At 32.3% G+C, this 71,242-nt stretch overlaps 2 protein-coding genes and 3 long non-coding RNA genes across 5 annotated transcripts; all 5 read right to left on the bottom strand.

The window, feature by feature from the left end:
* Positions 1-13,211: 13,211 nt before the first annotated feature.
* Positions 13,212-41,545, bottom strand: LOC105317743 (neurogenic locus notch homolog protein 1). The gene is made up of 43 exons (XM_066088010.1): positions 41,427-41,545; positions 41,048-41,179; positions 40,913-40,965; positions 40,671-40,778; positions 36,132-36,169; positions 35,935-36,032; positions 35,690-35,851; positions 35,518-35,567; positions 35,409-35,431; positions 34,935-35,050; positions 34,690-34,842; positions 33,379-33,431; positions 33,130-33,243; positions 31,605-31,636; positions 31,369-31,478; positions 31,130-31,282; positions 27,672-27,718; positions 27,487-27,569; positions 27,286-27,386; positions 26,855-27,013; positions 26,457-26,503; positions 26,239-26,352; positions 25,973-26,101; positions 25,747-25,866; positions 25,402-25,439; positions 25,026-25,123; positions 24,696-24,857; positions 24,453-24,502; positions 24,349-24,371; positions 24,116-24,231; positions 23,191-23,334; positions 22,865-22,923; positions 22,225-22,338; positions 22,075-22,118; positions 20,623-20,714; positions 20,284-20,439; positions 19,888-19,934; positions 19,682-19,807; positions 19,550-19,578; positions 19,171-19,274; positions 15,943-16,101; positions 14,804-14,847; positions 13,212-13,804 (listed from the first exon to the last, which is right to left on the bottom strand). The coding sequence occupies exons 2-43, from the start codon at positions 41,053-41,055 to the stop codon at positions 13,794-13,796; spliced, it is 3,687 nt and encodes a 1,228-aa protein (XP_065944082.1). The 5' UTR covers positions 41,056-41,179; positions 41,427-41,545; the 3' UTR covers positions 13,212-13,793.
* Positions 41,546-41,916: 371 nt separating this feature from the next.
* LOC136276304 (uncharacterized) lies at positions 41,917-56,183 on the bottom strand. Its single transcript, XR_010714792.1, has 5 exons — positions 56,082-56,183; positions 55,365-55,399; positions 54,560-54,651; positions 54,185-54,376; positions 41,917-41,979 (listed from the first exon to the last, which is right to left on the bottom strand). It is a non-coding gene; the product is annotated as an uncharacterized lncRNA (long non-coding RNA).
* Positions 51,029-52,947, bottom strand: LOC109617119 (uncharacterized). The gene is made up of 2 exons (XM_066086947.1): positions 52,832-52,947; positions 51,029-52,458 (listed from the first exon to the last, which is right to left on the bottom strand). Exon 2 carries the CDS (start codon positions 52,352-52,354, stop codon positions 51,029-51,031), a length of 1,326 nt encoding a protein of 441 aa, XP_065943019.1. The 5' UTR covers positions 52,355-52,458; positions 52,832-52,947.
* A 694-nt stretch (positions 56,184-56,877) lies between the features above and the next one.
* LOC136276303 (uncharacterized) lies at positions 56,878-59,784 on the bottom strand. The gene is made up of 5 exons (XR_010714790.1): positions 59,628-59,784; positions 59,467-59,513; positions 57,672-57,785; positions 57,220-57,342; positions 56,878-56,966 (listed from the first exon to the last, which is right to left on the bottom strand). It is a non-coding gene; the product is annotated as an uncharacterized lncRNA (long non-coding RNA).
* Positions 59,785-61,820: 2,036 nt separating this feature from the next.
* Positions 61,821-64,648, bottom strand: LOC136276302 (uncharacterized). Its single transcript, XR_010714789.1, has 3 exons — positions 64,504-64,648; positions 63,610-63,641; positions 61,821-61,921 (listed from the first exon to the last, which is right to left on the bottom strand). It is a non-coding gene; the product is annotated as an uncharacterized lncRNA (long non-coding RNA).
* Between the last annotated feature and the right edge of the window lie 6,594 nt (positions 64,649-71,242).

Below are 71,242 nucleotides of genomic sequence, written 5' to 3'. Positions count from 1 at the left end.
TTTGTCATTTGTTTATATCACATATGAAAAAACCCACTGTTTAATATAATGTAATTAAATAAGTCATTGAAAGATATTTATATTGTAAAGTTTTTAATTGGCTTTCTGTTGATAGCAAACTTAACTCACCTGTAATAGGGTTTTACCAAGACCACAGGACTACTGTTTGGTTTTCCTGTGTCAGTCCGGTTATATGGATCAACTTTTACTTGTAGAAACGCTGGAACAGATCGGCCCATACTCGTTACATTCCCATCCATTACGTTTTCAAACCTTTGAAAAGCACAATAAATTCCTATCCTAATTATCTATATATCTGACAGTAAGCGTTTAACAAGTTTTTGGGTGTACCGTGTAGCTAGAAATATCTCTATTAATTGATTTTAAAATGTTCAGCTCTTAATTGTGGCTCCAAACTATCCCGGACAATTATAATTTGAACAAACTTTAATTTATTCCATTTCAGGATGCTTCCACGCAGGTTTCAATTTTTCAAACAAAATCCTTTTAAAGCCGATTTTTATACCCCGAGTGTGTCTCTGCATTAAAGTCAAGTTGGATTTTAAAAATCATTCATTCTAGGGCAAAATAGTTAATAATCATTTGAATAATTTTGCAGATGAAAATAACAAAACTGATGAAGAAAGAAAGAAATTTGATTTTGGACTTTAGCAAAAACTTATTCAATGTTTAATTTAGTTTGGGGGGGGGGGGGAGGCTGTGGTCTGGATGATAGAGAGATTACTTTTACTATTAAACAAGGGCTTTATGGTAGATTTGATTACGTACCAGCCCGTATTTATCTAATATTATTCCTTATTTCTTGTATTTACAGTCTGTATAATGCTTTCAAAGTCAATCTGTTGTATGTATAGAGTAAATGGCGTTTCGACAATTTCCTAACATTTATTTGAATGTGAAATCAAAATAATTAACACTATTAGAATAATCCAACAAGCAAAATAGTTTTTCCAAACTGAAGCACTGTGTGTATGACAATTAACAAGTTTTGATGTAATTTTTTGTTAGTTTGCTTACTTACATTATATCAAATCTGCGAGGTTCGCTGGTGTTTATAGACAAAAGTAAATTTATCTCAGAACTTTCTAATTCCCAGCCTTCGTGTTTATTGACCATTATAACAACATCCCTTATCCTTTTGTTGACTTTATATGTAAGATTTTGATATCCCAATCTTTCAAGACCTCGCAATTCGTATTCAAACGACCATTTCCCAAAAGCCTCAGGGTCATTTGTATCATTAATGTATTGCTTCCGTCGAGCTGTCACTTCTGATCCTTCGTCATTTTCTGTGCAGTTTTGACATGGGCCTCGCTGAAGTTTCCATCCATTGAGAAAAAAAAGTTTTACCTTTCCGAAAAAAAAAAAAACCAGGAAAATAAATAATCAAATTCATAAACTCAATAAAAACAAACTAATTTTTATCAAAATTAATCCAAAAGTTTACATAAAGGTAAACAAGGATCTTACTTCATTTTAAATTCACATAGCAGAAGACAATATATTTGTCCGGAATAAAAAAAAATCAGTGTTGTCTAAAAGCAATCGGCCTTTCTTTAATGAACAATCAACCTTAAGATCATAGAGCCCTTCGGACTTTATTGGATTTGATTACACCATCACGCGACGAACAGAATTGTCACCTAATTATACTAAAAAAAATAATTCCATAATCCTTAAATATATTATATGTGTTTTCATTGCAATTCTAAGTATATATTAACGTAAGTCGCTTTGATTGTGAAAAAGAAAACGTGGTGACCCAGATTACAACTGAACTAATTTACATTGTAACTAACTAAATAAGTAAACGTTATATTAAGATATGTTTACAAGAGCATATTTTCCCTAATGGCAAGCTACTTGATTTAATATTAATAAAATTATTATCAAATGTGTTTACGCATTTCTTTTAAGCAATAAATAACCAGTCTTACAGAGTCAAAGTCTTGTAGTTAATTTACCTTGATATGTCCTGGTACGTTGCTAGGACTGCTGCTGTAGCTCATACAACCGCCATAGATTCCATAAACTTCGTTTAATGTCAGACAAAGAAAGAGTGAGAACAAAAGAGGTTTCATTCTGTAAACCTCCTTCGACCGATCTGGTTTTATGTTGGGCGTTGATTTTTTTGATTTCTAGCAAAAGAGTTCAGATTTATTGAAATAACTTGACGGTGTTCCATTTAATAGTTAAATTTTATCAACCTTATGGGTTTTTTATACATCAATGGTAAGCATTTACAAAAGTATGTCTTCTTTTTATTTATCTATATATTATGTAAACAAGACTGTTTTTTCCGCTGTTATATTTTGTCAGAGTTTGAAGAAATTGATTACAGTGGATTCAATTTGCAATTTTTGACATACATTGAAATACTTTTATGAAAGCACGTATGTAAAATTTGCTATTTCAAACTCAATACAAGGTAATTCTAAGATCGTTTGCAATATATGAGCCAAAAAATCTTACTTTGGATTGTAAATACCAAATCTTTGAAACATAACGTTGGAAAAATATATCAATATGGTGCCAAAAGAGCCAAAAAATAATCCTGAATTTATCAATCAAAGTCTTATGAAAATTGATCAAGGGGTTTTCTTTAAACATTTCTTTGAAAAATTTGGATTTTTTTTTTATTATTATCAACATTATTCACAAGAGTAAACAAATATACAAAAACTTCAAATATTTCAATTATTAGCGTACAGACATCTTGTATAATTCATTAATTTTTCATATTAATGCTTCAAATGATGTTCAAGTTTTCATTGAGAAGACATTTAAAAGTATCAAGCTATTTGTCTTAAAACATGTATATTAATACATGTTTATATATATATATTTAAACATAGAAATAATGTTTTTAAATTTGGTATATAATTGTTTATGTAATATGTATTTAGAGATACATGTACGTCGATAATCTATAGATATGCATAACTATGACTCACAATATTAGCGTCTAATATACATGTGCACACACACACACACAAAAATTGTGTACAAAAATATGAAAATTTTTGATTTTTAATGAAATATGTAGTCAATGGAAAAAAAATGATAAACTTTTGTCACCTGAGTGAAAGTACAGTTTCAATCATATGTTGCCCTGTTTTAAGGAATTTATCAAAAACATAAAACAATTGACATTTCTACATTCATATACACAAGAATACCCATAAATTAAAACATCTATGAATAGTTACCTGATTAGAATTCCACAAGGGTAATTGTGATGTCATAAACAGTGCATTTTCACGTAATTTTCTTAAAACTGTGCGGATCACGTCAATTCTTCGATGTTTTTTAAGGTCAAGATCTAGTAAATAATTACAGACTGTCTTTTTGGTGCTTTTTTATGTATTTCACGGCCTTAAAGGAATTATGTAGAAATTGAAACAATATATTATATTCTATATTTAATCACGGAAAAAGTAATCCCGATACTTATATTCTATTTGACATCATTTTAAAGAGGAGGTCAAGACAAATTGTTAAATACCGTTTTTGGAGAGACTAGGCATTCTAGATATATTTTATTAGTAAAAAATACACAAAACTCCGAAATTTGTTACTTTTATTCTTCATATTTCATAGAAAATGGTTTTTTACAACAATTTTTTTTTGTGTCTACCAAAAATTTAAGCCCCGGTACACCCTATGAAACAAAGATATTGTTATGAAGCATCATCAAAAGAATTTATATCTTGAATTCTTTAAACCTGTAAGCACCTTTGATTTACTAGATCTTGATCTTAAAATAGAAAATATGTCCGCAATAGTCGCCCACGATGAAACTCACATTTTATTTTTTTCATGTGATAATCTTGTACCGTCTTATTTATAAATCATTATTTGAAATTTTATCTAATATGTTTTTCTTTTTGTAAACATTTTGACGTAAGTAAATTCCTCAACAAGTTGTTTCTGACATCAAAGAACTATGTTCACTGAACATTTCAAGTTTAAGACATTTTTATGATTTTTGTGACATTGAAGTTAAATTTCCCTTGCAAGAAATCTACATGTTCCTAAAAAAATACACTCATTTTTAAATGTTGTAAAGAATTTACCAAAATTTGGGACATATACATATAACCTTAAGCTTTGTATATAAAAATGTAAATCATTTATTTTAATCATGTTATATCCAACACTTAAACATGTTGTAATTATTAATACTATGCTTTTAAACGCATCGCTTGGATCTCAAAATATCAAAAACATCCTTTTTATACACATGCAAAAGATCTATCAAGACATTAAGAATTATTAATTTCAAACCAACTCATTTAAAAAATTTACTTTGTTGATCATGAAATGTAGATTTTACCTAACCAATATAAGGAATAATAAATAACAAAAGGTTGATGAAATATTCATTTACACAATAATTAAAAAAGATTCCTACGGGTTATATTCTACAGTTGACAACGTTTTAATAATTGTTTTATAAACTTGCACAGAAAAAATATCAACAAGATTTATAAATTAATATGGTGTATGCAAATCTTACCTTTTGGACAACAAAATTAAGAAACTGATTTGCTGCTCACTGTTCTTAAAGCTGATTTGATTTAATTCTAAGTCATGTGAATTTTATTAAAAAAGATTTATGACACAGATATTAGAAAAAATATTTTTGTAGTCAGAACTTAAGATCAAACGCTTGGAAGATCGAAGGAGATAAATGGCAGCTCGTGTTCACTCAACGTTTTTCAAAATGTCCAGTACAAACAATTAAAATTGAACGACACAAAAATGTTCACGTAATTTTTTTTTCCTTCTTCAACAAAATAAGAGAATAAATCTTGATTTGTAAATCCTTTTACCTGATGTTTGGCCTTCTCCAAAATGTTATCACGACGCTTAGAGTTTGCTAATCACAAGCAATTATGCATATCTAATATATATTGTTCTTAAATGTGTATGCATGATAATTTTATATTTTTCTTCTCTCTGAAGCAGACAAATTAATTAAGTGTAATTTTGTTACAAACGAGTATACATCTATCCAATAAAGTCGTAATGTTAGTGGCCCATAAACCTAAGATTAAAGTCTTATCATATGATTTTTGGCAAGTAGTGTAAATACACGACATGTTTTAAAATCCCATCTCTAAAGGTGAAAATTATTATAGTTTTTATAAGATTTTTTGTTTTTACTGAGATGTTACAGAGGATGTGTGATCAACAAATTAACAATAAGATCTTCCTTAAATTGCTAAATATGATTTTTTAGCTATTAACTATAAAAAAAAAGTCGAAATATTTCAAAGTTTGAATATTGTGCAATTTCTTTATACAGTGCTCTTCTTCTTAAGGGGATGTATTATACCTTTAAACAAAACGCCACGACCCCCCAGCTCTTCAATGTTCAGTTGTTTCTAGATAAAGTATCTGCTTTTGATTGAATTGTTTGATTAAAAGAAAATATTTTTATAAAACCATTTAAAACAAAGCTATAGTTTAATCGTAAAAATGATGAAGAATGAATTAGAGTTTGGTTTTTTAATCTCACTTAAGATAAATACCGGTGAAAGTAAAAGAGTTTTGTAATTAGGGAAATCAGAGGAACACAAAGAAAGAATAGATTTATACACTGATTACAACAGATGTAGAAACGCCAATATGGGTGCAATGTGGTTTTTTAAACCGTTTTTGTTTGTTTAGAATAAGAGTCTAGTTGTAGATTTCTGTCTCTACGACTTGTCGAACTGCAGCCTCACACGCTGTCGACAAAGGCCCTAGCTTCTAAAACAGATTTAACACTGACTGAGCTAGGACGCTTTTACATTCATCCTCGGCTGGGAACAATAAAGGTTTAAAACCCTTCCCCCTACAGTCTGCGATTACGTCCGTGAATTACGATCTCTTTTTCTGATGCGCTTCGTCGCTATTTTCTTCCTGGTATTGTCGGCCCCATGGCAATTTTTGCTGTTGCTTGTTTCTGTTTAGGTCTATTCTCTTTTCCCAGTCACCCTCTTGTGTTAATTCATAATTCTTATAATAAGTACTCCCTCCTCGATGTCGCCTGTCTTCTGTTCCTCGATTTTTTCTCCAACACATCTACAAGCTCTCTAAAGATTTTGTCGTGTATCAACATATGCAGTCTATATATTTCAGTGCAACAGAACATACGGATAAGATATGAGTTATGATGTCTGTTCCCAAACAGTTAAATTTAAGAATTTTGACTTATCTCCATTGTTGTAGATTCGCTGGTGATGGAAAGGCATCGTATACTGATCGTTAAAGAAATGCAATTCTGTATTGATCCTTTTTCCATAGCTCAGAAAATAAATTGTTGCGGTGGCTCCCATCGTCTCCAGGATTTCGGTTTGACAAGTTCTGCAGCTCGTTATTTTCTAATTGCCTTCTGATCTTAAACCTGTTGTTTTGGCGCTCTTATCGCTACACAATCCCTTTTCTACGTCATTGCAGCCTCTTCCTGCTGCTGAAAGTGTGACATTCTAAACCCTTCTCTGTCTGTATATTTTTTTTCGAGTACGGTTCTTTTTACAGGATTTCCTCTGCTTGGACTACTGCTGTTATGACGGATTTTGCAGTCTGACCTTATCTGAACTTCTTTGCATCCGAATTTCTTAAATAACCTCACCAGGCTGCATTCAATCACAACTGACAGGAGTAACTGAAGTTGGGCCGTTTTGCGATTAAAATAGGGCTTGGTGGAACTCCTAACCAGCTTTTAAGTAGTCATGTAATGCCCTTTTCAACTCTCTACGGCATTGATTACTATCGCATAATTAAGCACCATCTACATCAGCTTCAGTAGCTTGGATTCTATGCTCATAAATCCAAACTTGTACTAAACTTGTAGTCAGCGCGTGTTTACTTTCTTCGGTCATGATGTTAATACTTATTCAATCCTATGATTGGTTGCTGTCAGTCGGCGATTCTACGAACCATTTTCTTAGGCATTTTATTGGGTTTTCCACAAGTGATGAAACCTTTTCTCCTTGGATGTTTAATGCTCTCTTTTTTTCGGTACAAACATCTTGACATAATTGGTTTTCATCGTCATGTGTGCCCTTGTTACAGTTTCTAAATGACTAAATGATATTTCTACTTGTACGTTTGTAGTCGATGTCACTTAAATGTCATTCATTAAAAACCCTGAATTCGTCATCATTTTCTGCGTCATTGATAAACTGTATTTAAATATACATGTACTTTTTTTATTTGTGGTTTTATCTCAGTCAAAGACAATAGAATAAGTTAATATAAAGATATATATTGCTGAAACATCGTGATACATTGTGAATTAGCAACACATAGCTCTACTATTTTAAGTGTAGGGGTAAACACTGAAGTTTCTTTTTGAAATTTTTCAAATAAAATAATTATTTTGTAAATGTTGTGCCAGATAGTGGCTACGCCATTTCAATTGTTTGTAAAACAATTTATCTGGACAAAACAAACATAAGGCTCGAATTCTTTTTTAAATTTTAAATTCTATTTAACATGTAGTTTGAAGAAAATCAAGTTTAGGCCTGGCATCAGAGAAAAGCAGTGATTTTAGGATGATAATTTTTCGAAGGAAATGAAGTCACAGCCTTTGAGGACAAAATCTATTCGTATATTTAGCATTTGCTTCTTTACTTAACATATGCGGTTACTTTAAATACAGTCTTATGACTAAATTGAAATATAAAGCAATTTCACAAAGAATTAAATAAACGTGCCCTGAATCGTGTTTGCAAAATTTTTTTATCGTCGCAATCTAGATATTTGTTGCAGACCTCTGGTGTACGAGCACCGTGTTGGCCCAGTTCATTTTGTCGATATCATGGTAGAAGGGTCGTGTGCAGTGTTAACTTTGTGCTATGATAAACTTTTCAATATCTCAACCACCGACCTTAACATGAAATAGTTCAACGATTGAACTTGACCTAAACTTGTAGACATGAGTTATTGTCTTAATGGTCCACGAAACGACGATACACACTTACGGATAAAAACCAAAGGTATCTCAGGAAAATCCTAAACTAAGATGTTTTTGATCGTTATTCCTAAGGAATCAGGAATCATTTCGAGTATTATATAAGGTGATAAGTTTGGTCAGGGCGTGATCTATTTCAATAAAGCCGAAATTAAAGTACTTCATTATGGATTTGAACACGACCCGACCTAAATTATCACCTCACAATATTCAAAGAATGATTCCTAATTACGTATATTTATAGCATTTCTAGCCATTGTACGATTAAATACAAATACTCGGAGGAATAAAGTAGTTGTTAAATGCAGAAAACCATAAGACAAAATGATTATTCGTGTGTGTAGAAAAAAGCGAAATGGAATAAAAAAAAAAACGTATTTGATGCAATAATTTTACAACACATATACAATCATATTCTTTTTTTAACTGAATTATATAGATATATGATTAGATTACATTGACTATATTCAGATTCATTAAACTCACGAGATGCTTCATACTCTTAAATCGCGTCCTCTCTCTACCGCGTAAATTTTTATTCTTGACAATTATGAAATGCCAAACCATCGAAGGATATGTCACCGACACAGCATATATCCGATGTTGGTGAATTAAAGATTGCTTTTACCAATGCAGAAAAAAGTTAAATCTGCTTGACCAATTATATATAAAATATTGTGAACGTTTTTAAACGATGGTACATAACAGTAGTTTTTCCGATCAGTTAAGCCTTATTTCAATGGGAAAAAAATGATATACAAGGTTTGTTTTAAAATCAAACGGCATAAAAGGTACCATGTTATTTGTTATTTTGCCTCGATCTTAATGAAATTTGCCCCTGACGTTGAGGCGGCTATGATTGTACTACGACTTTGACATTGCTAAAAATAAAGTTCATAATGTTCTAGCAAATCAAAAATAAACTTGGGTACATTTTGTTCACTAATATTTCGGAAGTTTGCTTTGTTTGAAATAGACGCATAATAAGCGGGTTGAAAAAACCTAATCATTCGGGGACGACACCAAACGGTTCCCTTTTCTTACATTCCCATGATGCAGTTTGGTTTGGTTTGGGGGTTTTTTTTGGTTTGCCCATAAAGAAATTACTTTATTAACTTTGAATATTTCTTACTTTTATTATTATTTGATTATTTGATTCTGTTTCAGCCATTTAATTCAATTATTTATTAACACCTTGAATCGAATCATCTTGTTTGCCACAAATTATTTGATTTCTTAACTTGACATTATTCGTAAACATATCTCGCTTTAAAGTTGATTCTGTACATTGAAATTTTGGTCGATTATTCAAAATACACGAGTTGATTTAATTTATTCATAAAACCAAAAATAAGCTTTTTCATCTCAAATTGTGTCCAGGTCCGTCAAACTCCAACTTGTACATGTAAAAACCGATATCAAGTAACCAGTACATCTTTAAATTGTTCAGACGACTCCTGATTGTAGTTATGCATATCTATGATCAATAATAATAATAAGTATAATATAGACAAATGTACGGATATATAAATACTTAACAATACCACTGCTATGACATAACAGAAAAATATCAACTCTCTCTAAGAGAATTCGAACCTTTTCACAAGAACACGACTGTTTCAGCGTAAGGGTTCTCCAGTGCACAACATGAATTCTAACTGCAAAAATGTTATATACTGTCTTCGAATGTGGCAATATTGTTTAATTATTTTGTTATTTAGAAAGCTGCACAGGTAATATACAAAAAGTTATGTTTAAGAATATACTCTTGAATCATTCAAATTCGTGCGGGCCAATTTCGTAGATTATTGATTTTTTGCTTTATCGTCGAGCTATCGTAGATGAGTTGATTTTTAGTTTATAGATAGATAACTCTTTCTAAAATTATTTCGTCGATGATGTAAATTCGTTGAGGAGGGTTATCCACGAAGACCTCGAAAAGTGAGATACAAATGAAGACTCCATTAGAAGAGTCAATGCTGGCGTGTAACATTGCTCAGATTTTGGCCTTTTATATTATTGATTTATAGTTATAATGTATGCCAAACACATCCTTTCACTGTATAGACTGTTTCTTGATGAATCTTAAATGCTTTACCATGGTCTTCTTACAGTGTTGTCAATATTGAATATGTCTTAAAAGTTATTGATAACTGGTTATCTAAATTTTTTAAGATATACTTAATCTCAAACAATAGCATTATTTTTTTGTACTTAAATTGAATTTCTAATTTCCCAAACTCCAATTCCAAAATACTAGTAGTCGATTAGAATTCATTTCATCACACAAACACCTGGGATTACTCTTTTGTCACAATCTTTGCTGGTCTGAGTATATCGATCATATTGGTAAAATGCATTCAAAAGATTAGGTCTGTTAAAGAATCTTAAATCTAGCATAGGTCGGAGTACTTTATCACAAATGTACATGACTTGTGTTTGGCCTTCACCTGAACACTGATCTGTAGTATGGGTTCGGTTGTTCGTTCAATATGTTGAAAAAAAAATTAAAAGTTATGCAGCAATGATCTTCCCTAGCTAACCAAACTATCCTTTAGAGAATTCCATTATTCAGAAACACATGGAATGCCACTCTTAAAGAGTCGAAAACTGGTGTATTTGATGGCAATGTATAAATTTTATCATAAATTGGTATCGGATTATTTTTTAAAAAATAGCTTCTCTGTACCAGGGCTTTAGATTTAAGATTAGATTTTCTCGACATTGCACTAAAAGTTGATCGTCCAATAAAATATCGCGTTTTTCAATTAATTATGATATCAAACTTAAATCTTCGCTTGATAACCCTCAAGTTGATATATGTTTATCAATTCGTCGCTTATCATATAATAAAATAATCATTGCTGATTTCTTGATCAATACGATGGTTTAGCTACACTCAAAGTACAATATTGTACAAATCATCGTGTTGGCCTCATAGATAACAATAATTATATGATATTGAACCTCAATCTCTTTAACAAAATATCATTGAAAGCAACATATTACCACAACACATGAAAAGAACACATTAAAAACACCATATTATCACCATTCTAAACCCTCCAGACCTCACGGTTTTAATTGCATACCAGGGTTGTCCCAAATTAGCGAAGACAAGTGGCGTTATTCAGTTAATCTAAGACACAGAAAGATAAAACTTGTTTCACAAAGGGTTTAAGTAATTTGCATTTAAATTATGTTTTAAAATCAAATATTTTTTGAGATTAAATAAGTGAAATAAAAAAAATGTTAAATCATAAATTCGACATGCGGCGCAATGTCAAAAACGATAAGTTAAAATCAACATGAGGAAATTAAAAGTACGAGGAAAATTACTTTTTGAATGAAAAACTTCAAATAAAAATTAAATTTATATTTGTTAATAATTCAATTATATAACCAGAATTTTTTGGGGCTATTACAAAGTTTAAAAAATTTTATAGCGCATTCTGTGACAAATTGAATTGCTGACTTGTAATAAAATGACGACGTCAGCGTTTAAAGCAGCGCAGCGGTAAGGGAAAATTTTTGTAAAGACCTTGAAACAAATCCTTAGCGGCTTTTAAAGTAAATGAAATTTACAAAATCACTTAGAAATGCATTTTGTGAATTAGTAGTCCAACAACATTGAACATATTTGGACGAGTATGATGACAATTAGAGAAAAGAGAAACTCAGACCGATAGAAATGGATGTGATAATGCTGAACAACACATTTCGGTAGGACGAACGTTAGACAACAATTAAGTAATACAGGGCACGTTTGGAGTCCGAATATTGTTTGCAATTAGTAAATATTAAAAAAACAAAAAACAAAAAACAAAACAAGAAATGTACATGTATGCTGAATGTGCACTTAAGGTACATGTTCAAAGAAGATATTTTTGGAAATAAAACTTAAATGTTATATTAAATGATGTGGGGGGGGGGGGGGTGAAGTAACAACGTTAAGACTGGAAATTTTTGACGTCGCACATTGCGCCGCCGTACAAAACTTTTTGTAACTAATTATTCATTTTCTCAAGAAATTAATAAAGATTTAAATTTTTCAGTATTGTTTGCAAAAGGACCGTTGAAGAAAACAGAGAAATCTAATGAAATTGCAATGAACAGATTTTAAGTTATGTCTTCTGTCTACGCTATTTTGGGACAACCCTCGCACATACTTTAAGAACACAATACTGGAGTGCCATTACATTGTTGTCACTATTTCTTAGGATACTTCTTGACAGAATCTAATTACATGATCTCTTGATGATTGACAATCCATTACTTGGAATTAATGGTGACATCAAGGTAGGTAAATCAAGACCGATTAGTTACTTGTACCTCTCTAAATCAAAACCACCTGCTGCTTCGTTGATCTCTTTTAAAAACTTTCTAGACATAATAATATGTGTGTGTGTGTGTGTGTGTGTGTGTGTGTGTGTGTGTGTGTGTGTGTGTGTGTGTGTGTGTGTGTGTGTGTGTGTGTGTGTGTGTGTGTGTGTGTGTGTGTGTGTGTGTTCTGATGAAAAAGTAAATCTTTAACGTCGTCTTTCCTGAATTCATGAGCACTTTAAAGAGATCTAAACTTGATTTCAGCTTAAAATGTATTTCTTACTTTTATGATTAAATTAGTTTTGCCAATCTAAAAGATTAAAGGTTAAAAGTCATTAGACAAAATTAATACAAAGGTAAGAATTCATTGTTATATATTTACGTCCACAAAGCATGATTACCGTTATTTCTGAAGGAAATAAATAACAATTCATAGCTCTGCAGAAACTGACAGGACTAAAATCTAAACGTCCCGTTTATTAATTGGTCGAAACCTTAAGCGATCATTGCAGAAAAAATATATTATCCGCTAACACGGGTTTTGTATTTTTTCTGCAATGTTGCCACCTTCATATCCCCCCTAAATTTGATGTCTGTTGATTTGTTTCCATATTTGTTTATATTCATTGCTTTCAGTTGTGTAAGGTGTTATTGATTATTGTATAACTCAATTAAATCAATGTTTCTGACTCTATTGCGATTAGTAGTAACTTCATTTCGAGCACATTATTTTACATTGGGTTCCTTGTAAGAAATTCACTGGCATCCCACTAAAAGATAAATATCATTTTTAAACATTTAAAACTGTTATTTACCGGAAGTTTAAATGGTACATTTTTAACAAATTCCAACACAGATAGAAAATGCATTTCTTTTAATATAGATTAGGCACACATAAAATTTAATATATTTTAGGCTTTATTGACATATATAAGCAAACAAAAGGTTATCAAAAAGTAACAATTATAAAAACGTATTGATAGATTGAAGTCAATGTTAGATAAATATCATTTTTAAATATTTAAAACAGTTATTTACCGGAAGTGTAAATGATACATTTTTCAACAAATTCCAACACAGAATGAAATGCATTTCTTTTAATATAGATTAGGTACACATAAAATTTAATATATTTTAGGCTATATTGACATATATAAGCAAACAAAAGGTTATCAAAAAGTAACAATTATAAAAACGTATTGATAGATTGAAGTCAATGTATTAATTCACATGTATCTTGTTTTGAAAATAAAATATATATACAGTATTCATCAGAATTAGTGCTTCTAAAAATTAATTATATTCATAATTTATCAGTAGTAATTTGTAATTAAGACAAAAGATATGTATATCTATGTACAACTACATTTTACACATTCAAAAGAAGATATACAGTTGTCCGATTACATAGAAACACAGCTTTCAAGAGATGCGTTCGTTGTGGTTAGTCTTCCGTGAACTAATGCCGCATTGTTATGGTCATTTAGGGGGAAGCTGTTTAAAGAAATTACATTTTGTGACAATTTTAGATTACACTATAATTTAGTTGTTTTTTTTATTTTGATTAATTTAAGGTGGATCCCTACTCAGACGCGTCATCAATGTAGCAGATATAATAAGCTTTAAAATCGAAAACGATATTTGTTCGGATTTACCCTTTTTCCCCTTATTTTTAATGTTTAATTGATAATTCTGAATTTGATAGAAGCAGTCAAGTGTAAATAATGTCTACAAGTATATAAATGTTTTGATCTTATTGAGTCCAATAGTTGGAAATCGTGAATTTTTGTACTGAGATTTTAGTACGTTTGTGTTTATCTATGCAGAGGAAAGGTACTGTTTATCCAAAAAATTTATTTGTACTCAATACATGTAGTTTTGAAAGAAGAATTTTAGGGTTTATCAAAGCAATGAAATAAAATGCTGTTTTCTGATGTATTTTTAAATTGTGTTCGTGACACTTTTTTAGCTGCATTTGATAAGGGGGTATATGTGTTCTAAAGGTCGTAGAAAAAAAGAAGCATGTGAAGTCCTATATTTTTTTTTGCTTTTTAGTTGCAGTAGACATAAATCTAATATTTGAAAGTTTAAAAAATGGTAAAAAATTTAATCAATCAAATAATGATAATCACACCTGTTATGACTTTGTTTCATTATTTATGATTAATTAAAACATTTGAATCTTTGTTTTGCTTTGATATTTTTTTAATATGAGCCAAATAATGATTTTGGTTGAAATCATGTGATCGAAGAAGGGGGTATGCATCCACTGGAGTCTCTAGTGATCAAAGTAAATAGTTAAGGCATGTATTTTTGGGGCTTTTTTATAACGTAAGGTATTATTCTACTTGATTAATGAAAAAAAAACCTTACTTTAACCACAAAAATCCTGAGTAGGGACCTACCTAAATTTGTTAATTTTAAATCCGAAATAGCTCTATCCGTCTACGACAATAACGTAACTTATATAAAACAATTTTGTTCATAACTCACTGTGCTGAACGTTTTCCAAAAAGTAACATCGTCTCTCCATGGACCTGTTTATTTGAAGTTGATTAAAAATACATACATACAAAGTCATGTAGTCCGGTAATGAATATCCACTTGTGGTTTTTAAAAACAAGATTTTAGCTTAAATGATTGATAATGTCCATTATTTACATGAATGTGTGATCTTAAAGTTCTGTCTATATTTGTTACGATTTTTAGTGTCTTTGTCTGTAATAACACTACGAATCAGTAGCCCTTTTCACAAAAAATCTTACGATTGATTCTTATCGTAAGTGAAAACTTAAGTTTTTGTTCATTTTCACAAAACATCTTATGAGATTCTTACGTGTAAAATTTGTCGTAACTTTACGATAGCACATACCCTCTCGTAAGTATTTCAAAACTGTAAATAATAATCTTGTTATGTAAAATAAACAAGAAAAACAGCTAAATATGATGTTCTGAGCCGCATTATGCCGTTATTTCGCATTATATAGCAGTAATAGTTGAAAAAATACACAAATAAATTCAACAAAAAATTTTACCTCAAATTTTTGTTCTAATACTTTCCTACGTCACACTAAACACACATTGTGATTGTGACGTCATATTTTGATTTCTACTACATCACATTGATTTCACTCGATGTTAGTGGTATATAATTTCAGTTTTGCATCCTTTTGTAGAGAATGTTGGTTTATTTATATGTTTCTCCTGTTCTATAAGAATTATTAAGTGAATTCAAATCGTTGCTAGGGAAAGAATAACTCGTAAGTAAATTCTTAAGTGAAATCTGTTACGAATGCGTTCGTGAAAAGCACTTAAGATTTCTCGTAAGATATTCTTAAGTTAAAATCTTACGCAAAACCTTAAGATTTTTTGTGAAAAGGGCTACAGTTTTGTAACGTAACGTTAACGTATATTCCAATCCACTCCATCACTGACTAGTTTAATATTTATTCGTACAATTGCTATAATTTATGAAAGTAATAAGGAATTATTATTTGAATATAATGAGGTGATCAAATACGGCCGGACATTATCAAATCTATCAAAGAGCTTTCCGGGATTTGATCATTCTTGACCGTATTTGAGTACCTCGTAATACTCAAAACATGATTCCTTTTTCCTTAAATGTTTACCCAAAGTCGTAGTCAGTCGCCTGTAGACACTGTTGCAGCCTCTGGCCAGGATGAGACAGGGATAATTTAATCAGTACATCCACGGAACATACATTGCAGTCGGAATTGTTGAAGACGTGAACAGAGGCGCCGACGGAGGGAATAACGGAAACCTCGGGGCTGGAGTAAAAAAGAAGCAGACAAGTGAGTGTTGAATATGATAACGCATTTAAGGTGGCCAAGTTTAGTTTTCATCGTGCATGTTGATGCTCAATCAAGTAAATACCGACGTTAACGTAGGTTTCGCCATCACCTGAAATGTTTGATTAACTATCTCTAACAATGAAGTAACACTGACTTAGCAGTGATATAATTATGACACTTCTTATTATATCCTCGGGTATGAAATATTGTATACATGGTTTATTTTTACCTCATGTTATTTCCTACTTTTTCACTTGTAGACGGTTTCGTCCTGTCTTGAATTCACCCAGCCAAAGTTGTGATTTGGAAATTGGAATTCACCAAGTCTTAAACTCGCCCACTGAAAACGAGGCCGAATGGGGCGAAAATTAAACGGGGGCGATGATATCCCTGTATACAGTATTCTATTAATTTTCCTTATTTTGCTATGTACGGGCCTTCGTATTTGATAAAAAAAAAGAGGTAACCCGAAATGCCAACAATTGTTCCAAGGTCCTGAAAAACTTGGATTTGATTTTCTGACCTTTGTACCTTTTTATTTAAAGCTTTCTAATATTTCTATCGATATTGTTGTCTGAACGATATGTGAGCAAAAAAGTACTTTTTCCCTGCTTGGTCGAAGGGGGCTCAAATATTGACAAATAACCAACAGATCGACCTAAAATTGTAAGATATGGGGTTTTTTTTTAGCTATAAATTATTTAGTAAATTTCCTATTTATTATATAGAGAGCTTCTTTTAAAAGAGATCAATACAGTCTGTGAATGGCCACAACCATTTAGCCCTCTTAATTAGACCTAGAATTCGTGTTTTCCTTTAAGGTTTCTCGACACACCAAACTTTATTTGATGAATCGATGCAGAATCTTGTTTTAAAAGATGATTCCATAAAACAGAGATCAATCTAAGCATGGTCATGATTTTGGTCAAATTCCATTTTTCTGTTTTTATTATTTACAATGATTTAGAAATGTATTTCTAATGATCAAATGAAATTTGAATGTCAGTCGTAGAGTTATAAGCAAGATAAAGGGCTCACAAATCTTTGTCATGTAAACAAGGCTCGTGTCCTGTTTTTGTTTACAAAGGTTAAATATACCAGTAAAAAGCTTTTTTAAGCTGATTTTTCTATTCTTCTTATTCATTTAAAAGTATAGATAAACAGTTCATAACGTTCTACTCATTCATTTTAGGTCTAAAAAAGGAATTTTCACTTCAACATTCAAAATATAAACAAAAGCTTTGTTTACAAAACAAAGAATTGCAAGTTTAGTAACTCGCTTATAACTGAACGAATGACACTCAAATTTTGGTTGCCTGTTGAAAATGCCCTACTGAAGCATTGTAAACATTAAAATTGGAAAGATAATTTTTTACCAAAATCGTGACCATGCCCTTTTATGGACAAGCAGGACATTTTAGAGCCTAAAACTTGGTGTCAATTAATGTGTTATATAATTATGAATTCATACAAACCACAGATCTTTTGGTCAAATATTTGATTATTAAATCTTCTGAAAATCAAAATTTTTATTCATTGTTTCTTTTAAATATATGGATAAAATTTGAAGAATAACATATTGTATTCTACTAAGAAAAGACTATGTGCGGTTTTATAAATTTTTTGCCTCAAAATCAAAGTTTTAGAAAGAGCTATTAAAATAAGGTGAAAGATAGTTAAAATCATATTGGAAATAAATGTGTAAAAGGTTATCACCACAGTGACGTCATAATGTAGAAATGACATCATGAAAATTGCATTATTTTGATAATTTGATGTTTTGAAGCAAAATATGTGTGTTTTCCAATGGTTTATCGACTGGGAAACATCGAGCGCAGGCTTGCTCAAGTACCACGTTTTAGTTTAATTTGTATACCTATCTGAAGAAAAACATATGTTCAAATCGCACTTGAGCAGATCTGCGCTCTGTACTCCCGAATGCAAAATATAGAACAAAAATGAGAATATTTTCATTTGTTTGCAAATTTGTGGGAATTAGGTCATTTAGGTGACGTCATAATTAAATACCGAATGAGCAATGATGACTAAAATCAAGATTAAAGTTATAGGCATCCAGGCGTATCAGGGACAGCTATTTGACCATACCGCACATAGTCCTTTACACAAAAAATGCGAAATTTAAGAAAGAATATTGTTCATCAAATTTAAAACGATCCCGATTAAAAAGAAACTGGTCTCAATCAGAATTATTTTAAATTTAAATTTTACAAAAATACTGCAGTTTATTCTGAGTAATTTGTATGAATTATAATGTCGGTAAATGACTAAACCATTTTAGACCTAAACACCCTGACATTTATGTAAACGTGATACATTCTAACTTTTATATAATTTCGTTCGGGATTAGTTTAATTTCAATCGTGATTATTTGATTTTAAGATATTCCAATTTTTCTTTATTTTCACTTTTTCGTTTTAATTTCTTGTTTGAATATTATTATACAACATTTGTTTAATATGAGTAACAGTTTATTTGCAGTTTTGTCCATAGATTTAAAAATATCTACAGTTCTTGATTTTCACCTTTATAATTATTTTTTTAACAAAGTATTATAAAGTTTATATATCCGTCTTTGTTATGTATTCCTTAACAAATTTTTAGCTTTATAATATCCTGTTTGCAACCTGTTTCTGTAAAAAAAAAAATACCAAAAAATCTATATAAAATAATAGAAAGCAGATATTGATGTCATTTTGTAATATCATTTTCAGAAAAATGATTCTTTATCGACCCATTAAAAAATTCATTGGTGTGCCGAGCAACGTTAACACACTATGGACAATTTGTATAGTGACAAATAATGCATGTTGAAAAGCAGCCTACTTAAGATTGTATTCAAACACATTTTTATTTTATTTGAAGAAGTCTTTTAAAACGTCTAGCAGTTTGAATGATAATGAAAAAAAAATTAAAACACGATTTTTCAAAAAAAGCATTTTATGCTAACAAACAAAATATACACGTATAATCTGAATTAGGAAATATATTGAACTAATTATAAAATAGGTAATCAGCTTTTATTACCAGAGATTATTGTAGCCTCGTTTTAGGTAGAGCATCATGTGACACTCCAAGCCCGGAGAACATGAGTATGCTGATGTGTTTGTTGGTGACGGGGGAATAAAAAGCTAGAGGAAAAAGGAACATAATAAGTCTAGTTGTATAAAAAAACATATATAATTTTTTATAATATAACGTAACAACGGGATAATTGCATTTAGATCTTTCACACTTATATTTAATAAAGAAGTTTAATGCCATTGGTACATAAATTATTGTTTTTATTACAAGGTGATATTCTAAACAATGTACAACATTTTGATGTTTTTATTCTATGGAAGAAAAAATTGAGTTCTATCGGCACAAAAATGCCATGATATACAGGAACACATTGATCGACTACCTGTTCTGTCTCTTCCTTTGTTTGTTTATCTATAACAGACAAAGATTTGAGATATATTTTTTATGAAAATGAATAAATAAGAATAAGATAAGAACCACAATACATCTTATATTATTGGTTTTAATCAATTACCGCATAGTTTGCAGGATTTACGACAATATTCCGCTGTTGTCGGATCTGAGCATATAAATTTCAGAGCAGAAGGGTTTTTGCAATCATCAACACTGTCACTCACGCATGCGTCGCCATTGGAAGTCACTAATAATATGAAATTGATATCAATAGATTCCTTAAGGTTTCTGCAATAATAGCGTCGCAACATGTAAAGAAAATCTAACCTGTTTCTTCGGTGAAAATATCACAGCAAAACCTGTCTGCTACCAAGCTAGAATGAACAAAAACATACATTAGATGTCCATATCATCTTTGATTTTGTGATTCACCAATTTTATTGTCTACTTTATTAAATGTCTCTTCTGCTTAATTTTTAAATCTTTTTAAAAATGCTGGTTGTTTTTGTTGTTGTCATTGTTTATTTCAACAATAAAAAGCAGAGTGTAAAGATATTTTCAAAGCATCATTATTCTCTAAACCATTAAGGACTTTTCTCTACAGAAGATCAAGATTTTACATAATAGTTAAAAGTGTGTTTAAAAAAAATGTTTTATTGATAATATGGTGTTGGAGAGGGCAAAGCATTTAGATTACTCTCATGTATACATTTTGAAAATTACCTATGATTTCCGGAGGTTAAATTCAAACACAGCTGATCGGAGCCAGTGTGTTTATGAACTATTGTCAACGTGACAAGGAAGTCCTTTGATACTCTTTCTTCCTCCTTTTCCTTTATTTCGATACTTGAAGAGTCAATTTTAATATCAATATTGAACCTGTAAAACACAACTGCTTTCTTGAAAAATGTCATAGAAAAAATACCATCATTAGATATCATCGGTGTTGTAACTTTAGATTACAAATCATACTCAAAAGGTTCGATCTACATTACATCGAAATGAATTGGTATACGTTATGTTACATAAACATACACAATATAACAAAATTAAAAAACTCACACTTTTCTTGATGACAATAAAAACTGAATATTGCACTTTTCTTTCAGCGGACAAATGACTTGTTTTGGCACTAGCATGTTTCCAAACAATGGCTGTATTGCACAAAAATAATCATTTTATTTTCAGAATGTCCTGAGTGATTTTTGGAAAGATAATATGGTTATGTAAGCAATATTTTTTTCGGCATTTTTTTTTCTATTTTTCTGATATTAAAAACAGTTGATATCTTGTCAAAGCTTGACCAAAAAAAAGTAAAATTCTTTATCTTAATGAAATTTACATAATATTTTTTTTATATTTTTTGGGAAAATAATTGAAAACGACAACTAAATATTAAAAAGAAAATCACGCTGAAGAGGTTTATCATTTACATATCAATACAAGAGGGCAAAAGGCCTTGACGGTCACCTGAGTAGCATATAACCCATATACAAACTTGTCGAGGAGTGTCATATATTCATTGAATTGGGTTTATTCTGGAGTAGAAAAATTATAAATTTGTAATGACGACCACCTCCCTGCCTGAAATCTTTCAAAAAGGACTATGAAACTTACAATTTTGGCGAAAAACCTAAAGATCTGGTCTACACAATCATGAATTCAGTTTTTCTTTCAGCTGTGTGGAAGTAAAGAAGATGATTTTTAAACATTATCTGCATCAACACCTATACATCCATTTTGGCCCTGACCTAGAGTGAAAACCCAAACATTATATTCATTATCACTATATTCCCGTATCCCCCCCCCCCATTTCCTGAACCCCTGATACTCAACCCCATGGATATCACAATTTAGGTAGAGGAGTTAGTGGACACCATAACCATGTATTCAGTTTTTTGCCCACATGTTTGGGAGTAAAGAAGAAGATTTTTACTATATGGCCATATTGGCTCCACCCTATAGCCTGAATCCCTGACACAGTGGTCTTGAATTTCACAATCTTGGTAGAGGGCTTAACTGACATCATAATCATACATTTATTTTCAAAAAAATATATATGGGAGTAGAGAAGAAGATTTTCTCAGATTTAATACATTTTTACTATATGGCCATATTGGCCACACTCTAGAGCCAGAACCCCTGCCTCAGGGGCCATGGATATCACAATTATGGTAGAGGGCTTCATGGATATCATAACCATGCAACCAGTTTTTTTCTCACATTTGTGGGAGGAGACTAGAAATTTTTGAAAATTTGGCTTTTTTTTGCATATTTGGCCCCACCTGTGGTGCACCGGGGGTGGTAGAGCAACGAATTTCACAATTTAGATTCTTCTTACCATAGAGATGCCTCACACCAAAAATTAGCCTTGTAGTTTTTAAGAATCAATAATGTTAAATTGTTGACGCACGACTGCGGACGAAAACGGATAGCAATAGGTCACCTGAGTTTACTAAGGTGACCTAAAAATAGCTGTAAAAACGAGCGAAGGAAAAAACAAAAAAAACTTGCGTTATTTATAGCATGTTGATTGACTGTTTGTGGAATGCCATGATCTAGAAGTACATACGAAAACATTATTTTACGCATTTTTAATAATTTGAATAATTATTGCGCATGATGTATCTTTAATAAATGTTAACAGAAAATTGATATATTCACCAGTTGTGCAATTTTCACCGGAAAATCCAAGAGGACACAAACAGTTCTTTGTTGACGTATGACCATCACAATGTCCACCATTGTAACACAAACCCCCAGCGCAGGAACCCTTTTCTGGGGAACGATTTTGTGTCATATTTAAGTAAAGGCAAGTGTCAAAAAGGCCATCCATTTGTTCTTTCTTAAATAAGGTTATCAAAATTTTGAACAAAAAAATGAATCAAATAATAAAATATAAGCAAAATAACTTATTTAAAATTAGTTTCAAAATGTGTCCTTAATTAGATCAAATACCAATATGATAACATTAAATCCGTTATGCAAAAAGTAACATTTTTAGTTGCATTCTTTTTGTTTTAATTGAATAAAAAGTAAAAACACACTTTTAATGAATTCACTGATATTTAATAATTTAATATTTCAGTTAATAACATTTTCACAATCTCTCTCTCTCTCTCTCTCTCTCTCTCTCTCTCTCTCTCTCTCTCTCAGCAAAGATGTACTTTGTAAACAAAGCATATAGCGTGTAGTTGAACTAGACGTTAATAATAGCTCCACCGAAGCGCACAATTGCTTTTCAATTCTGACTGAGAAAACTCTTAAAAAATAAATTCAATTTTTTAAAAGGCCAAAAGCTTACTATTTAAATTCGAAGCCTGGACTGTGTAGCATCTTCTGTCATATTTTACACCTGCATCTCTAAAAAACAAATATATTATTCAAATCATACTTTAAGTATAAATCATATTTTATCATATCTATATTACTTCACAATCATATTTTAATTTCTTTGTAAACACGTTCAAATAGATTTATTTTTACAAGTAATTATTTGTATTTAGTAAACTGCATAGAAAACTTAATTTAAAATGTAATTAGAAATCAACCAGACATAAACGTACAAAAACAGATTGTTAATACAGATATAAAAAATGGAGAAAGCAGAAGTTAAAAATTACAGTATACCCTTCTAAATAAAAGCACGTGGTGACATTAGTAGGCGTGTCCGCTTTAAGGGAAACGTCATACATGCATGGTGACAAGGTTTGGTTCAGAGGTGACATAATGAATAAGTTCAAATTATGAATGCCCTCAGATTTCAAAACCGGGCTAAAATAAAACAGAAAAACAAAATTTAAAATTCAATGAAATCCTCCACATTATAAACAAAATATCTGAGAGCCAATGCTCACTAGTTATACTCCCGCTATGATGTGAATATGCAAAATAAGCAATGTAGTAAATTTAACAGAAAGTTGGCATCCGATTGATACAATAATAAATTCAACAATATGGCACGCCTAAATAATTAGACAAATAAACAAATAAAAAGAAATCGTTATTAAACATGAATCTGACATCAGATTGATACAAACATATATTCCACAATACAACATGCCTAAACAAATAGTGTGTTAAAATTTCAAGCATCTGTGATAAATGGTTGCTGAGAAATCTTTGACGAAAATTTGTTTGTAAATTAAGGCTAAAAATTAAAAAAAAAAAGTCGTTATTTAACAGGAATCTGACATCCGATTGGTACAAAAATAAATTCCACAATATGGCATGGCTAAAAAAATAGTGTGTTAAAATTTCAAGCATATGTAGTTGCTGAGAAATCGTTGACGAAAATTTGTTTGTAAATTTAGGCTAAAAATAAACAAAGTCGTCATTTAACAGGAATTTGACATCCCATTGGTATAAAAATATATCCCATGATATGGCATGCCTTTACAAATAAAGTATTAAAATTTCAAGCATCTGAGATAAATAGTTGCTAAGAAAAATGCGAAAGAAATTTTGTTACGGACAGACAGACGGACAGATAGACACACAAGGGTAAAACAGTAACTCCTCTTTCGGAGGGGGGAAAAACTTTTTAAAAACTTACCAATTGTTTTCTCTAATGTCGTTTACGGCCCATAAATTAAAGTGACAACTATCTTTAACCAAACATTCAAATAAGCTATCCGTTTCAAATGTTGGCTGTACAAAATGAGGAACGTCCTACAAATAGCATGCATATTATTCTTAATTTTATATATGTTTTAATCTTCCTACCTAAGTAAAAACACTGTGAAAATCATTTTTTGTAAACATTTGATTTTACATGTTAATACTTACCGAGTATTGTTTGTAATAGCTTCCTGAAACACAAAGATAACACTTTAACCCATTCTGAGGAAATAAAGAATTAAAAGATACTTATTAATATTAGTGAAACTTACCATTTTTAACTGCCACATGAAAGCAAATTTCGTCCGCAATTCTTACTTGCCTTGAAATATAAAAAAAGGTTTTGAAAAAAAAAAACTACATGTAACTGTACTGCGTTATTTTCCAATTAAGTTTTTTCTGTAAAAGGTATTGCATAAAACTTCTATTAGATTTTAAGCAATTTTGTACTTTATACTGATATGTATTTCATATTGATAACGTTGATTGTTTTAGGTAATACAAAAAAAATTTACCAGGATTTATCAAAAGATTGGAGACAGATGCTAGCAGATCCTGGGGAATTCCCAACGACTTCTAGCAACCCGTGTACAACACCACCAAGAGGTGCTGTGTGCTGCAGTTCCAAGCTTGTGACATGTAGTGATGGATCAGAATATCCTAGAGCAACACTTGGTCTTGAAAGACGAACCAATAAAATAAAACTTAACCACTGGACACGAGGTTTATAGACTACACAAGAATATGCAATCTTGAACCATGCAACTAACAATATTGATAAAATATAAGAAGCCTATCGTCTTTTTCTTTGATGACCAATATTTCATCAAAATTAATGCACTTACTTGTTAAAAATATTTTTGGTAACAGTAAATGGAATAGGACATGGAAACGCAACATAACAGATAACAGACTTTGGTAGAGCAGTATCTGTAAACTTTGCCTAAAAGACACAAAAAGCAACAATGTTAAATTGCCTCAAGGATCATTAGCCGATGAGTTATTTTCAAATGTATATTTATTGATGTTTTAGAATATACATTACCGACTTGTGATAAATCTATTCATTTAAAAATTAATATTCAATATCAAATGAAATTAATGGATACGCCAAACAAACAACATTTTATCGTTATATCAAATGATAACGATTTAAAGAAAGGTTTCAGTAAAAACAAAGACTGTTTTCGTATGACTTCATATTGAGTTAAGGAGTGTTACCCCGGTATCTGTTGGGCTTCTCAGATGATCATTGGCCTCTGTAAACAAGAAAAAATAACAAACAAAACTTATTGTTACCGATGGAAGGTACATAAAAATGCATATTTCTGCATTTTCAAAAACACTATTTGCCAAAGATATTGTAAAGAGAATAAGTAAATTATAATTATAAATTATTCTCAGACCAGTTTTAAATGTTTGAACTAGGTTATCTCTACTTAAAGCCTTAGTAGGTTAAAATTTGACAATGTATTTCATTAACCGGAAAAAGCAATGCCTAAACTCTGTTAACAATAGTTCTTCACGAACACTTGGAATTACAATTTTCAAGTATAAAAATATTACCTATTGAGCAGGTAGGACCCTTGTATCCAAGTCGACAAACACATAACATGGTCTGATTAACTGAGTGACAAGCAGCATTATTTCCACAGATGGAGGAGTTGTCACAGTGTTCTCGATATCCTGAAACAGAACTTTAGCTATGTAACGTTTTGAATTTAATACAACGATTATTTGGTGTTTTTTTATTAAAAAAAAAAAAAGAAATTTTATTTTTATTTCTGTCTACCATCATCGACGTCACATCTAACTCCTGTTTTCCCGGATGGACAGATACATCTAAAGAACGGCTCTGATCTAACAGGAACACAAGTTGAACCTCCAAAGCACGTATCACTGAACGAACACGGTCTGGTCTCTACTGATAACATGAGGAGTAAGTTAGATATTTGAATTATTTTCATTATCATACATAAAGCCAAATTGTGTTATTTTATTACTTATTCCAATGCTTATTCTTTCCTGCTACCTTTGCTTAATTAACAAAGATCTTACTTGTTTCACATATTTTCCCGGTGTATCCATAGCGACAAGAACAAGCGAATTCTGTCTTTGCATTTAATGCTAAACATTGCCCCTTGTGCTGGCAAGGAGATGATTCGCATGGATCTAATATAAGTTTGTTTTTGAAAAAAATAACATATGAAAATGTAATTGTTTTACTAATTCAAAATTTCCTTCAAAATGTTATTGATAATATGATTCACACTTACTGTTCTTTATTACTGTGATGTAGAAACATTTCTGAATGAAGGATGTACTAAATATAAAAATTGAATTGTAGACATTGTATAAGATAATAAATCGTAGTATTAAATATCTTAATATTACTCGCAACAGAAATTAAAACACGTTTACTTATGATTCTTGTCTCCCATAAATCATTTTTTTAAATGGTAGATAATCATAATTATCTTTAATATTATTGTAATCATATGATATAGGCTTGTCAAATGTATAAGAGAAATAGAGTTTACAGTTATCATTATCAATTTACAACAACAATATAAAGAATTCTTTGGTGAAAAGTTGAGTATCTAGAATTAAATGATTGTCATGTTTAAGATAACATTCACTTTAAATCAAAACATTTCATTATCTTCTTGCTTACCAGTCAGAAGCCTTCAAACAGATTTGTCTTCGGCCAATCTGCCTAGGAAGGAACTGCACATCACCTGTTTTTGCAACATTCATACCAACCGTTTTGGTGCTGGTGGATATAGTTACATTCTCTTCGCTAATTGGCATGTTTTCTATTCCTTTGATGTCTCTAATTAGATTCAAAATTATTTAAGACACAGCTTTGGTAAAATAAAATACTTAATAAATGAACTTTTTGATTTTTTTTAAATAAAAAAATTAAACAATAATCATACACGATAAAAAAAAATTAAACTTACTAAAATATTGATTTATAGTTTCTATTTCGTTACCGTGTAAATATTTGAGAGAGAGAGAGAGAGAGAGAGAGAGAGAGAGAGAGAGAGAGAGAGAGAGAGAGAGAGAGAGAGAGAGAGAGAGAGAGAGAGAGAGATTCACTACCTGCAAAATGTTGTACTTGCATATACACTGAAGTTGCACATATGGTATTGTATACAAACTATGTTTTCGTTTTGATGAAAATGCAGGAAGTATGGGCGCCCCTTAAAAGAACACCAAAAATAACAGCGAATCTTTTTTTATTATTGAACTTTTACATATTAACATACCAGAGTATAGCGCATAAACATAAACGACTCATACTTGTAAAGAAAGAATCTCTGGTTTTTCGGTAGTTGTTGGCGTTGTTGGTCCCGTTGTGATTTCCTGGTTGGTAGACGGGAATGCTGAAGGATAAGGTTTCGTCATTAGTAGATCAAGTTTTCAAAGCGGAAGACGTTAAATAATGAGCACAATATGCTAATTGATAAATATTACATTAATCTTACCTATTGACCCCCAAAATACTTTGAAACATCTCATCTCTGCAAAGATGCTGCAAAAGAATTATATATATATATATATATATATATATATATATATATATATATATATATATATATATATATATATATATATATATATATATATATATATATATATATATATATATATATATACAATTTCTATTGTTCGTGTCGTTAGCCATTTTTAGTGCTTTTTATATATATATATATATATATATATATATATATATATATATATGAAAAAAAATCACAACACCGAAATAAACTCAACTAGTTTCATTTTAAATCATCAGGAGTTTGAAAACATGTTGCTAAGTTACACAAATACACATACATACGAATACATATTTCTTATTGTGACGTCATAAAACGCTAGTATTATGTTACGTTATGTAGCCGAATTGATTATGACGTCATAATATAAAGATATACATTAAGTACGGGAAAATAAAATTCTCCATACAAATAATAGAAATATATAAAATAATTACGGGAAACAGTTTTTATCTGATACATTATATAATTATTAGGCATTTAAAACAGGTCTATATTTGTTGATAAACAGTTTTTCTTTTGCCTCACGTTCTTTTTCTGTGGTATCCCTCAGAAACTTGTAAAAAGGAAAAACGGTAAAATTAGGACTTTTATTCCTTGCACAGTTCCTTATATGTTCACTGACGGACGTACATTGGTATTTAGGTTCCCTGATTTGTTGTCGGTGCACGGTCATCCTGTGTCTCAAGGTGTCTCCTGTCTGACCGATATAATTTTCACCGCAACCAGCGCAACGTATGACATAGATAAGGTTTGAACTGGTGCATGACATGGAGGTTTTGATGGAAAAATCGCTTCCGGTTTTAAATTGAAATGTAGATCCTTCTGTCAGATATGGGCATGTACTACATCTGGGTTTGTCGCATTTTTTGATGATAGGTGGTTCCTGGATTTTACTGGAAAACGATGCTCTGGTAAGAATACATTTAAGAGAAGGGCTTTGTCGTTTACTTTTGATGATATGTGAAGTATCTAATATTTTCTTCATGTCTTGATCCTCCTCTAGGATAGGTAGGTTATTTCTAATGATGTTGAACATTTCTGGATTTCTAGGGTTGTGCGTTGAAACGTATGGTATAACATTTTTGACGGGTTTAATTTTAACTAAAAGAAGGTCCTTTCGTTCATGGGATTTGGCTTTGTTAATTCCGTTTTGAATCAGTTCTGTGGGATAATTTCTTTGAAGTAGTAAATCTTGTAATTCTGTGAGACGAAAGTCTAAGATATCTGTATCGGAGATTATTGTACATAAACGCCTTGCTAAATTGTAAGGAATATTATTCCTAGTATGTCGAGGGTGGGACGAGTCAAATAAAAGATATTGCTTAGTATCCGTTATTTTGTAGAAAACATCCGTTATTATCCGATCTTCTTTTTTAAGTACCATAACGTCAAGGAAGGGTAGCATATTTTTATCCCATTCCATAGTGAATTTCAGAGTAGTGCTCAAAGTGTTGAGGATATTAACAAACTCAGTTAACTGATTTTCACTTTTGTCCCATATAATAAAACAATCGTCCAAATAACGTTTCCATGACTTTCTAATGAAGGTTTCATAGTCGTGACCAAATTTGTCTTGAATGTTTGAATATAGTTTTTCTTCTAAATAGCCTAGGACAAGTGTGGCATAAGTTGGAGCATACTAGGAATAATATTCCTTACAATTTAGCAAGGCGTTTATGTACAATAATCTCCGATACAGATATCTTAGACTTTCGTCTCACAGAATTACAAGATTTACTACTTCAAAGAAATTATCCCACAGAACTGATTCAAAACGGAATTAACAAAGCCAAATCCCATGAACGAAAGGACCTTCTTTTAGTTAAAATTAAACCCGTCAAAAATGTTATACCATACGTTTCAACGCACAACCCTAGAAATCCAGAAATGTTCAACATCATTAGAAATAACCTACCTATCCTAGAGGAGGATCAAGACATGAAGAAAATATTAGATACTTCACATATCATCAAAAGTAAACGACAAAGCCCTTCTCTTAAATGTATTCTTACCAGAGCATCGTTTTCCAGTAAAATCCAGGAACCACCTATCATCAAAAAATGCGACAAACCCAGATGTAGTACATGCCCATATCTGACAGAAGGATCTACATTTCAATTTAAAACCGGAAGCGATTTTTCCATCAAAACCTCCATGTCATGCACCAGTTCAAACCTTATCTATGTCATACGTTGCGCTGGTTGCGGTGAAAATTATATCGGTCAGACAGGAGACACCTTGAGACACAGGATGACCGTGCACCGACAACAAATCAGGGAACCTAAATACCAATGTACGTCCGTCAGTGAACATATAAGGAACTGTGCAAGGAATAAAAGTCCTAATTTTACCGTTTTTCCTTTTTACAAGTTTCTGAGGGATACCACAGAAAAAGAACGTGAGGCAAAAGAAAAACTGTTTATCAACAAATATAGACCTGTTTTAAATGCCTAATAATTATATAATGTATCAGATAAAAACTGTTTCCCGTAATTATTTTATATATTTCTATTATTTGTATGGAGAATTTTATTTTCCCGTACTTAATGTATATCTTTATATTATGACGTCATAATCAATTCGGCTACATAACGTAACATAATACTAGCGTTTTATGACGTCACAATAAGAAATATGTATTCGTATGTATGTGTATTTGTGTAACTTAGCAACATGTTTTCAAACTCCTGATGATTTAAAATGAAACTAGTTGAGTTTATTTCGGTGTTGTGATTTTTTTTCATATAATACTACGTGTGTGGATTTATACTATTTATATTTATATATATATATATATATATAAACATTAAATATACTAATGTGTTTATTTAAAAATTTGTTTTAATTGCTGTTTTTGGGGTTTATGTCAGGGATTTGAATATAAATATGTAAACAAAATGTACAATTATATTTGATAAGAAATAGATGTTTTAATGATAGATACTTAATAATCTTCACTTATATATTAGATATTAGAATTACTATGTTATTTGTAGAATTAGTAATATTACCTATGTAAATTCTATATACGTTTATATTTGTTTAGCGTATAAAAGTTTAGTAATTAGGTTAATGTTTAAAACATGGTTGTTGAATTAGATTATAATACCGGAACTGTTACATATGCGACGAAGTAGTTTGTTTACTAAGATCTAAATAGTTTAATGGCAACTAAAAACTTGTATTGTAAGTAAAAAATCAACTGGTTGAATGCACTATCTTTTTATCAAATTGCAACCGTTCCATTACTGTCAAGCCGTCAATCGCAATGCACTTAATGACAGTATACCTCTGCATTTCACATAATTTAAAACTGAATTTCTTCTACTTTTTAGCAATCTTACAAGTTCGCTTTTTGTATATTAACTTATCTATTTACACACCCGTCACTGGGACACTTGAAGCAATACATTTTGGTTGTCTGATCATCTGATGAGGTAGATTCAATACGAACATCAAATCGACATTCCTTGGTAAAATTTGATACTAAGACGTGAACCGGTAAATCAGTTCTGGATTCATCCTTGATGATCGGGCTAGAAAATAAGTAAGATTACGCATATGAAACACAACAGAATAATGATTTAAGTGTAGTTTATGTGATATAAACATTTAAATTTACCAGTTCACATCATTATATCCTTTACTGACGGCAAGGAGCACGTGACATGGTTGTCCTGGGGTGCAAGGAAATAATGTTCTATTGGTAGGGGATGGCCAGATAAAACGGGGCTGAAAAAAATAATACAAAGTCATATCCTAAGATTCTTGCACTCGTGTGAAAGTAAAATAACATTTTTGTTACTACATTACTTAGATGTTAGTTCTAGCTTTTATTGGGTGTTTTAAATGAAATACCTGACCATAATCAGGGGGAAATGTGGCGAGTTCTGAAAATATAAAGTATACGTGTAAGTTTTTAGACCTATGCTATTAGTCTTACACTATGCTAGAATATTCTCTTAGAGTGGTCAACAGTATTTTCAACAAATTTTCAAATCATCAGGAAATGACTAGATAATGAAAGCGACATGGTGCCTCAGAAATATGCGTAAAAAGTACAAAAAAGCAATCTTAGGGGGGTTATTATTTAATATTGAATTGTGTTATATGAATAAAAGCTTTCGGTTGATCTGAAATATTAAAGGGGAAGGAAACTAAACTATTTTGTACAATAAATCAATTAATTATCATTTACTATAATTGTAAATCGTATTCTTATTTCATTAGGAACCATCGAAACTGTGAAAAAATCAGGAAAATCGATTGCTTAATTTGAATCTCCCGCCGCTATGGGAGCTGCCATTGAACTTTAATCTATGACGTCACACCATCTATTCCGGTTTGTTTTATCTTAATAGCAGCAGTATTTTAGCAAATCATGAAAGTCGCTCTAAATGACAAGTTCTGGAAAATTTTAGACAATATTGACTTGAGACCGTTCTTTTATCTTTGACTTTCCACTAAAGTACAAACCTACCTCAAGCAGAGCATGTTTGTTAAAATCTTAAAGCGGAGGTTAGTGTCGAAGATGGAGGAATCTCCAAGTAGATGCCAAGTATCGTAGAAAATGTCTGCTGTCGTTATTTCGACGTGGCAATTCCGATTTTAGAGATAACATTTAAACAGTCCGATTACAATTATAACATACTTATTTTGTAAGCGTAGAACTCGACTTGAAATAAAAATTTACTTGAGGTTATTTTCATCTTTGAATGATAGATTAACAGCTGTAATTTATTTCATAAAAATGTTTATATTTATGCATACATGTATTTATTCTTTAGATTGACGTGTGAACCTAAACATTATTAATTTTCTTCAGTCGATTACTTTAATAACAGAAAGGCACAAGTAAGCGTTTTATACAGAGAACTGTGTACATTGTATGCATCTAAACCAAAGCGGAATAGATGCTGTGACGTAAAAATAATAAAAAAAATTTTCAATACAAAAGAGTTCTACATCATGTCAGCCTCCAGTAAATATAATTTCTCAACTTTCAAACATGCATTAAAGCTTAAGTATGCAGTTTATTTTCAAAACAGCATGACTACATGTGATAATTTATAATGTATAATGATAATTTATAATGTATCTTTAAACCCATATCCTTGTGTACTATATTTTTAACGTTCTCTCTCCTTGGAAAAGGGTCAATTTTACAATGGCAATACGACAAATCCTACAAAAAAAATTCCTGCGTCAATTGTACTTGGAACTTGAAATTTGATGTCAAAAATTATAAATGGTAAAAAAAAAAGAAACCAAAGTCGGAAAGCATATAATCAAGAAAGCTAAATTGCACATTGGTCTAGTTGACTTTATATCCATGGTTAAACAATTATAAATATATTCATCACAATACAGAAGTCGAACAAACTCAGAGAGCAATCTTCGCCAGAGAATCCAGATCGACACCGACATCGAGGAACAGACAAACTTCCGTCACAAAATCCGCCATTGTAACAAACTCTTCCAGTGCATGATCCTTTAACTGTTAAAATGCAGAGTTACATATATTTCAATAAATTTAATCAACGAATTCATAAACTGGATGGTATTTGCATCCTTTGTAAAATATAAAATTGATATAGTTATATTAGCATACGGAAGGAGTGAAATGTTTAACCTCTCAATTTCTGAAGTACACGAACTATGTAACACCTTCTGTCTTTTCGAAAACTGAAATGAAATAATTCTAAATGAAGATATATTTTACTTATTTAAAACTCTTTTAACAAAATAAATTCACCAAAAATTGTACGGCAAATGTTGTTTATACAAAAAGCTGTTGGCAAATCATCAAATCAATTTTTTTTTATATCAAAATGTCTTGATTTTGAAAGAAAATGAACTTCAGATGGGTGACCTATATAGTTAACTACATTACAAATAAACGTTGGGCAGCTTTGTTCACTTTAATTTAGCAAAAACAATTACTTTTAAAATTGCAAGCAAACTTTGTTTCTTTTCAATCATTTGTTTTAACTAAGTTGAATATTAGTATTAAAGTGTGCTTCGTGAGAATGCTTTACATTTATGATTTTTTATGACTTTGCCTTTCTTAAACAGAAATAAAATGTACAGATTTGATTATGTATATAACGATGTAAAATTTAAATCAATATAAAGGTCTCATTGTACCCCAAAAGGATCATGATTTGAACAAACTTTTATCGTCACTACATTATGATACTTTAATGAAAATATTATTTTTTTAAGTATCGGTGCCATTTATGAGACGATTATGGTAATGCACAAGAACAATCCTATGTTATATCTTTTAATGATTCGAAAGTGCGAAAAACAATCTTCAAGTAAGTCCTTAAAGGTGGCTTAAAGGTGGCGTAAATATGGCTTAAACGATATACAATCTTTAGGCCACCTTTAAGTCACCTTTAGGCTGAGCTTATAGGTCCTTAATGTCCAAACTTCTTTAAGTCACCTTTAAGCCATAATAAAGCAACCTTTAAGCATCTTTAAGTGGCATTTACGCTCCCTTTAGGTTGTTTTTTACTTTTACGCCATCTTTGAATATTTAAGTTCCCGTTAAATCAAGTTTGATCAAGCGGATCAAATTCATCTTAAACACATAAATTAAATGCAAAAGCTCTTTTATAGGGATGGGAGGGATAATCCGAGTGATGATATAATTTCAAAGGAAAGGGTGGTGTTCCAGGCGGTTTAAATTGTCAACACACACCATGCAGAAACAGGTATCTACAGCCAAGTATTGCTTGTGTAAACACATAGTCGCATTGAACACAGATCGCTATTATCAACATCGCTCCAACGGACACAGATTGCCGTTATAAAATTCTCTTTTTTTGTTTCAAACATATTGTAGGGGGAGCGAGACCGTCTTTAGGCTACCTTTAAGCATCTTTAAGCGATCTTTAAGGAGAAGTTAAATAAATAAAGTTAGACCAAGTGAGCTCACAATTCTGCGTGAAGCAATGAAAAGCAAAGTTGGAAATCAGTAACGTTGTCAACCAATATAACGGTGTTGTAAACGCAAGGTTGATGTGTTGTATTACGCAGTGGAATAATATAAACTCCCTCTTCAATAGTTTTGTCAACTTCTAATTGTGGACTGTAAAGATAAAACTTAAAATCACAAATTGTTCTTTCTTCAGAATATTCGAAAAATTGTTTTTTAAAAATTTGTACTTACTATAAACTCACCATTTCTCAACTCCAAATCGGTTTTTGGTCCATAAAGTCACGTAACAATTTTGATTTACAATGCATTGTAAAATCGTAGACGTTGGTAGTGTAGGATCGACAAAATGTGGAATAGACTAAAATTCGAATTTTATAAATTTTACGATCTATCAATTTACATCTTAGTACTATTACTTTTTTCTTGTAATAACACTGGTTGTGAACAGAACTTTGGTGTTTATATATATTCAAAAAATTAATTCATTACATATTAGATAAAATTGATTACTGTTAATTAAAGCGATTTGGCTTGTCTAACAAGGATTTAATCTAGACTTTAAACATTCTACAACAAGCTATTTGCGAGATAGGTTTGTCATTTTGACGATTATTTTAGCTCTTGATATTAAATTCAATAATATATATATCAAATTACCTATCACAATTTCTTACACTATTAGATGGATTTGAATATCTCAAATTATCTTTTCTTACCTGTATCGTTTCCAAATCATGCCCTGAAACATATTTGTGATAAACTTCAACACATACATAATTTGTTTAAATAAATCTCTATTTTTTTTTTAAAGTAAGTAAAACTTACCTAGAGATACGTTTATTTTGAAACAGGTCTCGTCTTCAATTTTAGATGTTCTAAGAGAAAATAACCATAAAATGCACTGTTTTTCGCTCTTCGTTTCTTATTGACATTGATTACCGCATTTTTTAGCGATTATGTTAATGAAAAACACATCAATGTACATGTTTATACTTACTTAGGTTGAGCAAATGAATCTATGCATATCATCTTAAGTCCGAGTTCGTGTCCAACGACTTTCACAATTCCGCTGACAATTCCACCGGCATTCGCTGTTGGATCAAAGTCTATAGACTGCACCTCAAGTGTTATGTCGACTAACCCGACTTCTATCACATGCCTTAAAGTAAGGTGGATTTGTAAGTTAACAGACAGAGAACAAGCTTGAAGGTAAAACTTAGAGTCTTTAGAAGAAATACCTACACTATATGAACATTTCTTGTAACACTGATTGGTATCAAACATGGCTCTCTTATGTAACAATGAGTGGTTTCTATGACGTTTTGTTGAGTAAAATGGCCCTAAAATAATTTTTTATAATATTGAAAATGTGAAGTATACGGGAGAAAAAAACATGATCTACATGTAAATATAGAATTTTCAGAGAGCAGTTTTCTTACCCCATTTTCAGTTGAATCTGTTAAATTTCGGTTGATTTCTGTAATCAAAAGTGGAAACATCAAGCTTTGATACTTAAGTAATTTTAACAATATTCATTGATTATTAAATATTAATATATATATAATATCGAGACATTCGCGTGCATAACGGTCTTGGCAGCCTTTGCATTCCTATTTAATCTTCATAGATTAAACTTTTTACTACTATTTCAGCCACGCACTGTCCTTTAGGTGTTATAATTTACCAAAAAATTACTTTGCATCAGCTAAGATGACATCCATGTGAATTAATGAGTTTACAGCACAACATATGTCATGTAACACTAATCACGTTGAACTTTCCAAAAAATATCACCCTATAAAACTTACAAACCAGTTTAATTACCAATACTTTGTTTGAAAATTGAGTTAAAAAACTGATGCATTTTTAACTCTGTTTTCTAGGTTTGCAACCTCCTCAAACGAACTTAAAAATTTTCATTATGTAATGGTTTCAAATTTAAACCAATAATGTATAAAATAATCTTATTTCACAGATTGGCAATGACGTGATTATGAAGGGAAAGATGTATAATGACGTCATTTCTACTCTATATACTTTTTTCATATCCCTGACGATCGGAGTGTTATTCAAAATTTGTAAAATTCTGTTCTGATAAAGATTAATTTTTTATGGATGGTAAGTGCCAAGTCCTATTGGTATTGCCATGTAGTTTTCTAGAAATTACTCAATAGAACAAGTTTAAGGAAAGAAGGAAACATGCCGATATATATCAGCAGTTTAATGGATGATTAATACATCTCCTTTCAAATCAAAGTTCTGACGTTATATGAATTAAACAACCTTATCAAATATTACACCATTCACCATCCATGTATTTAAAATAAAAAAAATCTGAAAATTAGAGTAAACACATGTCAGCCAATAATTTTTACATTTCAATGAGAAAAAAGCTCACAAGATTGAAAACATTTTGAAAGGGAAACTCGATGCAGGTAAGATTGCAAGGGGCAGTTTTGAATAAAGTACCGTCCATAATTTTGTAAAATTGAGAGTTGCTATACTTGAAGGCATATAGATGTTGCTAAAACTCGTAAAAATGATTTTTAATAATTATCATTAGTTAGAAAGATATCTCTTGTTGAAGTTGGTTTGCAATATGTAGGCCCATACGGTGAAGTACATGTGAATTAGAAGTAAAATGCGAAACTTGCGGCTATGACAGTTGTGTCAACTTCACATTGTGAAATTGCAAGTTACAGACAGGAGGTAAAATTACGCAAAATGTTGGTGGATAGCAAATAGTAAAATATACACTGTTAAGTTTCTGACGTGAGATGGTGTGTTGCAACCATTATTGAAATAAAACAACTATTGAAATAAATTATTTCAATAGTGGTTGGGAATGTATTTCATTAGAAAAATCACTTTGCAACCATTATTGAAATAAAACAACAATTGAAATAAATTATTTTAATAGTGGTCGGGGATGTATTTCATTAGAAGAATCACTTTGCAACCACTATTGAAATACAGCTATTATCTAAGTAAATATTTCAACAGAAGTTGGGGATGTATCGCATGATAAGAATTACTTCAGACACCATTGAAGAACAACCGACTTCTATTTAATTTTTTTAATCGAAGATGAGAATAATTTTTTTTATAAATATTACTTTGTAGTCACTATTGTAACGCATTTGGGAAGAAAGAAGAAATATTAACAATTTCAAATACATGATTTAGGTAATATTGACTTGCATATTTTACGGTAATAATATCCGAGACTATAAAATTAATGCAATAATGTTACGATGTTCACTGCTGTGCAGAAATAAATAACCAATTTCCGCAGATTAACATGCATATAAAATTGTTTTTATCTAACAAACAATTTCAAATACACAATATAAGTATTAAAGACTTGCACATTCTACGGTAATAATCGAGACTATGAAATTAATGTACTTATGTTAGGATTTTCACTATCCAGATATAACCAATTCTCGCAGATCACCATACTAGTATAGAATTGTTTCCATATTTTTTCTTTACCGAGTACCTTTCTCTTTCTATAGATATATTATGTTCTATGAAAATTGTAAATTATTTGTACAAGTGTAAACACCTTGTAAATTGCCAGAACTTCTATTTTAACCCCCTGTATATTAAAAATTATTTATAGCTAGATAATTGTTCTTTTAAGTATCAATACTGAGATAAAATATTTCAATAGTGGTTGGGGATGTACTTCATTACAATCACTATTAAAATATATTTTTTCATTAGTGGTCGGTGATGAATTTTATTACGATCACTTTCAAAATAAATTAGTTCAATAGTGGTTGGTTATGAAGTTTATAATAAGAAATAATTTGCAATCACTATTGAAATACAAACACCTTTTAAATATCTTTATTGTATTTCAATTCAATTTTTTGTTTATTGAAACATATTATTTTAATGGTTGTTATGGATGTATTTCATTATAGGAATAAAAGTCCAGCTACTGCCTAAATTCAACAGTAATTTTTTCAATAGTAGTAGGAATAAATTTTATTATACATATCACATTTATGATAAATTATGGATGTATTTCATTATTAATTTCAGTTTGTAAATAATTGTTCAATATTTTTATAATACATATTATCATAAATAACACTGTTGAGATACATTATTTAAATAACTGTTAAGGATGTATTTCATTAATAGGATCACTTTGCATACACTATTGAAATACTATTGAAATAAATTATTTCAATAGTGATTATGTATGCATTTCATAAATTATAACCATTTTTGAAATAAAATATAGTACTATAGATGCATGTCATTTTTATGCCTATTATTCCGTCTGCGTATAACACTTTTGGTTCCAAATAAGAGGTGGTATGGGAAACATGATGATACAAAGGTAAAAAAAAAAGTATAATTAAAAAGGAATTCATCATTTCATAAGTCATACTTCTTATATTTTGAAATGTCCATACCGGATGGAAAGTGTTACACACAGACGGATTAATAGACAAAAAGCTGAAATGCATCCAAACCATTATTGAATACTTGATTTCAATAGTGATTGTAAGAAAACGCATCTTTAACCACTATTAAATAATTTATTTCAATAGTGGTTGAAACGAAACGCATCCCCTACCACTATTGAAATAATTTATTTCAATAGTGGTTGTATTTCAAAAGTATATGCAAAGTGACACTTTTAATGAAATACATCCTCAACCATTATTGAAATAATTTATCTCTATAGTGACATTTATATTAATATTTTTCTATAAGTAACATTGAACAATTATTTGCAAATTGAAACTTTTAATAATATACATCCACGACCTAAATAAAACTGATTTATCATACATGTGATGTGCAAAAAGAAATTTATTTCAAACTATTATTTAAAAAATTTTAAAATAACATATTTCAATAAACAGAATTATAATGAAATATAATATAAAATATTTTAATGGTGTTTGTATTTCAACAGTGATTGCAAATTATTTCTTATAATAAACTCCATAACCAACCACTATAGAAGTAATTTATATCAACAGTGGTCGTAATAAAATTAATCACCAAACACTATTGAAATAATATATTTCAATAGTAGTTGTAATGAAGTACATACACAGCAAATCAACACGCATGCATGTAATCCTTATTTGTGTATTTGAAATCGTTCGTTAGATAAAGTGTTCCTTGCATTTGAAAATAGTTTGGAAAAATGATATACATCTTCGTTCTTTCCAAACGTGTTGCAACAGTAATTATAAAGTAATCTTTATAAAGAAATTCATTCCCAACTATGATTGAAAGAAATAATTTTAATGGTAGTTGTACTTTAAAAGTGATTCTTATGAAGAAGAAATACATTCCCAACCACTTTTGAAATAATTTATTTCAGTATTTGTTTTATTTCAATAGAGGTTGCAACAATGGTGCAACATGCACACGGTACATAATGTCAACCTTTTGCAGGGAATTAGCTGGAGGGAGTATAAAAAGCTGTAACATAATGAAAAAAGTAGCGAAATGTAAAAGGGTCAAAATCTCATAAAAAACCAGTATGTAAAAAATGTTTCAGGTTTTGAAAAGTAATTGGCTTCGGATATTGTTGATCGGCCTTATAAAGAGCGAATTAAAGGTATTTGTGCTAAAACGGGGACTGAGGAAATTCTAGTTACAGAGTTCCAAAGACAATCATCCCCTGGCTCTACAGTGAATTGTACCAAAAAACTGTCCCGTGCCACATTACCACAACTACATGTTTTTTCCTGTAAACCCTGCTTTTATAAACAACCAAACGTTTTGTTGTTTGTGAAACAAACTGCTTTGTTTTTCAATATGAATGATTGTTTCAAAACCCTGTAATTAAATAATTAAAAATAGAATGTTGATATCTGAAAACTTTGTTATTAAAATCTACGTAAAAATGAATTCTTCAAAATATTCTGTGTCCGTCTTTTAAATGTGCACAAAGGGGAGTTTTCAATACAAAAATACTCAAATAAAGTAAACAATACCTTTCTCGCAATATATTCCCCAGAATCCGTATGGACAATCACACCGGGACTTCCCTGACGACTCAGTTTGACAGTCTCCGTTATTTAAGCAAGGATTTGAGATGCATTCTTTGAATATCGAATGATAGTGAATAATTTAAATTCATATACGTTTTTGAAATACATATTAAATAAAATTTGAATGTTATCATAATCGATTAAGATGATTTCTCCTATAAATATATATGAAACTATTCACTTACGATCACGTATGTCGTTGGTATACATTTGGAAACATCTAGACTCTCCTTTGGAACTTCAACAAAAACAAAATATTTCTTATATAAAATGTGCTAGTATTAAATATTCCGTTATATCTCTATAATGTCATTACTTACCAAACCATAAAGCAAACAGTATTTTTTCCAATTAGAGATGTGTTAGTGTAAGCAACTTCATATCTACAAAGTCCCGAAGATAGTTCTGGATTAAATATCCCTGTATCTTGATTATTTGTAGTTATATTTGGGCTACAAAAGGAGAAATAATTTTTTAAAAATTATCTCAGAAGGATAACAATGTAGTAACAAACCTTTGCTGTAGGCAAGGTAAAGACAGATTATTGATTAATTTCAGCATGATTTTTCATAAAAATTTCAAGACAAGAAAGTATATGAGCGATACTAGTAATGTAGATAATCTTTTATAATCAAAAATTGTTTTACGTATCGGTACTTAACTTCCAAAATTTAACCTGACAAACACAAGATTTATTACCAAGTTCCATTATAAGTTTCAGCATACACAAAAAAATGACAAGGTTGCCTTCTTTCACATCCAACAATTGAATCCCTTGGAAGTGTTGGTATTGCAAATTTACAATGAGGGTAAAGTTGTGACATCTAAAAATATTTAATTTCAAAAGCCTAATAGTGTATGTGCAATTACATGTACACCTTTTCTGTTGACTGAATGACAGCGTTTGATCATGTGATGCAAACACAATAAACTGACAATTAGCGTGCGTGTTGTTAAACACATGCACTCCATATTAAAAAATTTAAATATTCGTATAAACTTCTCTTTAGTCTTATCTTTAAGACACTTCATTTAAACGAATGTTTACGATAGAAAATTTATAGGTGATTTATGGAATTTGCATAAAATGTAATACTTACAGATTGTCTACCTATTAAAAAACACCGAATGTTTATAATACGATAAAAAGTCATCTAGACATTCCATTAAAATATCACAACATATTTCATTACCAGACGGAACTTTTCTGTCGACAACGTGAAAACACCGTTTATCTGTTATAACTTGGGGTCTGTAAGAAAATGACAGATGTGAACAAACATTAACGAATGATTTTCATTTTTATCAATACAAATTTCAGATATTGTTAATTGTAGAATAAAATTGTGTCACACCAACGACTATATGTAATGAAAATTACTAGATTTCAACGTGAATATTTTTACTACTGGAAATCGAAAAGATTTTAACAATTTTAAGACCAACGGGTTTAGTAAAAATGTATCAATTTTTCTCCCAACGTGCGCACAGGGGTTGTTAATACTGTTGTTTGACACAAATAACTGCAAATCATCAAATCTTGGTTTCCATCTGATCCCTTCTAGGAAATATCATTATTACTTATTAGGTTTGTTACTGATTGACTTCCGAAATATATCGGGATGATCATATTCATTGACGCCGAGATGAAGCTGCGCGATCTATTTAATTGATCAACCCTATGTTTTCTTGTTCTCATGAACATACCCAAAAAGCGTTTTGTTTTCCCCGAGGACAACTAAAGACTATTAAGTGAGACATTTTTCCCTTAAAAAGATAAACTATTCAAATCGATGTAAAAATTGCTTTAAATTGCTTTACATCTCCTCCAATTTATCACAGTCAAACTCTAAAAAAAAAATCTTATTCTCACCTTTTAAAAAAATTTTGCAAATCTTTATTACATTCTTGTGTAAATAAAATGTTTTGTTGCTAATTAATGTCAAACGTTTCCCCCTTTTCCACAGAGGTTTGAGAAAGTCTTGACGTTGTTATTTTATTTTGTTATTATATTTGATTCAGACATAACAATGTGGCGTCAATTCAAAGAGCAACTTCTCTAGGTTGAAAGTAATTTCAAAGGGCAACTACTACAAGTATTCAAAAAAAAAACTTAAAAAACGCGGATTTTTATTAAATATTATGAAATGTCCAGAGATTTAAGTCCGAAGGAAAACAATCGACAGATTTTAGGCTACATGAAATCAATAGCCTTTAGTTTCAGTAAAAAAAAATATTTTTCTGAGAAAAAGTACGTAAAAAATATGTAAAACTATTTTGTCACTATTTGTTAATATTTATCTAAGGGTATATAAACGATACCTGTTGGTAACTCACGCTGTGACTGACAAGAACTTTATTGCCCTGCAGTAAGCATTTTTTCTTTTCATACAAAATTTGAGTAAATTCGGGCGTTCGTAAAAACGTCTTGGTTTGGAAAACATGCCTTATATGTCCTATTCCAGTTCGAGTATTGAAAATGTCCGAGACGTCATATTTTAACTTTTTGTGTCATATTCAGAGATCGACGCCTCGATTCATAATAGCATTGATACCATTAACGAACGGCCAAACACAAGACGCGCATTCCTAGTTCGGCGGACCAGGAAAAGGCAAATGCAACATAAAGGCAAATGTCTTACAAAAAAAGGATGAGCAACGGGAAAAAAATGGAAAATATAAAAGTAAGAAAAATAAAATCATCTTCAAATATTTTCAGTGTTAAATAATCTCCTCAAACGAAATGGAAAAATTGATGCATGAAATGATTGAAACAAACCAGGTTGTGTACTAAACGAATGCAAGATATTGTACCGGGATCTGATATCGATTAGAAAATTGAGCATTACAATGAGAGTGACTTATTTCTCCTCCCCCAATTGGTGCCTCTGTCTCAAATGAGATGATAAGATTATCGCGTGGTTCATACATAAGTTAGCGTTGTTCTGCAGCAGACGTGAATTAATCATTATCAAGTATCTGGATTTACAATGTGATTTTCATTATAGTATTGTAGTGATTTGTGAAATTTATATAACTTTGTTCTAAAAACATATAGCGTAATTAACGCTAAAATGCCTATCAACGCTGAACTGCGTATTGATGCATTATTTTGCAAATTAATCGCATTGACATTTGCATATCCATAAAATGAGTGAATACACTGAGCATTCTGAAATGGCTGCCGGCCTTCCGGAAGAAAAAGAGGCTCCAGTGAACCCATCAATACTGACAATGATAAAAGGAATGCGAAACAATATTTCTTCCTTGGCATCATCTGTCGGTGAATTGAAAAGACGAGGACAGAAACGGAAAGTTGAAAATCAACTGTGTTCCTCGACAGATATGAGTGGCGTGTCATCGGATGAAGAAGATGACGAGAAAACTCAGAAGGACGAGTTCGTCGATTAAGTTGATGAAGTAGATGAAGCTGAAGAGTTTGATAACAAAAGTTAGATGAACTTGCCGAATGTTTTAGCACAGAGGAAAAATGTGGCGAGCAGGTTCATGAAAAAATGGTCAAAGTAACTAGCAATGGCGTGCACTGCTCAATGCTGAAAAGATCAAGAAAGTGAGCGAGAGGTATAATCGACCACGAAATGTGCTTAATAAGTCGCCATCTAAATGTAGTTCGCGCCCACCTCAGTCGACGAATCCAAAATCAAGACATTAAACTTCAACATACTCAGACTCTGGTAGCCAATGCAATTGTGCCTCAACTGCAGCGGATCAATTAAAGCAACAGGGAGAGGGTCCGTCAATGAAGGGCCTCACCACCCTGGCAATGGACAGTCTTAAATCAATGACGTACGTCTACTGTGATCTATTACAAAGAAGACGAGAGTTCATCATCCAACCCGAGAGTAACGGCTAATTCCAGATGTTTTGTTCACACGATTATCCCGTCACTGACAAACTATTCGGGGAGCAAATATGGTTGAATCTCGGGTAGCAGCATCAGAGCCGACAAGCGGAGCTTGCCAAGTCGGAAATACCAAGGTCAAAGACCCGACAACCAGACCAACATACATAAGCCAGCGCACTTTCCATGGCTATAAAAAGAAAATGCACACAAACAACAAGCTGACGAAGAAGTAAATCAGGAAGTGTTATCTTCAGAAATGTGGGTGAGTTTCTAAATACCTCAAAAAATTTGAGCTGCGTCAAAAAACGGCGGGGAAAATTGCCGGTCATTATGAAAATTGGAAAATGATTTCAAGTGATTAAAAAATTTACTAGTTAAAAAAACAAGAAGAGGTTATTCAATTGAATTTCAAATACGCTTTTTCAATGCAGTAATCCCAAACCAATTAATTTCAACAAAATTGATTTAGAAATCATTGATATTGAAATCAAAGAACTTCAATCCACGAAAACTATTGAAGTAGTGTCAGATCATAACAAAAACGAATTTATTTCAAATATCTTCGTCAGACCAAAGAAAAAATGGAAGTTGAGAGTAATACTAAACTTAAAACACTTGAATGACTTTATGGAATATCACCATTGGAAACGTTGTCGTCCGCAATCAACTTAGTATCAAAGAATTGTAATTTTGCGTCAATTGATTTACAAGACGCTTGTGCCGTTAAACAACTAAAACTTCTACTTGAGTTAAGTGTTTATTGCTCCTCCAGTGAGGGTAAAAACTGCAAAAGTACAAGTTACAGAAAATTGTACCATGTCAAGTCCAATCTATTTTTCACACTGTGCCAAATAAAGAAAATGTTATCGTGGAAAGGTTTAGGGCTTATACACAACTCAGATTGATAATAACAGTTAAAACCTGTAAGAACATATAGGATATTAACTGTAACATTCTGCTAGTGTGACTAAATAGCATGTAATTAACAATGTTCCAAAATTTCCATGTTTTACATTATGCCTTACACATGTTTTGATAAACCTAGCGAAGATGAACTGACATCTAAAGGGATGACAGCAGAATTACATTAAAGCAAATTGGTTATCTGGGTGTAATTAAATGTTTTGTAGAATGCTAAACAAAATACTTACTCCGTAGTGCGTAAATGTACATCAAAAATGAGTTGGGCAAAAGTGCCTCGAGCACATGTAAACACCGGATGAACTCAATAAAAAACAAACCAAACCGGACACATAAGTTCCGAATTCACCACACTCCCCTTCCGAGTTTATGAAAAATCGCCAAATCAAATAAAAAAAAGTAGTTACATGAAAAAATCCATACATAACATGAACATGTCTTGTTTTAAGCATTGACTAAAACAATCATTGCAGGTTTGACTACTTTATGAAAGGAGTTGTATGCAATCATAACAGCATCCACAATCAGTTCATAACTACATCATTCACAGTCAAGTAAGTGGATAAGTTCTGTAATAGGTCTCACATATGAGTTTCGAACATCATCACGGACAACGGTGACCATGACTTTCCGAATGATGTCATCTTTGCTTGGGAACACTTCCTTAATAATACCAACGGGCCAAGTGTTACGATGAGAATTGTCGTCCTTGACTAAAACTACGTCACCAACCTTAAAGGTCGCTCCTGGCAGTTGCCATTTTCTGCGAGTTTGCAGGCAGTGGATGTATTCGAGTTGCCATCTATGCCAGAAGTCATCAGCCAATTTTTGAACCAATTTCCACTGACTTTTCATAGCATCTTTAGGTCCAAATCCTGTTATGTTCATTGATGAGGTAAGGTCGCATTCTTTCTGCGTCAGGATCATGGATGGGGAGAGAACCGATGGAGCTTCTGGATCGCTAGAGATAGGCAACAGTGGACAAGTATTCATAATGGCGCTAACTTCACTCATAAAGGTGCTAAGAACATCAAATGTTAAGTCTTTAGGTCTGTTCTCCAACAGCAGGGCATCCAAAATACGACGGCAGGATCCTATAAGACGTTCCCAGGCGCCCCCAAAGTGATGTGCATATGGTGGATTAAAGATCCATGTAGATCAAACCTTTGTCATGTAATCTTGTACTACTCCACTTTCATCGAATGACGCACTTATCCCTAACTCCTTCATCGCCCCAATGAAGTTTGTGCCCCTATCTGAACGAAACTTGCGCACGGGGCCACGAATGGCCATGAATCTTCTCAGGGCATTGATAAAAGCTTCACTACTCATATCTCCCACAAGCTCTATGTGTATGGCTCTCGACACAAGACAGGTGAAAAGAATGGCCCAATACTTGGATGTAGTCCTGACACCTCTAGTAGTCTTCTTTACAACAACTGGCCAAGGTCCGAATGCGTCGACTCCAACAAAGCTGAAAGGAGGTCCAGGCTCAATTCTGTCCAACGGTAGGTCCGTCATCTTTGTCCATCCTAGATTCCCACGCAGTTTTTTGCACATAATGCATGATCTAATCAGAGAGTTCACGAGCCGACGGAATCCAACAATCCAGAAACCTGCGCCTCTGACTGCTCCTTCTGTCATGTGTCAACCCTGGTGATGAATTTCTGCATGGTAGTGACGTACTAACAATGTGGCAATATGGTGATCCTTAGGGATAATGATAGGTTGAGTGGTCAGGTGAGTAGCCTTCATGTGTTTAGTTCGACCTCCTACTCGCAGGATCCCATTTTTTTCTAGTACTGGATTGAGGGAGATTAAGTGACTGTTAAGTGGTGGGTGTTTTCCGCTTTTGATTGCATGAATCTCTGACGGATATCTGTCGTTTTGAGCCTGTGTAATGATAAATCGTTCAGCATCTTCTTTCAGAGCTACTGGATTTGATTTTTTACAGCGGGTTCTAGCCACAAATCGTTTGAGGCACACAATGGCACGGACTAAACTCATCCATGTTGAGAATTTCTTAAACCGCTCACACCATGTAGACAAGTTTCCCGGCTGTGACGATTCAGATCCCTGAGATGCAATGAAGGTTTTCTTACAAGTCACCTGTTTGCGAACTTCTTCGTCCATGTCTGGATTAACAAGGTCATAGGTTTGAGGTTGATCTCCAAGTTACGTGTCATCCCTCAAGAAATCCGGTCCCGAAAGCCAAGTGCTTTGAGGCAACTCCCGTGTGCTGCAACCCCGGCTCGCAACATCAGCAGGATTCTGTTCAGACATGATGTATCTCCAGCGTCCTGGTTCACAAAATGAACGAATTCTGCTCACCCTGTTAGACACATACACATGGAACCTTTTAGCATCGTTAGAGATGTATCCCAAGACGACTTGGCTGTCTGTGTAAAAGGTGAAGTTGTCCTTAGGAATTTGTAGTTCTTCTCGGATAGTCTCAGCCATCTCTACAGCTAAGACTGAAGCACATAGTTCAAGTCTTGGGATGGTGTGCCCATGCGAAGGGGCAACCTTTGCTTTGCCGAGAAGAAATCCTACCTCGGAGTGTTTTTGGTGGAAAGCTTTCAAGTATGCTACAGCAGCCACTGCTTCTTTAGATGCATCGGAAAATATGTGAACTTCTAGGTGTAACGCCTTTCCTACAGAAAGTGGGCAATACATGCGGGGTATATGAATCCTATCTAGAGCATGAAGTGAGTCTACCCAACTTTCCCAGTCTGTCTGAAAACTGACCGGGAGTATGTCGTCCCAGTCGCACTTCGTGGTCATTGCCTCCCTTAAAAGCATCTTCCCTACCACTGTCACTGGGGCTGTAAATCCAATGGGATCAAAGAGACTGTTTATGACTGATAAGACACCTCGTCGTGTGAAGGGCTTGGGATCTTTGCTCACCCTAAAGATAAACGTGTCGTCTTCAATGTTCCATGCAATTCCCAGGCTTCTATGCTCTGGTAAGTTGTCTTGCATAATATCAAGCCCATGTAGGTCTTTGCTGAGATCTTCTGCTTCCAAGTGTTGCAAAACTTCGACAGAGTTTGATGCGATTTTGTGTAGACGTAAGCGTCCTCCTTCATAGAGAGCCTCTTGTGTACTACCACTGTCACTGGGGCTGTAAATCCAATGGGATCAAAGAGACTGTTTATGACTGATAAGACACCTCGTCGTGTGAAGGGCTTGGGGTCTTTGCTCACCCTAAAGATAAACGTGTCGTCTTCAATGTTCCATGCAATTCCCAGGCTTCTATGCTCTGGTAAGTTGTCTTGCATAATATCAAGCCCATGTAGGTCTTTGCTGAGATCTTCTGCTTCAAAATGTTGCAAAACTTCGACAGAGTTTGATGCGATTTTGTGTAGACGTAAGCGTCCTCCTTCATAGAGAGCCTCTTGTGTATGCTTGATAAGGTCCACCGCTTGAGGTATATCACTGAAGCTCATCAGCCCGTCGTCAACATAAAAGTTACGGGATACGAAATGTTGAACTTCCGGGTCTGCAGTCGAGACAGATTGTCTCAATCCAAACGTAGCAACTGAAGGACTAGGGCTGTTCCCAAATACATGTACTGTCATCCTAAATTCCTCCAGTGGAGCGTCTAAGTCATGGTTAGGATGCCACAAAAAACGAAGGTAGTCTCGGTGGTCTTCTCTCACTCGGAAATTATGGAACATCTGCTCCACTTCCGCTATCACTGCATATTGATCTAACCGGAATCTCATAAGTACTCCTTGCAAGCTGTTAGACAGATCTGGCCCTTTCATCAGTGAACCATTCAAGGACACTCCTTCAAAACGAGCGGATGAGTCAAATACCACTCTAATGGATTCTGGTTTTTTAGGGTGATACACACCAAACATTGGTAGATACCATCTCTCTATTCCATCTTCGAGCATAGGTGCCTTCTCTGCATGTCCTCTATTGAACAATTTTATCATGAACTCCTTGACATGCTCGTACTTTCTAGAGTTCTGACGAGGTTCTTGTCAAATGCTCTTGCACGCTGTAGTGCTTGGGTCTTGTTGTCTGGTAGACGTAGTCGGTTCTGCTTAAATGGAAGGGGAGCCACCCAATGGCCACTGTCATCTCTCTCGAATGATGTGTTCATCAATTTCAGGAATTCTGTCTTCTATCGAGAATCCTATCTTCTCATCATGTTCGGTCTTCTGGAACAGGTTGTCGTTGACCAACAACTCACTGTTGCAGGGTTCAAAGGTTGAGGGTCTGCCATTCTTCAATGCGAATGTTTTGAAGGTCCTGACTTCGGGTCGGTGGGCTCCACCAAGACAAATTTGACCGACAATGACCCATCCTAAAGCAAGTCTCTGTGCGAAGGGTTCATCTTTCTCTCCGACTATCTGCTCGTGAACTATGTGTGCACTGATAAGATCTCTCCCTATTAAAAGTTCTATATTTGCTGCTTCAAAAAGCGGGGGAACTTCAGATGCGATACAATTCAAATGGGAGTACTGCAAGGCGACCTCTCGTGAAGGGATCTCCTCCCTATTACTAGGTAAGTCATTACACTCTATCAGTTCTGGGAACTCTAACTGACATGTACCATCTACAGACTCCACTGTGTAACCAGTACCGAATCTTCCAGTTGCTGAAACTGTTCCAGAGCAGGAAACTAATGTGTAAGAGACATCATCGCCATCATCCTGGAAGTAGTCAAAGATCGATGAGGTAGCCAGTGACCGATTGCTCTGGTCGTCGATAATCGCATAAACCAGCATCGACTTCCGTGGATTGGAAATAATACTTATTCGAACAGGTACTATCTTTGCACAAGATTTACTTGCTCCATGTACCTTTGTACAGGCTGAAGAGACAATGGGTCTGTTCTCTCCTTCATAAGGGTTCCCCTCTCTGTTCTTCACCGCATATCGTCCAGAATCTTGTGCCTCAGATGGTTCTTCATGAAGAGCCGTCGGATGTAACGATGTTTGACACACACTGCATTTCACATCTGCTTTACAGTTCTTAGCCCTATGTTTCTTGCCACTGCAACACTTAAAACATATTCCATTAGTTAGGATCATTTTCTTACGATCTCCTATTGCCTTTTGGCGGAAGGACATACAGTCGTTAAGGGAATGTGAACTGTTCTTGTGTAGTGGACACATGTCCGTCACTTCCAAAGTTGTGATTGTCTCGGTCTTTCTAGCAGCTACTCTGGTTAATGGTAAAGTCCTGTTCACTGCATTCCTACTAAACTGTTTCGGTTGCTGAGTCGAAAAAGTTTGTTGTTTCTTGCCCCCTTTCTTCTCATACTGGAATGCAGGGTCATTCTTCATTTCTGCCATGTTTTCCAGAAACTTAACGAAGACTGAAAAGGGTGGATATGCCACTCCCATACTTTGCTTCTGTTTTGTTGCTTCTGAAGTCCACTTGTCCTTCAGATTCCATGGAAGTTTTTGCACAAGTTCGTTAACACCTTTCTTTGAGTCAAAGTAGCTGAATAAGACTTCAAACTGAGGTTGTGCCTTTAATGATGCAATCTCGGATGCTAGGTCTGCCAGGTCGTGGAGCAGATGAAAGTGATCCGACGAAATCTCTGGGAATTCTTTAATTTTTTCTTCAGGATGTAGTTCTCGATCTGTTCCGCCGCTCCAAAGCGTCTCTCCAGTCCCTCCCAGATTTTCTTAATTGCGATGTTTGGACTGTCTGCATTGCAGGCTCTTATAGTTCTAGCTTGTCTTGAAGACTCAGGTCCGAGTTTTTCACATAATAATTCTAGTCTTTCTGTTTCCGAAGCTCCGAGTTCTTCCATAATGTTAATAAATCCCTTTTTCCATGAGACGTACATTATCGGATCGTCGTCAAATTTTGACAGCCTTGACATGATGATGTCCTTTTTTACTAAATGCTTAGTAAATGTGTCTATCATGATCATCTGACTCTGCTGAGTTACTTCCGTCTGTCTCGGAGTGAAGGGTTGTACTTCGGGGTTCAGCTGAGTCTTAGGTGTGTCGTCGAACGGCCTCAGTGTGTGTAATTGTGGTGTCTCTTCTTGGACATAAGCAGTTGCTATAGGAGGGGAAGTGGAAGACTGTTTCGGTGTTGATACAACTGCATCCTCCTTTTGTCTCCAATCACTAAAGCTGTTGGACTGGGATGTCTCTATGGCATTTTCATGCTGCTTGCGATCCTGCTCGTACCTTGGGAGAAGCTTCAAGTATTCTTCAGTTTTTGACTCACTCGAGAGACTCGGCGCAAGCTCTTGTAAACGTGGGTCCTCTTTAAGAACACTAAGCTCGCTCTCTACCATCTTCATTTCTCGCTGGGCCTTCAGACGTTTTAGTTGAGCCTCGAGCACTAGTTCCTCATCTAAATGTTTCAACATTGTGCGCTGGGCTTTTAGTTTTGCTTCTTTCCTTAACAGTATAGATCCTATGGATCGGCTTGAAGATTTACTGTAGCCAGATGAAAGTGATCGCTGAGTCAGCGATTTGAATGATCCCTCTGAAATCAAATATTCAATTTTGCTTCTTCCTACGTTGATTTTTCCTAACAAAGTCTCTTTAATTAGGAGATGAGATGCAAGTTCATTAGCGCTCTGTTCTGTGCGTACAGTTCTCAAGAAATCACAAAATGCATTGGATGTTTTTTGATACGTTTCGAAGCCTTTCACAAGAAGATCGTCAATAGATTTCAGAGTTTTAATATCCCTGCTTGATCTCTCTATTTCTTCAAAACACTCCCTCCACTCACTCTTAATACTGTTTAGCCTTCTTTGAAAGGTGTCCACTCGAGCTTCGTAAGTTTCCTGTGCTGGTGTTGTCAGGTTCCTCATACGTGTGCTTCTCCTGGTTGGTTCCGACCGCAGACTCATCTTGATGACCAATCTTACCGGTTTACGGATTTTTACTGTGCCGTTAAACAACTAAAACTTCTACTTGAGTTAAGTGTTTATTGCTCCTCCAGTGAGGGTAAAAACTGCAAAAGTACAAATACAAATTACAGAAAATTGTACCATGTCAAGTCCAATATATTTTTCACACTGTGCCAAATAAAGAAAATGTTATCGTGGAAAGGTTTAGGGCTTATACACAACTCAGATTGATAATAACAGTTAAAACCTGTAAGAACATATAGGATATTAACTGTAACATTCTGCTAGTGTGACTAAATAGCATGTAATTAACAATGTTCCTAAATTTCCATGTTTTACATTATGCCTTACACATGTTTTGATAAACCTAGCGAAGATGAACTGACATCTAAAGGGATGAAAGCAGAATTACATTAAAGCAAATTGGTTATCTGGGTGTAATTAAATGTTTTGTACAATGCTAAACAAAATACTTACTCCGTAGTGCGTAAATGTACATCAAAAATGAGTTGGGCAAAAGTGCCTCGAGCACATGTAAACACCGGATGAACTCAATAAAAAACAAACCAAACCGGACACATAAGTTCCGAATTCACCACAACGCTTATTATTCGTACAATGTGTGTCAGGATGACAGAAAATATTTGAGATTTTATTGGAAAGGCAAGTAGCTCCAATACACATGTTTGGCCATGGGATTGGCATCAGCTCCACAAATATTCACGAAACTGTTAAAACCCGTGTTCGCTTCTTTTAGAAAACACGGACATGCTAATGTGGCCTAGATAGACGATTCGCTTTTAATAAGCAAAACAGAATTAGAATGCCAAAGAAATGTAGAGCAAACAGCGCATTTAATGGACACTCATGGCTTCACTATCAACGATGATAAATCCATATTTAAACCGACAAGATGTACTGAGTATTAATTCTCTGATCATTTATGATTAAAATTGCAGGCTATATATGTTTATTGATAATATTTATTCTTTCTTTACGAAAATTTTGAAGAAATATTTTTATTATATAATTTGTAAACAAACTTGCTGTCATTCCTTTTCCTCCATTATATTTCTCTTGGTAAGTTTTCCTGCAGTCACAGGCAGATATACACTTATGTGAATCGTTTATAAATATGCGTATGAAAATATTCATTTTATTCATAATAAAATAACCGTGGTAATCAGTTAAAACATGGCACAAAAAACAGCGTTAAAAAGGTAAATATAGCTTTTGCTAAAACTTGCACAACAAAGTTTTATGTGGGGAAATTGAAAATGTGACAATTGTGACATCTGCAAAAATAAAGACATAACACATCTAATTTAAATAGTGATAATGTCAAAAGTCTGTGGCATTATTTGAACAAATTTTTAAAAATTCTTCTAAAAAAAACCCTTACATGTAATATAGGGACTTGAATGTTATTTCTTTTTGAAAACAAAAAAAAACACCCGACTGCCTAAAGATACAGTAAAACTTTTGACAAATCTGTAGTCACATATATTTGTTGTGTTATTGCATAATCATATGATGTTGCTAGCTGTCTTAATGCCCAGGGTGTCTGGCATTTGTAAATAAGTATTGCTGTTGAAAGGAAATAAACATTTTAAAAATTCTAGAATTTGGTGTGTATGAAACAATATCCACTCGATCATCACCTTGCATTTAAAAAACACATTCCTATTTTTACAAATCGCACCTCGATAAAATGTAATCCATAAGTTTTCCGCTTAAGGATCATCATATAAATTCACGGTTTGATAATTACTTTGCATGAATTACTCGAAGTGCAGAAACATTCCTTGGAAAGCAAAAACAAATACTTACGATGAGACTTTTGCAACGTTAAGACAAATATCAAATTCATGATACGTTGAATCAACGGGCATATATTTGGTAAGCAAAGTTGTCGTTCTATAAAAACCATCCATGCTGTTTTCTGGAGGCAAAATACTGATTTTTCCACCAGATAAGATAGAATTATTCGTTTCTTTGAAAAGAGACAATTTTGGGGTAGATCTGTAGATGAAAAAAGTATAATAAGTCTACCAAATATTAAAACCAGGTAAATACCACAGTGGATTTATCCAACACAATACCATAATTATTTATATCTTTAAAACCATTAAATTGAATCTTCCAAAATGTATTTTACTAAGAGATTTAATTAGACAAAAGTACTCCAATAATTTAATAACTTACTCTGAGTATATATAGACTGGAAACAGACATTTACTCTCGTACGTATCGCACGTTATAACTGACCCAAAAGATGGTGAAACAAATTGCGGATTCTATTGATAAAAATTAAAAAAAATATTACTGATTCTGAAATATAAAATACGAAAAGGAATATTTTAAGCTTTCTTAAACTACTAGTAATAATTAAGAAATCATATTTTTTAATTTAAGTTCATTTATTGATTAGACTTTAAAAGTATTTTATCTTTTATCATAATATAACAAGCTTATCCTCTTGAGTACATTTGTAAGGGGTTTTTTACCTTAAAAAAAACAGTTTCCAGAACCTTATTAGTATTTCAACTTTTATTTGCGTGCGCGAAATATTCGCAAATTTCAATAGAGCCTTGTCGTTGCGAATATTTCTGTTTTATTACACTTTCATAAAGTGTACATGTACCTCATTTCTAGTACATTTATTGCATTTATCATTTCAAATTCATTTTAGTATAAAGGCATTTTGAGATTATATTTCATTTATCCATGTAAACGAGAAGAACGCTAGTATATGTAGCGTAGCTTACTAAATCTCTTGCTTTACATATCTTTGTTTAAATTCAATATTTTTCTTAACAAATTGTGCGTTCAGTTATAATTAAATTATATTTTGGCTACCCTCTTATATATCATTCGCAAAAAAAAATCTGCATGTTTCCCTATTTGTTGAAATAAATTGCTCATAATTCATAACTTTCAATAATTATTTGATTAGTTCCAACACCATTCAAAAATACCGAGTAATAAAAAAAAAACAAATTATACTTACGTTACTGCTACTAGTATTCAACCTGTTTGTTTGATCTTTTAAAAATATAAAACACTCAATTAAAAAATTATGTATAATTTAATAAAACCAAACGAAAATGTAAACAAAAATACGTCAAGCAGTCATAATGCTCGCAAGTAAATTTTTTTTTTAATTTTAATTTATATATCTTTTCGACTGCCATGTATCATTATGATCCTGTAGTTTTATAATTGGACTGATTTGTGTATTTTCCCTACGACAGGGTGCTTCAAATGTCAAACTCCAAATTGAATTTCACCGTGTAGCTAAATCAATCCTAAAAGATATTTTGAAATAGTCCCTACATATTGCCACGTTTAACTTCCTGATGCCCTTTTCACTGTCTAAACAACACCTTTCTTGATGCTCGTATATCTGGTACAATGGTTCCAAAGAGTTTTTTAATCCTATTTTTGATTATAATTTAAGAAATATATTTTTATTTTTAAAAGGATGAATTCTTTAAAACGACCCCTTTAGCTCTTTAGTTTTTGCATAAGAATGACTTGTTTCTACTCTCGGAATCTACAGGCTTTCTATTAGTAACACGTAAGTTCCGATAATGCTGTGAGTCAAGTTTGAAATAATAAGTCCTGATGCATCAGAAGAAGCTTATATTACGACGATGACACATGCAAGACAATAAATGATTAACATAGATTGAGAAAATTGAAATTTAAAAGCTATGAAACTTACATGACATGCATGTTTCATTCTTGTTCATCTTCAAAGCACAAATGCACTGGTTTCCCACACAGACTATTTTTTCGCTATTCACACATGTGTTAGGGCATTGCTCTATTCAAATTAGAGATAAAAGTATATTAAACAAAATTTATGCGACAGTGTAGGCATGTGTGTGTGTGTGTGTGTGTGTGTGTGTGTGTGTGTGTGTGTGTGTGTGTGTGTGTGTGTGTGTCATGTCCATGTATGTGTTTGTAGACTTGCTCATGTTATCATGACGAAAATGGATCACATTTTGTATATTTGCTAATTTAGGTATCTTTAAATGAAACTCACATCTATTAAATGTATCTTGCTTTTAATTCTACATCTGAACCCCATATTATTGTTGATCCATATAATATTAATGCATTGTAAACAATAAAAATACAAAAATAAACTTTTATCAAAAATATGACCATGCCCATTTAATCTGTTAATTTATACGTCTGCATAAATAAACCCGTGTAAATAAATAGGATATGCGGGAAAAAACATATTTAGTGATTATACTTCAATATTCAGCATACATGTATATGTATTATTCATCGTTAGGAGACTCCAAAAAGATAAAAAAGAAAAAGGGTAAAAAAAATTATCAAACATTACTTCAATTTAAAAAGTAAAATCATAAGTTAAAGGAAAACTTACGCTGAAAGTGTCCTGTAAGGAAAAGATTATCATCATAATATGTGTTGAAATTCATATAATGACGAATTGTTAACTTTTCATACATATTATACATAGTGTCTTTTTGTATTTATATAACAAAATTACCTGACTGACATTGGAAAGTACTGTTTTCTTGTTGACATATATCATTCCCATTGCAAGGGGTTGGATTACAAAGATCAATGTCTGGAATCAGCAAAATTAGGTGTCAACATAATAAGCCTATACAATCTTTCGTTTGAAATTGTCAGGTTTGATTAGCAACTACTGAGATAGAAAAAGTAACAACAATCAGTATCTGTTTTTGTTTTATGAGATGTACAGAAAAGGGTAACAAGTATCAATAAAATTTCTATTTCATAATTTCACACATTTTCTCTCTAGGTGAATGTATTGTAAGTGATTAAATGTTCCAGAGGTGAAAATTAGTTTTGTTTACCGACATCACATCTTATTCCTGTCTTTCCTGATGGACATGGCATGCAAAAGAAATATGGTGGCGGTGACACGTCTATGCAGTTATTGGTACCAACACAAGGCTTTTGATGGCAAAACTTTATAACTGTAAAGGGGTGTAAATCTTGAGTTGGCGTAAGTTTAATAACATACACAGCAAATTATTTAACTAAAAATAGGCGTATTCTGTAACTTTAGACCCTTTAATAAATGTTTATCATAAAAATATATAAGCTATTCTTATTCATTAAAATAAATAATAAATTTGTCAAGTATATATGAGGGTCAAAAGGAAAATTATGATCTTATTAATTTCTTTTCATTGGGAAAAACTTAAGTTAATGTGAATATTTTGATTGATCAAAATAAAAAAAACGTGCCAAAATCCTCATTACTTTTGGTTGCAAAGATTTCGTACGAAAGACTCAAACCTACCTTTTTCACATAATGTACCTTCGTGTCTTTGAGAGCAAGAGCATGTAAAACCAGATCGATCTTTATAAGATGTACATACACCATTGTTCTGACACGGTTTGAATTCACATGGATCTATGACAATAAATTCATTAGCATACTGGGGTAAAATGTATTACCTGATATCCATTTTTGAGAATGGTCTATTTCAATCCTAATACACGATATAAAACTGATTTCAGACGAATGATACAATGAAGCGCATTGAAGTGGTAAAAATGTTCGTTTGAATGGAATATTCTAAACTTTGTATCGAACGTCAATTGTTACATAAGACACGCCCATTTCTTTTAAAACGATGAAAACAGTATTCGAAACAATGCTTTCGGAACCGCTCATCTTCTAAACAACACTAGCAGGGCTGCGGACCGAAATGTGGACACAAACTGAATCCCAATATTTTCTCCGTATATGTTTTCCATGCCCCGCGCATATCCCAGACCCCTCAACAAGCTGCGAACATAGCAACAAATGCAGAAGATCGAAGAACGTAGCTTACCGCTCTAAAACGAAAAAACTGAAACGTGTATATATGCTGTAAAAAAACCTTTTCTTTATTTGCAATACAGTACATGTAACAGGAAGTTCAGAACACAAATTTGTTACTAAAAATATTCTTACTTTGAACAATATCACTGTTTCTGAACATAGTTGGAAAGAAAGAAAGAAAGAAAGAAAGAAAGAAAGAAAGAAAGAAAGAATGAAAGAAAGAATGAAAGAAAGTTTGTGTTTTTGTTTTTGTGTATAATGTCCGTGTGTGAAATTCCTGCTTGTGTTGTTTAGAAGAGGGGCGGTTCCGAAAGCATTGTTACGAATACTGTTTTCCTCGTTTCAAAAGAGATGGGTGTGTCTTATGTAACAATTGACGTTCGATACACAGTTTAGAATATTCCATTCAAACGAACATTTTTACCACTTCAATGCGCTTCATTGTACATTCAAAGTGTAATATCATAGATTTCCAAATGTCAGTATAAATCAAGATTGTAAATTTGAAATATCAATGAATTATTTCGAATATCCCGTATCAAAAATACATTGTTTGTATAAAATCAAGTTACTTTTACGTAAATAAATGTTAATCCCTTTTATATTTGATTCTATATATAACCTTAACCATAAATAATTATTCGAGAAAGAAAGAAGAATTAGTTAACAGATACATTGAATATATTTGATTGGTTTTTCCCTTCATTCAATGAACTTTCTAGTATGATATTTTCGAAATTCAGCGCATCAAACATAATAAGGTAGAGGAAGTAGTGAAAGGAAAAGGTTGAACAAACTATCCACCTCATTGTTGACTTTTTGTGTCGGTGTTTGAATTTCTACACGTTACTTAGTTCTCGTCTCAAAAAACAATAAATATACGTTTTATCATAAGATTTTTTATTCAGTTTGCCTATAAGAGTGTTATTGATTGAGATTTACAGTACGATCACCATATGAGTTGTAAGAACTTTATATTATTACTGTTTTTCGAGTAAGAAAATACTAACCATAACAAAACTTTTTATCAAAGTTGTAAAGGTATTTCAATAACAATAACCCAACCCGCAGTTATGCTATTCTACCAACATCCTGCTAAAACATACATACTGAGAGAATCATGCATATATGAATAAAACACTTGCTTGTTAATTATGCAAATATGCATAATATTGTTGATTGATGAACATTAACTTTGTGTTTTTCAATCAAATTTTATTCATTTTAATGCATAACCTTTAATTTGGAGCATTTTCATTAAATGTACCTTGTTTTTCAACTGTCACAGAAAGGCATCTTACTGTCCAGTCAAAACTAGAAATATAAACAAATCTTTCATTTCGATTATCTTGAATAATCAAACTATAGACGGCTTACAAAACTTAATACTCACAGTAGATCAAAATTCAACTAATTATTTTTAAATACCGATCTGTCGCATTCAGGCATATTTGTCGAAGACCAGGTGTTAAGGCTAAAAACTGCACCTGCGCTACTTTTGTACCCACTGTTGTATTGATCACATCAGAGCTGTATTGTATCGTAACATTTTCTTGGCTCAAATCTGTTCGTAAGATTTGTTCAATGCCTCTAAATAAAACGAAACGAAATTAAACAAGTTTATTGAGATTTCTGGGGTACAGCAAAAGAACATACGAGGGTTGTTCGATATGTACTGTGTATTGTAAGCTGTTCCTAAAGCGATATAGGCTTTTGAAATATTTGCCCTCCGTGTTACAGTCAAAGGTCGGCAAGATTTTACTGCATTTATGACGGACTATGTTCCAGTCAGAAATTTCTTCTCCACCTACGAACTGTCTCATTAGATACCTTATCAGATTCATAAACTTCCCCCATTTCAGTAAACATCTGCTTTACTCATTAGCCGGCCGGTTTTGTGCGAACTTGTATATAAGCTCTTATTTCTTAAATACTCTCAACCCGTTTCCCAGCCGTTTTGACAAAAATGGTCAACGACTGACTAAAAACTACGTGTAACAAAACTCAAGGCCCCTGTTACGGTATTAAATAGAGATATTCAAGAGTATAATCATTTACAAAATCGTGCAAATAGTTATCGCGCTGTGCTACAATACACATCATATATCAAACAGCACTCATAGAAACTGTGAAAGTTATATTACTTGACACATTTAAAGTTTACTGCGCAAATGATCATAATTTTTTCAAATTAGTATTAATAAACAACATTCATAAAAGAAAATCCACCTAAATATAATAAATAGATATTAGTTTTGCTAGAAAGTATATTTTTGTGCGGAAGGGGTTTTAGAGAAAATCATTTCGGTCATGCAATTGTTGAAAAAAAATATTAATCCCCTTTTAACTTGTAATGTGTGTGGAACAACTTGTTTTACGACAAGAAATCAATATCATAGAGTTTGATTGACAATTAGCGTAAAACATGCCAATGATACAAAAAATGTCTGAAAATTCTTCAACCAAATTTTGCAAAAATTTCGTGTTCACCTTTGGATTCCTCTTCAAAAACAAATCTACATCACCAACCCCCATGTTTTGTTATGCAAATTATAAAATGATTACATAACTAGAAAAACTTTATTAAATTTTATAAAAATCTTGATTTCAGAAACCTTTTATTTTATATCAAATTGATTCTTTTAAAAATTAAGCAATATTTAATTTGAAAACAAATGATAAACAAATATGATTAAATTAAATTTTATGTAACCATTAGTTAAAAATGTTGGCAACAAATGTCAATATAGCAAAGCTTGCATTTAAGTGCAAAAAGTTCAAATCAAATTAGCCCTGCGATGAACACTGGCCTTTTTTTCTTTGTATTTTAGAAGTTTGTTTTGTTTTAAGAAATGAAGATAATAATTTTTCTATTGATCGACGTATCAAAGAAAAAATTGACCGGAAAACTTCATCAATGAGCGTAGCGCATTGATGAAAAGGTCATCTACGTGTGTAAATTTAAAAATTATCGTTACCAAATTTGACCAGCAGTGTTACCGTGAAAGTTTATATGCCTATATGTTCGTTATAATATTGAAATCCTTAAAAGGAACAGCCAGCCTCGCTGTAAATGTTGATTGATCTCAAGCAGACGAAATCGTGAGAAGACGCTTAATTTTCTATTTCGTGAATCAAACTAAGTGTTTTGTTTATATTTGAAGGTTAAACTTTCAAGTTTTTATATTCACTAGTTTGCATTTTGTTTGCTGACAATAAAACAGACACAACTTTACATTTTGTTGACAGAGTTTATCTTGGAAATTCCCGTTCTATAAATAATGTTAGATCAGAGCAGTTGAGAAAAGTAGATCCGGCGAAAATTTTATTGATGCAGGTATCAAAGAAATTTTTCAACCAATCAGAAGCGCCGATATCTCATCAAACGAATAAATATTAAATAATTACAGAATCAAGTAATATACTTGTCAATAAACTTTTAATCATTCACATTTACTGCTCTATTGTAAATGTATATAATGGTTAGCATAGACGTTTCCTGTCCTTTTAACTGTATTCATATTATAACATTTTGTATACAAACTGATAGATTGTAAACATGATGAATTTTGTTGATTTTTTAATGATAATTGTTGTCATAAACTGAAATATTCAACGTACCCCAGGTTTTCAGTCGCTGCATAGACAGGAAATACACAATAAGAACCAATCGGACACACTATGTCCTCTTTATTTGGAAAAGAAGCAAAATAAGGCTTTCCCTGTTAATACATATGAAGTGGTTAATAATGTTTTCATACGAGTTTCCAGAGGCGCACTTTTATGTTCATAAGAAGAAAAGTCAAGATCTCTCAAAGTATTTTTGTTTTTTGCAGAATTTCTCTCTCATTTCTACTATAATTCAGCTATAGAAGTCTTTTTGAAATATACTATCGGTTGTGAATCAAATATTTTATCTATCAGTTAGGAATATGGAATCGTTCTTTAAGTATCATTAATTAAATACGGTCTGTTTGATCAAATCCAAATAAGCCCGAAGGCCTTGTGATAGTTTTGATCACGATATATTTATATGATTTTCAACAATTGATCGATCAAATATTGAAATTGTCTTTGATGAAATGTATTGTACAATACATTATAAAATTGATTGTTGTGTTATCACAAACAACGATACCATAAAAGATAAATATTCAATATAATAATCTAACAAGCATTGAAATGCAATAATTGCAGTATAGTCAAACTCTACTTCTTTGCGATCGGTGAAATATTCGCACCGTGTGCTTTTCTAAGGACATGTCCTGTAATAAAAAATTATTTCTTTAAAATATTCATCTGATCATTTAAAACGCGGTTTCAAAAAATAACAAGTTTTTAGGATTTATATTTCAGCTCGAATACATCAAAAGTCAAACCCACGAGACAGTAACCTGATGCACGGCTGTTTCCACCGTTATCTATAAGAGGATCGCAAAATATTTTTTTAGTTTCAAGCAATCCAACTTGATGTGACAATTTTAGATAAATCCAAGATGACGGCGATGTGTATTATTAGGTATTGGGGGTATATTTTTTAAATGCATGAGGAGACAGGCATTGTTGCATTTTTTTATTTGATTCAGATACCTGAAAACCTCTGATACTCTGTAACTATAAGACATTTTGGGCCAATAACTTTATTGAGATAATTTAGTCTCAATGATTTTGTTACACATGCACGGTTGACAGGATGCTACTTATATTTAATTCGCATATCCTCTGAGTTAGATAAATCTTTTTCATAAGATAATTCTGATTTGTGAAATCTTTGTTAGCATAAAAAAACCGAAACACAGCAGTTCCACATTATTGTGGAATTCCACAACTGAATAGCGACAGATTTTACGTTCGTGCGTTTCCGTGTGAAGGGAGAAAGGGTCAGATTTGATTAATTATATCTGCTTAATCAGTGTAGACGTCAAGGTGCAAATTTTTGTGTTTTCTTAGATCAATTTTAATGGTTGCTGAATAAACTGAAGTTACCCTCTAATGTCAAAAAAACGTTATTTTTAAGGACGTTTGAAATTACTTAGAATACAAAAATTTAATATCATTCTTTTTCAAACCTTTCAAAAATGATTTCTTCAAAGAAAACGAGTGGGATAAATTTGTCGAAATATTTTTTTTCAAAAGTTGAATTCATGTGATTGTAAAAATACACGAATAATTATGAATCAGCTTACAAAAAAAGCATAGTGCAGTGTTTGCGTAATGGCTGCCATATTAACATAGGTTCAATTCCCAAAAAGAGTAGTCAATGATAAGACATTCAAAACACAACTATGTTTAATTATAACTATAATGTTATAGTTTTAACAATATATGTTTAACTATAACTATAACATGTATGTTAGCAATTTCCAAAAATAAATATCAAAACAAAATAACTTCAGTTTTAAAAGCTTACCGCAATGGCAGGATTTTTTCGAAAAATGCTGGCTGGAAAAGACATTTTAAAACTTTTAGTCTTGCTTTAACAAACGGTTACTTTCAACAACATTCTTTTATGAAATAAATCTATGCTTCAAACCGTCCATTCTGTGAGTCAGCATACTTATTAAGGCCCGAGGTCCGTAGGACCGAGATTAGTATTTTCTCACACAGAATGGACAGTTTATGGATGATATCGTATATAAAACATTATTACTACTCTTTTGTTCTAAGATTGGATAGTATCAGATTAACTTGAAGGCAATGCGTAAAAAATTATTTTGTAACTTAACAATAAAGCACTGCTTCTTTTGTTCACGTAATGAACAGCTTCAGGTATGTGTAAATGCAAAGAGCTTATTCACTTTTAAACAAAGCAACAAAATATCTTATTTTAAAGTTTGGAAAAACATATTAACACATACTTTATGGATTTTAATGAAGTGCCGTAGATACTAACACTGTTCTTAGTGATATTCTGAATAAGAAGATTTAGATTGCTGTAACAATTTATAGCCTAAGATAAGAATAATGTATATGTGTAAAGGGGGTTGAAGATCAGAAACTAGTTTTATAAACTTTTACAGAGAGATTGTCGCCAGAGTGATGGGGAAATTACTTAAACCTTTGACTTTGAGTTTTATAAAAGTTGTGAACCATATGAGACATAGTTCACAACCTTTATAAAACTCAAAGTTTTCACTGTAACACAATGCACCAGCGGTTTTATAAAGTTTGGAATCGCGAGGGATGGAGATGGATAGAAACTAAGAGGAAACAAAAATGTATATACTGGTGAAAGTCTTGTGTAAAAACATGGGTTATATTTTATTCAATCTGGTCGCTTGATCGTCTATATGAATTATCTTACCTTTAACGTCAATCTTAAAGCAGTGCATCTCAGCAGTACTGACACTGAAATAAAATAAAGCCAAAAAATAATGTGTTTTTACAAATAAACATTTGTTATACTATTCTCTGTCCCAAGATATCCTCGATTCACATTTTGCTCGATATCTCAAAATACCTCAGGGTTCAAACGATGTTCATTCAAGAGTATGAAAAATTTCCAAGATTTATTGTTTGAAAAGCCCCTCTAGCTTATCAGGTTTCAATACATGGCTAAAAAATGTATTGTCTATGGGGAATCTGTAATGCAACAATAGGAATGTAGCGTTGAAAAACAGTGCAAGATATATCGAGTGACTTCCAAATAGAGAAAAAAAATATGTCAGCATTCCCTATTGTTAATTCGCTATAGACGTATAAGGAATTACGGCTTTAATGAAGATTTTTCTACTGTCACTTGATATTCGTTATTAACAAGTTTTGTATAATAGTGATAATATCTTAAATCAATCTCGGCTTGAAAAAATTGAATAATTTTTTTTTAATTTTATGTATTAAAACCTTTCGCAAACAAAGAATTGGTTTATGGTTTGGAGCAAAGGTAAGAGTCATTCCGATGAAATTCGGAGGCGATAGGCTTTATTTTATATAGGTTATTTAAAGGAAATTTTAAATTGGATAGAAATGTATGCTCACTCAAAACAAAAATAAAATATTTTTAAACAAGACAAATGTGTAGGGAATTTTCTAAAAGTACAAAAAGATACTGATCAGGCAGATTATGTATTTTCTCTGCAATATTGCTACCTTTATATCCCGCATGAATCATTAAAGAAAGAAATTTATTGATTAATTAAATGGGTTGTCTACAATGGGCTTTATTTTAGATGAAATTTGATCATGAAAAATATCAACGGTGTCTGGTTATCAAAATGATATGACAACAGAAAAACAAATTAAGTTCAATTTAAAATCAATGAAAAAAATCACGCAGAATTTCCTTCACCAAATTAGATTGATACTTAAGAACTCATTATTTTGGGGAAAAATATTTTATTAGGCTTTTAAAACTTTTTCACAAGTGTCTACAGATATGATAAACCGTTAGATTCATGTATATTAGTTTGCGAACCCTCTCTCTGGACTCCCTTGACCAGGCTATGGATGAAACCTATCACTGTCTCAACTTCTCAATTAGGTGTCACAGACCTGTGGCCCAAATCAATGTCTCTAACCAAGAGACCCAAACCAAGTGCCCAAGCACATGGTCTTCGTGCTACCTGGTGAATCTTTACCTGGTTACTTCTCAGTAATAAGGTTATCTTCGCTACTACCGGGTATAAACGACGGATGTTCGAACACGTCGTATACCCCAGTTCCTACAGAGGATACCAACACCTCTCGTAGCCCAAAGGGTCAACCGAGGATTTCAACACCTCCCAAAGCCCGATACCCTAGAGAAGATGCCAAACACTTCTCTTATCTGAAACCCCGTACGTTTTCAACATTCCAAACTCTCTGCCGAGCTGTAGCTATCGATAGAGGATGCATACACCTCTATCTCCGTCGAGAACGTAACCGCTACCAAAGTGTTCAACACTGCCCGCAGAAAACACTCACACACAAGAGTTTCAATGTGTCATACGTTGTACATTCCCCTCAAACGTTTAGGAGAGCCTTATATAAATGAAACGCTCTATACTTACAATAAGTGTTTAGTTTCATCCATGCCATATTTTTCATCTCAAAAATGCCTGTATATACAGAAACCTCTGTTACCTCTAAATCTAACTATTTTTATGCACTGATAAATATTGTAGTAAAGAAACAAAAATATACACATGATTGGAGATAATTAACAAGCATTTAATTGTAGAAATCAATAAAACTAAGGGAAGTAACTCTTTTCACAACAATACGTGCCTTGCTACGCATGCATTAGGTTTAATTCTGGAGTAGAAAATTGTAATATTTTGTTATATACCTAGTAATAAATACAAGCTTTTGGCATATGTGATACCAATATAAAAATCACAACATTTCGGCCTCCGGGGCTGATACAGATCCGTATAACACCCCTTGCAGAACTTGTCTACCTTTTTTCATGTTGGCATTTGTGCATGTTTACAGACAAAAAATAAAACATTTGTTACAGTCAACATTTTTAAGTGCAGTTTAAAACTTCAAATGCTAACAAATGTTTTGGAGCAGTTAACTTTTAAAATCTGTAGTTATTCCTGTTCTGAAGTGACATGTTTGTTAAAACAATTAGATCTCATATATTTATTTAATATATGAACATACTTCTTTCACATAATTTGAAAATCAAGTTGGTCATGTTAATATATTTTTTTAAATTTTATTACTAAGCATGCCCTCGGGCTGATATTTGAGTCTCGGGCTGATACAGGCTGTGCTATGGAAAAGGGTATGTATTATTCTCTATGCAATGACGACCACCTCCCGGCCTGAAATCTTTCAAAAAGAACTATGAATCCAATAATTTTGACGAACAACCTAAAGACTATAATAGAGTGAATAACCTGATACCGAAAAGGTACAAGGCTCTGATAGAAATTTGTTTAATGTACATATGCTTTCATAGATAAACTAAAACAAGGTGGCTATTATGCATGTTTTATTTCAAACAACCTTCCATCCCCCATTTCCAGGGGCAGACTGAAACTCTCCCTGTGGGCACTAAAACAAAAAGAAACACGACTTTATATTCTATAATGTGTTATTTACTTCTGTTCCAGCATTTGAATACTCAGCTTTCATTACAATTTCACCACCACCTGGTATCTATACCAAAATCATTTTACATGTACTGCTTTTCAGTGATTTTGGTTAGCTAATTAATAATTTACTATTAACAAAGTTTATTTGTTTATTCAAGAAGTTCAAAACCTGTTTTTGTTTCAAATGATAAAAATACTTGCATAACTCTTTTGATCACACAACTTTTCAATAACATTATATTCATTGATTATTTACTAAATAAGAAGCAAAAGATGATTACTTTGAAGAAGCAAGGGAAGATAGCTCCATTATGAAGGAGTGAGGGATTATAACTCAATTTACAGTTACAAACCTCTCCCTAACGCTTTCCATAAGCTTTCACAATATCTTAATTTAATTTGATATCTATCTTTTCTAAATATGTGAATTCACTTATTTATTTCACTGAAATAGACGTCAGTAGACGTTTAGAAAATTTTATATACATTAACACGAAATGACCATTTTGGCCACACCCTGCACTAAGAGCCCCTACCCTATACACTATATGAGTGTTTTGGCCCCGCCCTAGATTCAAATCCCTATATTGGGAGACATGAAATTCAAATTTTGATAGATGGCTTTGTTTTCTTTCATTTATGTACATAAGTATTTATTCAGTATTCAAAAGTAAAGAAGACGATGTTTTAGGAAGAAGGAATCTTTATTGTAAAATTCATGGCTCTACCACCTCCGGGGCGCCACGGGCGGGACCAAATAAGCAAAAAAGCCAAATTTTCATAAATCTTCTCTGCTCCCACACATGGTTATAATGTCCAAAATTATGAAATTCAATGCCCCTGCTTCAGGTTCTAGGGTGGGGCCAATATGGCTCTATGGTAAAATGTATTAAATCTTAGAAAATCTTTTTTCTCTACTCCCATATATATTTGTTAAAAACTAAATGCATTGTTATGAAGTCTTCTACCTAAATTGTAAAATTCATGATCCCTGTGACGGGGGTTTAGATTTAAAAATCTTCTTTACTCTCACACATCTGTAAGTAAAAATGACTTCAAAATAATGTAAATCAGGAAGTCATCTACAAAAATTGTAAATTTCATGTTCCCTGGAGTATGGGTTCTGAATCTAGGGCGGGGCCAAAACGGATGTATAGTGTTGATGTATATAATGTTTAAAAATTATCTTATCCAACACACTTGTAAGAAAAAACGGAATTCAAAACTATTTAGACCAGTAATCCCTCTTTAAAAATTATAAATTTCATGTTCCCTGAGGTAAGTTTTCTGACGCTAGGGCCGGGCCAAAAAGGTCATATTGAGTTAATATGAGATACTTCACACCTAAAATTCTAACAATTGGCCTTGTAGTTTTCAAGAAGAAGTTTAAGATGTGAAATTGTTTACGCACAATTGACGACGCAATAGGCAAACCGCACGACGCAGGACGAAGACCAATTGCAACAGGTTACCGACAGACTAACAGACCGACAGACGGACGTCGGACGAAAAGTGATCAGAATAGCTCACTTAAGCTTTCCGCACAGGTGAGCTAAAACAATAAGAGCTTGAAAGATGACATTGGCATTGCCTTCTTTTAATCATAGAATTCGGTCTCTGATTGCAATCTGAAAATCGAAAAAGGGAGAGAAAAAAGAAAAGTCGTGAATTGATCAAATTAACCCATGCAAAAAATGGTTTGAAACAGAATCATCTCAACATTATTAGATTTCTATAAAGCAGCTGCTTAATCAGACGTCTGCATACACAAAGTGTGCAGTTTGCAAACTAAGAATGATAAAGGAAAGTCTCAAAATAATGCAGGCCAAATATTTTTTGAAACTAAATGATCTCAACGAAACAAAATTCTGTTGAATTTCTATAAGACAGTGTCTTAATCAAACGCCAGCATACACAAATGATTTTTGTATCAAATCTTTGGATAGTTCTAACATGTGTTTAGATTCACCATATGAGTAACTTTAATATACATGATTGTTTCCGATCATAGTTAATTCTTTAAAAAAGATATTTAATGAGGATTTTTCCATTTTTTTTACATATTGGTCACTCATACTTATTTTATTCATTGGAACACGCAGGTAGTGATATCAATATATATTACCAAAAACATGATGAGCCAGGAAATTAAGGTGAAAATGTACCTTGGCGTGGTTATATTTCGACTTTATCGATATGTTTATTACTTTCCTCATTATTTGAGAAAAAATATATAAATATGCTTTAATTTTGATTCTTAATAAAATTTGTTATATATCGATTATTAACACCGATTTCAACCATACCCATTGCTATCCTCTGCATTAACACAAATTATATGTTTCCCAATATCACTAATCACAGGAGACCATTTCATTGATATGTAAGCTGCATTAGGATCTCCTAAAACTGGTCGCTTAACTGTCTGTTGTACATGTATTCCATCTCTTCTCATGGAGTTGAATTTTCTAATGTGTCTACTTTAAAGAAACGAATTCATTGTAAGAAACGTTGTCAAGCATCTAAATAAGAAAACTGAATTAAAAAGTGTTTTTTGTATGTTTGTAGCATTCCCAAACAAATTTATTTAAACTTCAATTAGGCATAAAATGATTACAAAGCAGACTTGCCTGGTACTGTCTGTCGGTTTTGCATAGACACTGACATTGAAATCTACCCCAACATATAGAGTATATGCTTGGTTGTTTGGTGGTGTTGGCGGAATGAACTTTGGTGGATCCGTCCTTCCTGTTACTTTGAAATACATCTGATGAAGGTAAAACTTACAAATAAATTATGTTGAGATCAAACGGTATTGTTTTCTAAAACTTGGGTAACAAAAGAACACAGAGCTTACCGAGACGAGGCATCATTAACATGAGATCACCATTATGATATATGAAAGTCACACTTTCAATCTTTACCGCGATATGATACAAGAAATATATAATTTCACGTAATCTCATACAGTATGATTTATTTGATATGACAATTTATTTCACGCCATACGATTAGAATTCATTTTTTTTTAAATATCATTTTTTTATTTAATAACAAAAATAATACACTATTTTATCATGTGATACTATACAATAAAGTATTCTAAGAAACAATACAATATTGTACCATGTGGTACGGGAAAAATTTCTTCATATATCAAATGATACTATACAATTTTACACTTCACTGAAGCACGGTACGTGGTTATATGGACCCATTACAAGTGATATCGACCGAGGTTAGGTTTATTCGATATTAATTAAAGCTTTATAGGATAAAATCTATAAAAGTTGTATTGCATAACAAAATAAAATCAATATTGGATGAATTCGCATATCGACATAGATATGGTTTCTCAAATGGCGATGAATTCAATAAGTAGACGTTTGACATTGCTCATCAATAAATGGTGTTGAGTTGGAATTGCTTTGTTGTGTTATTTTTAAATTACAGATATGTCAAGCGGTCATCCCGTAGAGCTGCCGACCCGTCAACCCGTCGATATAACAAGCCTTCAACACGTCAACCCATCGACCTGTCTACCCTTCAACTCGTCGACTTGTCAACCCGTCGACCTCTCTACCTGTTTACCTGTCGATCCGTAAACATTAACCGATAGATATATTATGATATATTCAAGTTATTTATTTAGTGTTTACATCATTTAATTTACATTTTGATAAACATTATAGATAATGTTTACAACAAACCAATTTACTAATTGATTTATTTGAGGGAACTATTTCTGTCTTATACTGACTTTGACCCAAGTACAGAATAAGACAAAAGTAGTTCTTTATTTTTCTTAATTTGTTTATTTTTATGTTGTTCTTCCATTATTAATTACCTAAGGGTTTCACCGGAGGGGTATATAGCTTCTGCGTCCGTCAGTCCGTCCGTCCGTATTGAATAAACAAGGCCAGTTTGTGGTCAGTAATAATATCGTGCTTACTTGTACCATTACTTTTATTAATTCTAAAAGCCAAATAAGTTAAATAAGATAGTGTCAGATATTGTGTT

Source organism: Magallana gigas, chromosome 6, assembly GCF_963853765.1.
Source record: "Magallana gigas chromosome 6, xbMagGiga1.1, whole genome shotgun sequence".
Classification (NCBI taxonomy): Eukaryota; Metazoa; Mollusca; class Bivalvia; order Ostreida; family Ostreidae; genus Magallana; species Magallana gigas.
The sequence above is the reverse complement of the archived record's forward strand: the minus strand, read 5'-3'. Positions and strand labels throughout refer to the sequence as shown.

Coding starts and splice junctions, on each gene's coding strand:
- LOC105317743 (XM_066088010.1), bottom strand. Junction 27,014..27,285: donor GCAAGTACAACATTTTGCAG/GTAGTGAATCTC, acceptor GAATCTAATTAG/AGACATCAAAGGAATAGAAA. Junction 20,440..20,622: donor TTATTGTCATCAAGAAAAGT/GTGAGTTTTTTA, acceptor TGTGTTTTACAG/GTTCAATATTGATATTAAAA.
- LOC109617119 (XM_066086947.1), bottom strand. CDS start 52,354: ATGAGTCTGCGGTCGGAACCAACCAGGAGAAGCACACGTATGAGGAAC.